The sequence below is a fragment of the Pinus tabuliformis genome, chromosome 6 (genome assembly GCF_031772625.1).
Source record: "Pinus tabuliformis cultivar Carrire ecotype Pingquan chromosome 6, CPIR1, whole genome shotgun sequence".
NCBI lineage: Eukaryota > Viridiplantae > Streptophyta > Pinopsida > Pinales > Pinaceae > Pinus > Pinus tabuliformis.
This window is the reverse complement of record NC_142292.1, coordinates 227,371,711-227,443,799: the sequence shown is the minus strand read 5'-3', so window position 1 is coordinate 227,443,799 and position 72,089 is coordinate 227,371,711.

Genomic DNA, 72,089 nt, shown 5'->3' with positions numbered 1-72,089 from the left:
CCTTGGGGATTGCTAAGTTTATCTGAAACTCAACAAGAACCCTCATTGCCCCCTCAAACCATCTTCTCATGCACTTTGGACACTTTCCAATGCATAGAACCCTTCATCCCCCCTAACTATTTCCCAAGTGCTTAAGGACTCATTCCTTTGCATAATTCCCCTTCACATGTTTAAAAATCACCCCTTTGACCTTGGTTTGCCTTTATAAGGCATGAAACCCTCTTTGGCCACTAAACCCCTCTCAAAACCACATCACTTTCCTCCTAAGTGCCTTTGGACTCCTTCCAAGGCATAAGAATATGCAAACCATGCAAAAACCATGAAAAACGTTCAAAAAATGATAAAATCCTCCCTTTTTTGGCCATCGGACCCCTTCCGATGCCTTAGAATCCAAGCAAAAGCATAAAGGTTACCCCCTCCGAATTCATGTTTCCTTTGCATTTTAATAAAATGCATGCCCTGATGAGAAAAGGATCTATTTGATCCCCCTCCGATGCGATATCGCTATCGGGAGGGGCAGTGGCATATATAAGCGAAATGGCTAAGTCTCAAGGCATGGGGCATAATGCCGATGGGCCGGACCCCAAAACATATAAAGTGGACTGGTAAAAGCATATCGGGTCCGCCACATTTCGGCGTTTTTATGTGACAGGCCCATGACCCCGCCGATAGCAAATTGCCGAATTAATCACAGCCATCCATTTTTGGGCCCCAAATCAACGGTAATCGGCGGTCACCCCATGTATATGGCTCCGACCAGCGGAGCCGAAATAAAATTAAGGCGCGGCATATAAAGGATTTCGGGTCCATAAGGGGGCGTTGCACAGCGAAAAGTGAAGGCTCCGACGGGGCGGAGCCGAAATATAATAAACTGCAGCATATATAAGAATTCGGGTCCGCTAACTCTTTTTTATTAAATTCGCTGATTGACATCGCCGATGGGCCAGACCTGATTCAAATAAAGAAAGGGCCTATAAGCATTTCGGGTCCGCGCATTTGGCGATTGTTTGTGTGCCGCCCCCCGGTCCCCTCTGATGTGATTTAGCGATAGCCGTTGTATCGGCCCACGCCGGATCCAACGGCCAGGATTTAAAGGCTGCTACAGTGCCCGCCAAAAGCCAATTTTTCATTAAAATTTCATGTTTTTGGTACATTTTCTGTGTTATTCGGAAATGGGCCGTTTTCAAAGGTTTTGTGTGCGGCGCCCGTGCCCACCCAGGTATAAAGAAAACATGGTTTTCTCAGGCCATTCTTGGATCGCTCCAGGCCCAAGTTGCCCCAAATAGCAGGTTTTCACCGCAGAAGGCACTCAATGACCCTTTACTCATCTAGTTCGTGATTTTAAGTGTTGCTAAAGCATATTGAGTCGGCCAAGGGCCAACAACCACCCAAAAGCGGCAGAAGGCCTCACAGCAGATTTTTGGGCCGATCAGCGGCCAGTAAGTGTTGATTTGACAGTTTAAGTGCATTTTTGAAGCCAAGATAGCCCAGGTGCGTGCCAAAGAATATCAGGGAAGCGGCGGAGTGTGTCAGTGAAGATCTTCCAAGGCAGATGAAGCAAAAGGGACCCCAGCAGATTCAGCAAGGCATCATTGAGTTGTAATGGCTCACCAACTCACAGATTTTGGCCATTTAAGGCAGCAAGACCACTTGAAGACACAGATAAAGGTTTTCAAAGCAGATATTGGCAAACACATGAACCCAATTATGTTTTTGGAGCAGCGCTGCTTCCTTAAAAGCACAGTTATCACACAGAGGACAGCGCGTGGCTCAAGGCACTCTTTCAGTCCATTTTTTGAAGCTGCAGGACCATGCGCAGCCCTAAAGAGCCATTTTGATGAGGTTGCTCCCTCATGAACACCTGTTTAAGATATTTTATTGCATTTATTTCCAGCACAACTTGGCATTAGAAGCAGTTATTGCATAGATCTCTTTTGAATATGTTTTGATAGATATTTTGAGATATTTTCTCCCTTGACACCTGTTCAAGGGATGTTTGTAAATATTTTCTATTTAAACCACCCTCTGCACTGTTTTAAGGGTTGGTTGGTCGATAACTTCCTCTCTAGACTTGCACTGTATTTTCTGAGAGTCTCTATAATCAAAGATCGCTGGAATGTTTGGGAGATGAACTGGTTGTTGTGTTTTAATGACTGAAGAGTGACTATGGAATCCTAACGCTTCTACATAGCCCAATAAGTGTTTCTTATCTCTGTTTACAGTTTATATGTTTTATGCCATCATTGTTTCACTATCTAAATAGCAGAAAGAAAGAATAGTTCAGAGCTCACTTAGTTGTATTCTGTTCTCAATTTCTGTGATTTATCTATGTTTTCCTCTGAATTAGTCCTAATTATGAATACTGATTGGCTCATATTTACACTAGTTCCTTCATATATGAAAGTTGTTTAGGAATCCTTGATTGCTCCTATATAAATGTTCATTCACCTTCCCTCTGTTAGCATAATGAGAGCTACTTAGTTGCCTTTCATTCACTGACCTTCATTCCATCCTTATTCCAGCTTGATATTGTTTTATGTGTAGCTATCCTGCTCTGTATTCCTCTTGTGACCAAGAAAATGCAACAGCAAGCCTAATCCATGACTCCATGCCCAATGGTTTGAACTTCTCACACTATGCATCCCAACTCTGTTTGAAAGAATCCCCCATCCCACCAAACATAAACAAAACCCCCTTGAACTCATTAGCTAGCCTAATATCATCTTCAACAAAGCTAAATTATAAAGAGAGAGCCCTCTCTGATTGCAGGTAGGCTAGGACCTGCAGTCCAAAGATTGGTTTGTGGTTACCTCGGCCATATCCTTTAAGGGGCTTTAAGGACAACCTGAGTGATAACATAATGGCGACTCCACTGGGGACCATCCTTAGTTAATTTCACAAATCAAGTTGGAAAGCTCCACTGGGAAGGAACCAGATCTTCAAAAGTTTCTTTCTAACCCTTATATTATTAGAAAAATCCCCAAAAAATAAGCTAAAAGCTGGCTCCCAAAAAGAATTCATGTTATACAAGGTCAAATCCAGACTCAAATCCCCTAGCAGGTTTTGAAAATCCCAATATAATCCCAAGGAACCTCAGGAAGCTAGAGCGAAGAGAGGATTTTGCTGATAATAATCTTGAAGTAGTTCACCCACGCTGTGGCCCAACCCCTGCCAAAGTTTTATTTCGTTCAACCCCTAGTTCCCCTTGTTCTTCATCCACCTCTCAAAGCACTCCTTCCACACCTCCATTCACTGCACATACTACCACTACTACTCCTATTATCCTAGTTGTTCCTATTTTCCCTCTTATCCTTGTGAATATGGCTAACAGATATGCACCTTTGCAATTACCTGCTAATCCTGGAGCTATGCCTCAGGATTACCAAACTAAAATCACATATTTTGATGGCACAAGTGCCTGCACAACTCTTCAGCATACAAAGAAAATGCAGGATTACTTTGAAAGCTATGAGATTGACGATGTTGGTGTGAGAATGAAGATTTTTGTCCAAAGCTTGTGAGGTGATGTCAGGACTTGGTTTAGAGCACTTCCAGCCAATTCCATAGCAGACCCAAAAGCCTTATACCAGTCATTTATCAACAGATGGGAGAAAAAGAAAGACCCTTTGCACATACTAGCTGAATATGATACAATCAAAAGAGGTCCACAAGAAACAGTCTTGGACTATTGTGCAAGGTTCAATAGCGTTTATAATGCTATCCCACAAAACTTAAGGCCCCCACCTGACCTTGCCTTATATAAATTCCCTGATGGATTCGACCCAGATATGGCCTACCAATTAAAAGAAAGAGCCCCTAACAGCCTTGCAGACATGCAAAATGTGGCTGTCACTGTGGAGGCAAATTTAATTGCCAAAAGGAACAGAGCTAGAACTGAGAGAAGAACCACCTTCAAGGAAGAGCCCTCAGCCTTAGATCAAAAGCTAGATGCTATTATCAATGGTATGCACAGGCTAGGAGACATAGTAGAGAGTGTTGAGAGGAAATCATAATGGGAAGGACAACAGCCCAATACCATAAGGAACCAAAATTTCAAGAACACTCAGAACTCAAACGCTAGTAGATCTAGCCCAGACCGTGATATAAGGCCTCCTTTCCAAGAAAATTATACAGAAGCATCCACATCTAGTGATGCCATAGAGGACACTCACATGAACTTGGTGGATTTGAAGGGTGAGCAACAAATTTTCCTAACTCAAGAAGACCAAGATGACCATGAGATAAGTCAATTTCAAACTAACTCTGGTGAGTCTTTTGACTTTAAACAAGGTTATGATTCAACTATTTATGAAGTCCACAAATAGTATAAGCTGAGGACAAGAACCATAGGTGTGCCCGAAAAAGTTAAACCAAAGGAGGGCAAACAGCCCAACCACATTAGAGGCAAGGCTATTATAAAAGAAATAGCTGATATAACTATCCCAAACCTGCACCAAGTGACTGTAGAGGACATAAGAGACATAGAGCCTTCTATTGATCAGCCTCTGCCACCTTCTCCCTCGAAAGAGAACTTGAACAGAACTCCTAAAAGCCTTCCCAAAACAGAAATACCGCAAGGTATCACTCACCATAACACTGATAATCAAGAGGAAAACGTAGAAAATACACTTGAAAAGGGGAAATCTGCTATTGCCAACACAAGGACTCCATTGGAGAAACCATTCAACTTAGAAGAAGAAATAAGCAAACTTAAGATTTCCATCCCCTTATCTGAACTTGCAAAGCATGATGTGTATAGGAAACAAATCCAAAGATCACTGCAAATGCCAGAGAATAGGGATGATGTGAATGTTTTAGATGATACACCTGAATTTCTTTTTGGTCTAGAAGTTGATGGCAAATCAGCACATGGAGCTATTCTACCCTTTTATGTCAGTCTGCACATACATGATAAAGTTTTACATAATGCAATGTTTGACTCAGGGGCCTCACACAACCTTATGCCCAAAGCTGTAATGGAAAAACTAAACCTTGATGTCACAAGACCCTACAAAGATATATTCTCCATTCACTCAAGTCAGGTCAAGTGTTTAGGCTTAATCAAAGACTTATGTGTCTCCTTAGTCCAATTTCCCAACAAGACAATCCTAATGGACGTGGTGGTTGCTGACATCCCACCAAAATATGGCATGCTCTTGTCAAGATCTTGGGGGGAAAAACTCCAAGGATCTCTCCAATTAGACCTCTCCTATGCCACTATTTCAGTCTTTGGGCAACCAAAGAGACTGTATAGAGAAACACTGATGAAGTATGTGGTAAGTAGTGAGGAAAAGCCCCATAATTTCCCTATCTATTCAATCCATTCTGATATGGATTATTTTATTTTGTTTAATGATGAAACAAGTCCTCCAACTAATGTGAGACCTTTGCCTTTAGGACAAGAAACATGCATCAATCAAGAATCGGTTGCTTATACCCAGGAAACTATCGAAACAATCAGCGCAACCAGCGTACAAGAAGAACCACATGAAGCACAAAACCTAGGTCTGCCCTATCCTAAAATGACTGAAACTCTTAATGTCAACCACAAGCAAGAAATCACATGGTATTTAGAGTTTGATGGTTCTATTAATAAGCTAGGAGCAGGGGCAGGAATATGGATTCACAATACACATAATAGCCATGCAGAGGGTCATGCTTATAGACTTAACTTCAGATGTACCAACAACATGGCAGAGTATGAGGCACTCCTCTTAGGCCTTAATCTGCTCAAAGCTTTAGGAGCTGCCAAAGTTTCCATTCTAGGTGACTCAGACCTAGTAATCCAACAAATTAAAGGCAACTTCGTTACCAATGCTAGAAGGCTAAGAGCTTATAGGATTGCTGCCACTGCAATACTTGATACATTCACTGAATCCAAACTTGCTAAGATTTCTAGAAACAATAACATGCATGCTCACAGCCTAGCTACTTTTGCTATCACCTGCAAGCTTCCTTTTGAGCCCAATCACCACTTTACTGCTGAGATAAAGCACAGGCCTGTTGTCCCTAAAAATGTTAAAGATTGGCAAGTGTTTGAGGATGATACTCAAATCAACAATTTTCTTACCTTACAGCATGAGTTTTCAGGCCTAAACATTGATATGGATGCTATGGATGATCCACTGCAAGCAATAAACCAAATCCAACAAACTGTAATAGCTGAAACAGCAAGAAAATTGCTACAGCCAACCATCTTTGATGAAGAAAACATAGAAGAGCTGAAACAGATGCATTTGGAGGAAATAGCCAAAACAGAGGCCGAAATCATTGATCTAAAGGACAATTTTCTCCCGGTTGGCCTCACTCCACTAGAAGACGTGTTTGATGCAAATGATGTGCCCAAAAAGCCAAAAATGTAGCATATAAACACTGCCATAGAAGAACACAACATTGGGACAGCAGAGAAGCCCAAAATGATCAAACTATATCAATCTTTGCCACTCGATCAAAAGCCCAAATATGTTGATTTGTTCAAAGAATTCCAAGATGTATTTGCTTGGAGTTATGAGAACTTGAAGTCCTATGACACCTCAATTATTCAACATACCATTCCCTTAAAGCCAAATCAAAAGCCCTTCAAACAGAAACTGAGGAGAATCAATCCTATGCTTCTCCCTTTAATTGAGAAAGAAGTGAAAAGAATGTTTGAAGCAGGTATCATAGCACCCATTAGATTTTCTGAATGGGTATCCAATCTTGTTCCCACAAGAAAGAAAACAGGTGAGATTAGGCTTTGTGTAGATTTGAGAAACCTAAACCAAGTCTCCCTTAAAGACCACTACTGATTGCCCAAAATGGACCACATCCTACAAAGAGTAGTGGGGTCATCTAGAATCTCTTTGCTACATGGCTTTTCAGGTTTTAATCAAATACTGGTTCACCCAGATGATCAAGACAAGATAGCCTTTACAACACCTTGGGGAACATTTAAATATGTGAAAATGCCTTTCGGCCTAAAGAACGCAGGTGCCACCTTTCAAAGGGCCATGGACATTGCATTTGCCAAGGAAATCCATGATTTCTTGGTTGTATATCTTGATGATCTTACCCCTTTCTCTAAATCTGATCAAGAGCACCTAAGACATTTAAGACAAGTGTTCCTAACATGTAGGAAATATGGCATTTCCTTGAACCCCAAGAAGTCTTTATTTGGCCTTGAAGAAGGCAAATTACTTGGACATATCATTTCAAAAGATGGGATTAGAATTGATCCGGAAAGGATCCAAGCCATTCTCCAAATCCCATATCCAAGAAACATAAAAGAGCTGCAAGCATTCCTAGGAAAGATCAATTTCCTAAGGAGATTTATCCCAAATCTAGCCGAGCTGATAAGACTGTTGAGTAACATGTTAAAGAAGGATGCCAAGGTAAAATGGTCTCTTGAAACCAAGCAAGCATTTGAGAGTATCAAAGTTGCCTTAACTCAAGCCCCAGTCCTCACAAGTCCTTAATTTGATAGGGACTTTATCATATTTTCATTTGCATCTGATAATACCATAGTTGTTGTCCTATTACAAAAGGATGACCAAGGAAATGAAAAGCCAATTGCTTTTTTCAGCCAAGCCTTAAGAGATGCACCCCTGAAGTACCAAATCATGGAGAAGCAGGCCTATGCCCTTGTTAAAGCAATCAAAGACTTCAGAATTTACATTTTATATTCACATGTGATTGATTATGTGCCAAATGCTATTGTAAAAGACATATTAACCCAAGAGGGGTTAGAAGGCAAAAGAGGCAAGTGGATTGCTAACATTCTTGAGTATGACATAGAAATAAAACCAACCAAGCTAATAAAGGGACAAGGTTTAGCCAAACTGATGTCCGAAACAAACTTTCAAGCCTTAGACATCAACCAATTGGATAATGAACAGGAGCTGGCGACTCCACAGATCAGTGACACCTTTCTGCAATCCCCATGGTATGCTGATATATGCTTTGTATTGTTAAACCTGTTTGCTCCCCCGGGATTGTCCAGGACCAAGAAGAGGATTTTAAGAATGAAGGCTTTGAAATTTTGTGTCTTAGATGGTGCTTTATTTTGGAAGAATCATGAAGGCATATTGCTTAATTGTTTGACCATGAATGAAACTAATAATGTCATGAAAGAATTCCATGTAGGGGACTGTGGAGGACATCTATATTGGAAGTCCACTACTGATAAAATTTTAAGGGCTGCTTTCTATTGGCCCTCTTTGTTTGCAGATGTAAAGAAGTTTGCCACGTCATGCCACAATTGCCAAATATTTGACGGAAAGAGAAAGCTGCTCCCTTTGCCTCTTAAACCCATCTCAACCGAGAAACCTTTTCAACAATGGGGTCTTGACTTCATTGGAGAAATCCAACCCTCCTCCTCAGGCTAGCATAAGTGGATCTTAACAGCCACTGACTATTTCACTAAATGGATTGAGGCCATTCCATGTAGGCAAGCCAATGACACCACCATTATCCAATTCCTTGAGTGCAATATCCTTTCTAGATTTGGCTGCCCTGAGAAGATCATCACTAACAATGCCACTGCTTTCAAATCCAAAAGGATGATCAATTTTTGCCATAAATTTCACATTACCTTAGGCCACTCTACAGCCTATTACCCTCAAGGTAATGGCTTAGCCGAGTCATCTAACAAGAGCCTGATCAGTATTATCAAGAAGATCTTAGAAGAAAACAAGAAGAACTGGCATAGAAAGCTCACAAATGCCCTATGGGCGGACAGATTATCAACCAAGAAATCCATTGGGATGAGCCCTTATGAGCTAGTATATGGCATGGAGGCCAGATTTCCTTCATCACTGGGCATTCCTATTATCAAGCTACTGCAAGAGATTCAAGCTGAGCCAAATGATATACAAAGGAGGATAAACCAAACAATTCATTTGCAGTAGACAAGAGAGCAAGTCTATGACAGAGCTCAAATTATGCAAGAAAAGCTCAAAAGGATGTTTGATAAGAGGACTAAGGTTGAGAGTTTCTGTGTTGGCAACAAAGTTCTAAGGTGGGACTCATGAAGAGAAGACAAGGGAAAACATGCAAAATTTGATTTCCTTTGGAGAGGGCCATTTGTTATTTCTGTTGTTCAGGGAAATAACACATATTTCCTCAAATTTGTAGAGGGCAACACTGCTGAAGAAGGCCCTGTAAATGGCCGTATGCTGAAGCATTATCATGATCCCTTTTGTTGAACACAACGCAGCTTTGTATATATCTCTTTGTACATTGATATTTATATATATCAGCACTTTTGTTTTTATTTTTGTAAACAGTCTGATTGTTAGAGGAGCAGCAACAAAGTTTGTGAACACACAGCCAATGCAAGTCCTCTATTTTTAAGCTCTGTCTCTGCAGTAATCTCAACAAAACAGCAAGAGCAACGCTGTCATATCACAGTGATTTATGTTAAAGAGAAGCTGTTTGCAGCTTGTAGTCTTCAAGTCAACAGTATCAAAAGGAAAGGAGGATTTTCAGTTTACTTCAGCACCCTTTCAAAGACAAGAAAAGAAGAGCTCCAGTTTTATTCCCTTTTTTATGTTTATTTCACAAGGCAGTGCTCAAGCAAAAGTGTATGCAATATCAAGCACGCAAAAGAAAGCAGGCAATGCTTTATTTTTCACAGTGTTTCAGTTAAGAAGGAGTGCTACATTCAGAAGTTAAAGTTCTAGTCATTCAGCAATTAGCACAGAAGAAATTTTCAATTAACAGCAACTACAGAGGATCAAGGCATTCTAACCTGTTGTTCTTGGCTTGTCACAAGGAAAAGCCATCCCCAAGTGGAGCCACTGTTAGCCTCCTACTGCAGCAGGTTAATCATCTTTCATGATCGACATTTTTACATGCCAAATATGTCATACTTTGCTTGCTGCAATGCTCCATATTTTCTACAGATGGCCAGAGAAGTATCCATGAGAGTGTGCTAGTCTAAATGCCACTGCTGTGTTCCATTTTTGATGAGTTTTCAGCTAAGGGAGGTCCAAAAAGCTTAATCTTCGCAGATTTGTAGTTAGGTAGAGAAACAAGGGTGCTCAACAGCTTAATCTGAGCCCCTGGCTGAAATAAGTGTAGAAGTAGATAGGAGCACAAGCAACAAGAAAGAATGAAAAGCTGGGTACGCTAGTTCAAGTGCACCCAAACCAAAAGAAGAGAAAATGCTAGGTGAGTAGGTCAGGTAGGTAGCTTTGTGGTTGCAGAATCATGGCTTGTGATCCATCTCATATTGTCAAGTGTTATATCTATCATATCACAAGTTGAAGGCAGTTGCTCAGTTGGAGGACTTCAAGCGAGGCATGTCTAACTCCCCTTCTTCCTCTTTCCCCAAATCACTCACTAACTTCCCCCAAAGAGGTCAAGATCTGCTTGATACCTCTTAGATTCATCATTCTCCATATCATTTGCCTTGGTGGAGATCTGCTTTACTCAAGGAATGCTTACACTTCTTCTATCAGTCATTTTCCCCCGTTGATAGCCTAAGACATCATACTTAGCACTTGTTCTCATCTTTGTCATGTTAACTACTAACTTTGTTATGTAGCTCCCTATCTATTTCCCTTTCCCCTACTAAAACCATGTATATAACTCCCCTATATACTTATCCCCCCCCCTGGTTGAAAAATAACCATATCCATCATTGGGGATTGCTAAGTTTATCTGAAACTCAACAAGAACCCTCATTTCCCCCTCAAACCATCTTCTCATGCACTTTGGACACTTTCCAATGCATAGAAACCTTCATCCCCCCTAACTATCTCCAAAGTGCATAAGGACTCATTCCTTTGCATAATTCCCCTTCACATGTTTAAAAATCACCCCTTTGACCTTGGTTTGCCTTTATAAGGTACGAAACCCTCTTTGGCCACTAAACCCCTCTCAAAACCACATCACTTTCCTCCTAAGTGCCTTTGGACTCCTTCCAAGGCATAAGAATATGCAAACCATGCAAAAACCATGAAAAACCTTCAAAAAATGATAAAATCCTCCCTTTTTTGGCCATCGGACCCCTTCTGATGCCTTAGAATCCAAGCAAAAGCATAAAGGTTACCCCCTCCGAATTCATGTTTCCTTTGCATTTTAATAAAATGTATGCCCTGATGAGAAAAGGATCTATTTGATCCCCCTCCGATGCGATATCGCTATCGGGAGGGGGCAGTGGCATATATAAGCGAAATGGCTAAGTCTCAAGGCATGGGGCATAATGCCAATGGGCCGGACCCGAAAACATATAAAGTGGACTGGTAAAAGCATATCGGGTCCGCCACATTTCAACATTTTTATGTGGCAGCCCCATGACCCCGTCGATAGCGAATTGCCGAATTAATCACAGCCATCCATTTTCGGGCCCCAAATCAACGGCCCATATGTAATCGGCGGTCACCCCATGTATATGGCTCTGACCAGCGGAGCCGAAATAAAATTAAGGCGCGGCGTATAAAGGATTTCGGGTCCGTAAGGGGGCGTTGCACAGCGAAAAGGGAAGGCTCCGATGGGGCGGAGCCGAAATATAATAAACTGCAGCATATATAAGATTCCAGGTCCGCTAACTCTTTTTTATTAAATCCGCCGATTGACATCGCCGATGGGCTAGACCCGATTCAAATAAAGAAAGGGCCTATAAGCATTTCAGGTCCGTGCTTTCAGCGATTGTTTGTGTGCCACCCCCCGGTCCCCTCAAATGCGATTTAGTGATAGCCGTTGGATCGGCCCGCGCCGGATCCAACGGCGAGGATTTAAAGGCTGCTACAGTGCCCACCAAAAGCCAATTTTTCATTAAAATTTCATGTTTTTGGCACATTTTCTGTGTTATTCGAAAATGGGCCATTTTCAAAGGTTTTGTGTGCGGCGCCCATGCCTGCCCAGGTATAAAGAAAACATGGTTTTCTCAGGCCATTCTTGGATCGCTCCACGCCCAAATTGCCCCAAATAGCAGGTTTTCACCGCAACAGGCCCTCAATGACCCTTTACTCATCCAGTTCATGATTTTAAGTGTTGCTAAAGCATATTGAGTCGGCCAAGGGCCGACAACCACCCAAAAGCGGCAGAAGGCCTCACAGCAGGTATTTGGGCCGATCAGCGGCCAGTAAGTATTGATTTGATAGTTTAAGTGCATTTTTGAAGCCAAGATAGCCCAGGTGCGTGCCAAAGAATATCGGGGAAGCGACAGAGTGTGTCAGTGAAGATCTTCCAAGGCAGATGAAGCAAAAGGGACCCCAGCAGATTCAGCAAGGCATCATTGAGCTGTAATGGCTCACCAACTCACAGATTTTGGCCATTTAAGGAAGCAAGACCACTTGAAGACATAGATAAAGGTTTTCAAAGTAGATATTGGCAAACACATGAACCCAGTTATGTTTTTGGAGCAGCGCTGCTTCCTTAAAAGCACAGTTATCACACAGAGGACAGCGCATTGCTCAAGGCACTCTTTTAGTCCATTTTTTGAAGCTGCAGGACCATGCGCAGCCCTAAAGAGCCATTTTGATGAGGTTGCTCCCTCATGAACACCTGTTTAGGATATTTTATTGCATTTATTTCCAGCACAACTTGGCATTAGAAGCAGTTATTGCACAGATCTCTTTTGAATCTGTTTTGATAAATATTTTGAGATATTTTCTCCCTTGACACCTGTTCAAGGGATGTTTGTAAATATTTTCTATTTAAACCACCCTTTGCACTGTTTTAAGGGTTGGTTGGTCGATAACTTCCTCTCTAGACTTGCACTGTATTTTCTGAGAAGTCTCTATAATCAAAGATCGCTGGAATGTTTGGGAGATGAACTGGTTGTTGTGTTTTAATGAATGAAGAGTGACTATGGAACCCTAACGCTTCTACATATCCCAATAAGTGTTTCTTATCTCTGTTTACAGTTTATATGTTTTATGCCATCATTGTTTCACTATCTAAATAGCAGAAAGAAATAATAGTTTAGAGCTCACTTAGTTGTATTCTGTTCTCAATTTTTGTGATTTATCTATGTTTTCCTCTGAATTAGTCCTAAATATGAATACTGATTGGCTCATATTTACACTAGTTCCTTCATATATGAATCCTTGATTGCTCCTATATAAATGTTCATTCACCTTCTGTTATAGACATTTTTGTGCCTTACAACATTAAGCATGAAATGTCCATAATCTAAGGGATCTAAAGTCCCTAAACATGTTGTTCCTACCCCTAGAGGAACAAGGCTAACAAACCACAGCAATTCACAGAAGTTCTCCACCAAAAACTGCTCAAAAACAAGTCAATTCAGGATCATTTCAGTGGCTCCACTAGCTATTTGCGCTGAATGTCAAAGCCAACACTGGCTACCTGCGCTGAATGTCAAAGGCAACACTGGCTACCTACGCTGAGCGAGAGTGGACATGTGGAAAGTTCATTTCTCAAGGTGTCAGAACCCAGGAAGCTTCAAAAATGACACTTGCCTCAGGGAATTCGACTGGTGATGAGTAAGAGGTTCCAAATCTCCAAGTGGAAGCAAGAACCTCCAAGTGGAATCAAGAACTGACAGAGGGAGAGGACACTAGTCATATCTCAAGCTGACTCATCCTCTCTCCAAACATCTATATATGGATCTCTCCTCCATGAGATCAAGAGGCTGGAATTTTGTTATTGCAAAGAATTGTTGTTGGTTTGAGATTGGGATCATTGGGTGCTTAATGCTTTGAAGGGGGTGAAGATAGGAATTCCATTTGCTGGGAAGGAGATGCTGGATTGGAGCCCTCTGGGTTGTATCTCTTCCTCAACCTTGTTATTCATCAATAAAGCTATCTTGGTTTCTCCTATATACTGATGTATTTTTGATGTATGATTGCATTAGTATGTTTAGTTTATTTCTAATCTTGAACTAGTTATGAATATGAATCCATGTCTTGTGTAGTGTTATCTTCTTGTGATCTTGTAGAAACCTCTTGAAGCTGGGCGAGCGAGAAGGCAAGTAGCTGGGAACTCTCCAAGAGAAGAGAAACCGGACCGAGGGACAAACGGAAGACACTGGTTAGTCCATCCATCTCTCTTCATTCTTAATTCATAAAGGAAGAATACTAGAATAGTTGTCTCTGTTTGTTGCTAAGGCACTGTCACACCTTAGGTGGATAGGATCGTCCTGCATAGGCATTTTTCCCCACAACAAATTGGCGACTCCGCTGGGGAGATCTGTTTAGTCATTTTATTTGTATTTCTATCATTGTTTGTTTCATAGACTTGACAGCAACAATCGAACTGCATCTGCTATCCCCAGATGCAAAGTAGACAGTTGCTGCTTTGATCCAATCACTGGACTTGTCTATGATCTGAACAATGGACTCGCAAATGATTTGATGATCCTTTGTGATAGATCTTAGTACTCCCTCAAAGCATCCCTTTGATTACACCTTGCTTGTTGCTTTTATTTGGCCTGAAACAGTGGATTAAATAGCAATCTGTGACCTAGAACCCAGTGAGAAACGAGAGTTTCTCCTTCAGCGCAGACCCTGTGAAGGGATTCTGCATTTCAACGCAGGTCCCGTGAAGGCTACCTACGCTGAATGTCAAAACCCCTGTGTTGAGGTTGCGCTGAACCAGTTTGGCCTTGTGCAGCTGGGGTTCTCTTCTCTGTTTTGCCTTGTTTGATCTCTGATTTTTGCAGCCTGTAACCAGCATAGGTATCAGTCTGATAACTCCTTTTCTCTGCTTGAATTCTGCCTCCTTTTGTACAAAAAAACTGTGAGTGTTTTTATGTGTTTGTGGCGTCATTTACAGTTTTCCTTTGCATGAGTGAAATAATCATCCTGTAGCCCTTGATTCAGATCTGTTCATTGTGATCTTAGGAGAGAGTTCATTGGCTGTTTACAGTTGATTATACATTTGCTTTTGCTTATTGGTTTGAGTTTGTCTCTTTTAAGTGTCGAAACAAGTATTCATTTTGAAAATCGTTAAGTGTTGTAATCTCTTCTACCCTTTCTGATTTCGAAAAAGTAAACTTGTTTGTATTTGTCATTTAAAAGCAAATTCAAAGTTGTGCAAAAAGCTTTCTTTGTAGGCATCAATACTAAGAAAGCGGAAAACAAACACCTACATTGTGCATTTGCATCTTGATAGTTTGCATGTTTGATTTAGGAAAAGTGCATTAGAGTGTGTTGATTTCTCTTTGAGAAAAGATGGTGTCTTTCTTTTCCCTTAGTAGCTAGGATTTTCAAGATTGAAAAGATAAAAAGCTTGCTTACCATCTTTAGACTGCATTTAGCAATTTGTATCATACATCTCGTGGTGAACCTCGAAAGGCAAACTTTAAAAAGATCAACCTAAAATAAATTGAATGAACTTAACAACGCTTTGCAACATAACGCACAACATAGAGGTCCAGGCTAGAGACGTGTTCCGGTGTCGTAAAGCCTGGTGACTGTCGATCTCGTTGATGGTGGGTGATTCCTCCTGAGGGACGATAGCACCAGTACGGATTGTGCTCCCACATACCATCGTGTATATATTGGGAGACCCCTATAGGCATAAAACCTTTATCCTTAGGAAGCCGTGTCGGCTGCCCTACTGATCGCAATGCACTGAACACAGCATTCAGGAAGATCGACCGCCCGTACCCTAAAAAGTATTCTGCGGTTTTGTGAAAAGTTTGGCACACCCTCTTCCTAGAACACCAGAGCAGTTCCTTTTGGCCTTTTTCAGACTCTATAACGGAAAAAGTCCATCCGAGCATTTGTCACTTTGGGCTCGTTAAAACATCGAAGGAGACTAGAGTCATCTTTAGCTTTTTCTCGACTCTTTAAAACTAAAAAAGCAAGTTGTGTCTAAGCGTCGTTAAAAATTTATTTTAAACGAAACATCACCCCTATTCCGCGTTGATCTTTAGGTTGAGAAAAATGGAGCACACCAACCAAGGAATTCCCCTTGGTGGAAATCCTAGTCCCTTCTCCTCTTGGGGAGATGTTGGTGCGCCCCATATGGCCACATTATCGCTTCCAGGACTGAAAATTGGCCTGCCGGTCTGGCTCTTTTCAACCAATGTCGTTCAGAACACCACTATTCCTGAACAGTCAAGTCAATAGTTAGATCAGACCAGAGTTGCCCACCAGCCTTCCACTTCATCTAATTCTTCCTCTCCTCCTACCTCTTCGCTTGACGGAACTGGTAAAACAAAAAACAAAGTTCCTAAGGAGAAGAAGGAAAAGAAGAAGAAAGAGAAGAAGAAGAAGGAGCCAAAAGCGACTGGGGGCAAACAAGTGTCGTCTGACAAAAATCCACACACAGCACTGACTAGGCCTAAATCGCCATGTGTCATATGCAAGGGATACCACTTCCACAGAGATTGTCCCTGCATCCCTCGGATACTAAGGGACTGGTCTCCTCGTTTGCACAATTCGGTAGCATCGACCTCTGATAGCCATGTTGACTGCTCACCGTCAACTAGTGAAAGTTAAGCCACAGGACAGAGAGGGAAAGCTAGATTTCCCTGCAAACTGTGTGAAGGCGACCATGCCATCCACCGTTGTCCCTTCTTAGATGAGGCTAAAAGAGTTTTGGAAGATCGCCCGGTTTTACCAGTGCAACTTCCTCCTGGATATCAAAAACTCCTGCCAAGTCCTTCACTAGCTGAGAACCCGGCTGGCCCGTCCAGGTGGTCAGCCGAAGCACCTATCATTGAAGATGAACCGTCTGAATCCAGACCTGACGAAAGTCAAAAGGTTGAGGTGGCAGTTGACCCGGTTTTGCCTTCCGAGGCTCTATCTTCGAATGATACCATCACAGAGGAGAATAAAGACGACACCGTCCAAATTCTCTTCATCAACACAGACTCCGACGAACAAGTGGGCAATTTTCCCATTCCTTTATCGCAGGAAGGAAGTTCGTCAGAGTCATACCCGGCCGTCTATTTGGTCCCACCACCAAGCAACCTAGTTGTCTCATTCGACTAGAACCAACTAGGCAGACCCCAGTTGCCAGCAAGCATACCATTCAGAATTATCGTTCAAATATACAGAATGGTAATGGCTGGCACTATCATTGATGAGGGGGCATCTATGAGTATCCTTTCCTCTATTGCTTGGAAAGCGCTTGGTTCGCCAGTGCTTTTGCCTGAAATGAGAAATCTATCAGGCTTTGATAAAGGAACCAGTCAACCTTTAGGGATCCTCCCCAATGTGCCCATTACATTGAAAGGGAAGACCGTTCAAATGAACGTGATGGTCGTTCAAGGACCCTTGGATTATAACCTACTCCTTGGACGAGACTATATATATTGCATGGGAGCCGTCGTCTCCTCACTCTTTAGAGTAATGTGTTTTCCGCATGAAGGAAGAGTGGTCAAGCTCGTGGACCAACTTTCATTTCCTGGATCACGCATCGCAAATAGTCATATACCATCCCTAAATGGTCTCTTCACGCAAGAAGTGTCTCAACCCATGGTCCGTCCTCCTGATGAGCGCGAGTAATCTGGGAGGATATGACTGGAACCCAGGGGGCATGCGTCCTGGTCTGCTTCGGCAGGAAAACTTTGGGTATAGGGTAGGTTTCCGCAGGAGAATATGACTAGTCTGTACCCTGTTCGTAGAGGAAGAGGGTTATTCTAGAATAAGATTCTTTTGTCAAAGTTATGTGAGTTGGCGGGCTTCGTCGCTCACCTTTGTCTACTTCGGTAGACATCACTGAGGAAGTGTTTTGTTTGAGCTATTAACGAGACAATCTTTGGGTAACCTGAAAGAGGTAAGCCTCTCTCGTTAAAACAAATGTTTTGACGAAAAATAAGTAGAGGTAACCTTGAAACTCTGTTTTATGCCTGGGGGTATGCAAAACCTTTTGGAGTGCAAGCAAAGAGCGGTTATTTATCTGTTTTTTGGTTAGCCGTTTCCTAACTTGCATAAAGAAAGGATGCGGGGCAAATCTTAGTGAGATGAAGCTCCATAAAAAATAGAATCTCAATGAGACAATCTTATCATATGACTGGGTAATTGAGCAGTTTTAGCACACAGTTTATGCTCGTTAAAAAATAAACGCAAGATCCGAGCAGTTTTAACGTGGACTTCATGCTCATTAAAAAATAAACATAAGCAATGAGCAAGTGTTTCCACCTGTGTTTAAGCTCATTTTAAAATAAAAAATGAACCTACCCGGTAAATAACCACTGTGAATGTAACCTTATCAGCCATTAAAGCCTTGGTCGTGTTTGCACTGTCACCTCCACTTTTCGTTTGGCCGATCGTTCACCTCCATATGATTGTTTACCCATTTTGAGGAACAGCTGCGAAGAGTGATTTCACCTAGCCATCCTTGTGACACTGCCGTGATTGGAAAATTCCAACCTGTACCTGGAATCAGCTGCTAACCCTGTTTATCACTCTTTCCTCAAAAGGCGAGTCTTCTTTAAGCTCTTTTCAACTGACTCGTAAAATATGAAAAGATTGCCGAGTCCTTGGCCTTCCAGCTCGTTAAAGGGACAGGAAGTGCTATCCCTCCTCTAGATTTTAATCTTTTTGGACCTGAGGGATTATTGCACAAAAAGATCGAGCGCTTGTTTTGTTCGGCTCGTTAAAACTATCGAAAACTCATCCCTTCTGTATTGTTTTATACTTTTTTGGACTTAAGGGATTAGATGACGAAAAAGGACTTTTGGAGTTAACTTTATGTACCTTTTCAGACTCTCTAAAAATGAAAAGGACCGAGTTATCCTTGTCGTTAGACTCGTTAAAATTATTAAATAGCAACAAACTTGTCTTTAGACGAGAACGAGTTTCACTATCGCTAGGCTCGTTGAAACACAGCGATGGGCTTGCCCAAAGGGCAGGTTATAGAACAAGCATATGTTATCCTCCTCAAGCTTGACAAAAATAAAGAGGTACTGGTCAGCAATGACTGGGGAAAAATTGGGAGAAACTCAAGAACACTTTGATGGTAGCAAGTCGCTCTTGAACATGACACTTTTCCTCCATACCACAATCGGGTTGGGTTGTTTCATTCATCGGTCACATCCATGGTCTCGCCATACCATCCATATTTGGGGTAATGCTACCACTCCATCACATCAGTGTCGCCACATGTTCAAGAGAAGTCGTTCAGAAAAGTCAACCGTGTCCCATCCACTGCCGTACATTATCCTTCATCCTTTCATGACCGCCACCCTGAATCATATGTCACAGATCGTTTTCACCTCCATCAAAATCATTAGCTCCGTTCCGTGTCATTGATGTGGGATTCATTAAGGCCCTCCTTTGATGGATCGCTTCTTGTCGACATCAGCTCATTATCCAAGAAGTTGATCTAGGAACAACCCCTTCAATACTTTGAAGCTTGCATGCCTCAATGGCAAGTTTCTCACTTCCGGCGACAGGTATACATCAATGACCTTCGACCGAAAGATTTTGCGTGGTGTTCGACGCCAAGTCCTTTATTCACACCACGTGAATTGTACTGCAGTACCTTGAGGGTCATTATCATTATCGGTGATTCCTCTCGCGCTTGTTAACGATTTACATCATTGATATGTAATCAAGCAATGTCTTTCCATGTTCGACTTCAGAACAATTCTCACATGGATCGACTTGTACTTAGAGTGAAGATCGAACGAGTTTGAAGACTCCGGATCTAGTTTCATCCATCCAGGCTGCGATATATATTCAGGAAAGATAAAGACATTGACATGTACATCATTGCAGCAGATAATCATCCTACTCAAAGGATGATAAGTCTACCATCAGATGATTGTCTGTTCTATGTACAGAAAAATGAATTTATAAAACTGAGCATGGGGATGCCCGCCTCAGCTAGATCATGAAAGCAGTATGAAAAATAATGTATTGTATTGTATCTTATCACAGGTCTCCTCCCAGCATTGGATGAACTTCGGATCCCCCTGATAAAGCATTTCACCCGATAAACAGCCTCATGCTTTAGGGGGCAACTGTTATAGACATTCTTGTGCCTTACAGCATTAAGCATGAAATGTCCATAATCTAAGGGATCCAAAGTCCCTAAACATGTTGTTCCTACCCCTAGAGGAACAAGGCTAACAAACCACAGCAATTCACAGAAGTTCTCCACCAAAAACTGCTCAAAAACAAGTCAATTCAGGATCATTTCAGTGGCTCCACTAGCTGTTTGCACTGAATGTCAAAGCCAACACTGGCTACCTGCGCTGAATGTCAAAGGCAACACTGGCTACCTGCGCTGAGCGAGAGTGGACATGTGGCAAGTTCATTTCTCAAGGTGTCAGAACCCAGGAAGCTTCCAAAATGACACTTGCCTCAGGGAATTCGACTGGTGATGAGTAAGAGGTTCCAAATCTCCAAGTGGAAGCAAGAACCTCCAAGTGGAATCAAGAACTGACAGAGGGAGAGGACACTAGTCAGATCTCAAGCTGACTCATCCTCTCTCCAAACATCTATATATGGATCTCTCCTCCATGAGATCAAGAGGCTGGAATTTTGTTATTGCAAAGAATTGCTGTTGGTTTGAGATTGGAATCATTGGGTGCTTAATGCTTTGAAGGGGGTGAAGATAGGAATTCCATTTGCTGGGAAGGAGATGCTGGATTGGAGCCCTCTGGGTTGTATCTCTTCCTCAACCTTGTTATTCATCAATAAAGCTATCTTGGTTTCTCCTATATACTGATGTATTTTTGATGTATGATTGCATTAGTATGTTTAGTATATTTCTAATCCTGAACTAGTTATGAATATGAATCCATGTCTTGTGTAGTGTTCTCTTCTTGTGATCTTGCAGAAACCTCTTGAAGCTGGGCGAGCGAGAAGGCAAGTAGCTGGGAACTCTCCAAGAGAAGAGAAACCGGATCGAGGGACAAACGGAAGACACCTGTTACTCCATCCATCTCTCTTCATTCTTAATTCATAAAGGAAGAATACTAGAATAGTTGTCTCTGTTTGTTGCTAAGGCACTGTCACACCTTAGGTGGATAGGATCGTCCTGCATAGGCATTTTTCCCCACAACACCTTCCCTCTGTTAGCATAATGAGAGCTACTTAGTTGCCTTTCATTCACTAACCTTCATTCCATCCTTATTCCAGCTTGATATTGTTTTATGTGTAGCTATCCTGCTCTGTATTCCTCTTGTGACCAAGAAAACGCAACAGCAAGCATAATCCACGACTCCATGCCCAATGGTTTGAACTTCTCACACTATGCATCCCAACTCTATTTGAAAGAATCCCCCATCCCACCAAACATAAACAAAACCCCCTTGAACTCATTAGCTAGCCTAATATCATCTTCAACAAAGCTAAATTATAAAGAGAGAGCCCTCTCTGATTGCAGGTAGGCTAGGACCTGCAGTCCAAAGATTGGTTTGTCGTTACCTCGGCCGTATCCTTTAAGGGGCTTTAAGGACAACCTGAGTGATAACAGGATCGATGCCCCCGATAGCTGACAACAAAGATTTCCGCTACGATGGGTAGCTTTGGAGTACCTCGAGAGCCGACATGGCTAATGGTGCCTGAGCTAGATCCTCAACAATATTGTAGTGTTGAGCAGCTCGGTCATTGGGATTATACAAGGATTTCCGCAACACACCTCAAGAGGGTGGCCGCATAGCGGAATCAAGGTTAGGGCGCTCGATTTGCAGAGGGCCAAAACTCATGGTAGAAGAAGAAGGTACAACTTATTTTTCTTTCCCATCTGTCAGAGCTAGAGTTTGATAACCTTTCGATCGGGTAGCAACATTAATGGGCATGCTCATCATGAAAACTTGAGATCGAGAGGAAGTGGATCAGGGTTGGTCTACCATTTGGGTATATTGAGACGAAAATGACTCTTCAAGGATGGCAAGGGTCCCTTTGAGCAGGTGACTAACATCGGATTGTCGAGGAAAATCCTTAGTGTGGTGATCCTCCTCGCAAATGAGGCAGGAATACTTTGGTTTCCGTTGTGAATATTTGCCAGCAGATGATTTGGGACGACCGTGTTTCGAGGCATCAGCTTTAGCTTTGCCTTTGCCTTTCTACTTTCCTTTCGAGGGTTTGTCTGCTGCAGTAGACTAGACAACGTGGACCTTTGAGGTTTTAGCAGGGCAAGGCGGATTTTGAGATGAACTATTAGGAGCAACATTCGATACTGACTTCTGTTTGGAAGAAGTTTTAGCAGGGGTCTAGGATACTGAACCAATAACTCCACCGACGGGAGGAACAACTGGTGACTTTGATGTTGCGGGATCAGATGATGGCTGCAGAGCATTGGGTAATAACTCATATAAAGTTCCAGATTGAGAGTAAACCAGATCCAAGTACTAGGCACGATCAATGGCTTTCTCTTCAGTGACACATCCACCCATAGCTATATCGCAAGTAATCAGGGCTACGAATGATTTTGTAAACCATTCAGTAAGCAGCTGATCAGCTATCTCAAATTTGATCAGGTGACATCTACGTCTCCACTCATGGATATGATTAGAGATGTGCATCGCAGTGTATTTCTTAAGAGAAGTGAGAAAATAGGCGACAGTTTCATAGCGAACCAGCAACTGAAAATGCATGAGGAAAGCCATGGCTAACGAATTAAAGTCATGGAAAGTACTTTGAGGTAGCTTGATGTACCATTTCGCTGCGGAACCTGTGAGGGTTTGTTGGAAAAGATGAAGACGAATGAAATCATCCACATACGAGTTCAACAAGCACCAGAGGTGATATGTTATCACATGGGCCTAAGGATCTTCTTTAGTTTTTCCATTGAACTTTGGGCAATCACTTGGTATCTTGAACAGCACCGGAGGCTAGTACAGTGAATGAATGATCGGATCGTTCGTAAGGCGTGATACATCTGGCAACTCGAGTGTAGCCAAGAAAGGTAATTGAGTGTTAAAAGGCATGGGAGGTCAATAAGCAGGCCCATAAGTGGGAGCCCATCCTTGCTGGTAAGGATTTTGGACCCACAGTGGGGGATTTTGGCCATATGGCATCTGAGGCTACCCCCATTGCAGATTACCTTAACGATAAGGAGGATTCTGATCCTGAATATCTTGAAACTATCCAAGCATGGGTTGCTAATAGGCAACGTATGGGTTAAAAGGTTGTGGACCTTGTTGACCTTCGACATATGGATACTGTTGTCCTAGAATATAGGGTTGATGAACCTGTTGTCCCTAAACAAGAGGGTTCTGGACCTGTAGTCCTTGGGCATAAGGTTTATTTGCTTGTTGCCCTTGGATGTAGGGGTTTTGTACTTGGTGCCCTTAGCCGGCAGGATTCTAAACCTGTTGACCTAGGATAAGAGGATTCTGGGCATACTACTACAGGACATGACCTTGACCCTGCCCTTGCAAGGGTTGACTTTGTTGGTATGTATACAAGGGTTGCTGCTGCCTTGGTTGGTTTTTCTATTGCGAGGGATGACCTTACGGTTGAAAAATTTCTCCCTGGGTTTGCATAGGTTGGCTTTGCAAGGGTATGGGTTGAGAGGTATGCAGAGCATACTGCATTTGTTGTTGTGTGGCTTGCTGCAATTGTTGTAAGGATTGGCCTTGCAATTGTTGTAGGAGACCTTGTTGTGGGATAATTTTACCTTGGTGTTGCATGGAGAGCCCTTATTGCAACAAAGGTTTCCTTTGTGGTAACAAAGGCTGCTGTTATGAAACCAGCCCAAGAAAAGATAGAAATGATAGATCAACGCCTTAGAATTCAGCCTCTTCGAGGGGGCAACCTCCTTTACATTACATAAATGAACAATTCTTGGATGATACAAATGAAAAGACCTCCTTTCTATATATAGGAGTCTAAGGGGTCATAACATAATCAGAGCCAACATAACAATAATAATGTAAGGGCACAATAATAACAATAGTGGGCTTCTATGTGGCACAATAGTAACAATATGGGCACTACATGGGTACATCAATATAATAAGTGGGTTGTACTAATAACAATAAGGGGTTACACTAGTAGTATAGGGGCCTTACATGCCCCTCTCCTTCAAAAAGCGTTGTCCTCAACGCTTGAGTAGTTCTTGATGCTTCTGTATAAAATTCTTGTCCTTCGATGCAGAATCTTCAGCATGTAAGTTGTTCGACTTGATAAGATACTGTAAAATTGATCGATTTCATAGCTGTCGGGTTCTTGTTTCTGTCACTGTTCCAGGTTCCAATATGATTTTTCCTTCCTCTTCAATTTCTGGCAATATTGTTTGAATTGGGAGCTTTTGCAACTTTTGAATAAGTGGCCATACTTCTTCGTCCTTCTCCCATTCATCCCTTGCTTCGTTTATCCAATCTAGTTCGATAATAGAAATAGCACAAAACAATGCTTCCACATCCTCATCCTTGAAGAGTCTTCCCATTCGGTAAGGTCGTTGTTTTTTAAGTGCATGTAGTATTGCCAACATTTCCTTCTCATAAATAGCTTGCTTGAGATGTAGGAGTAAAAATACCCAATCACCTACATCAAAACATTTTTCACTACGATGTTGATCTACCTGTTGTTTCATTGATTTTGCATCGAAGTGGTGTTATCCTTTAAAAGTTGGAGAACTTGTTGTTGATGCTCGATGTGATCTTTCATTGCTTGAACCTTTTTCTTCTTGATATGTCCTTCTATCTCTAGAGTTTGAGGAGTGGTAATTTCTTCCAATCCTTTACAAGATATGGTCGGATTCATTTCTTGAAGCTCGATGTGATCTTTCACTTCTTGAACATTTTTCTTCTTGATATGTCCTTCTATCTTGATAGTTTGAGGAGTGGTAATTCCGGCCAATGCATTACAAGATATGGTTGGATTCATTTCTTCTTTCTCGATGTGATCTTTCACTTCTTGAACCTTTTTCTTCTTGATATGTCCTTCTATCTTAAGAGTTTGAGGAGTGGTAATTCTTGCCAATGCTTTACAAGATATGGTCGGATTCATTTCTTCTTTCTCTCGGGTTGGTTCTTGGTGTATATGCACTTCTTTTGATGTTTCTTGATCCTTTTCTTCCTCCTCTTCATAATCTATGTAAAATAATTTCTTCTCAGCACACTTATGACCTTTACTGCATTTGCTATCACAATTGTAACAAAGCCCTTTTTCTCTTTTTTCTTCCAATTGTTGTGGTGTCACCCTTGTAGGTTGTGGAAGGCTAGGAGAAGGAAAACTTACATAATTATAGTCATGAGTAGTTGGATTCCTTGTTTCCATAATTTCGCTTTCAATTTTTCTTTCCCACTTGAATGCCTTCTCCAATGAATCAGGTTCCCAAAGACGAAGCTCATGTTGAATGTTATCCTTTAAAGTACCTATGAAGACATCAATCCTTTGCTTCTTTGGAATATCATTTACCCTTATATTCAATTTTTGAAAGTCCTCAATGTGTTCTTCCATTGAACACTTTTGTTTGAGATTTATCAATTGGCTAAACAAGGTGTTTCTCTTTGTATCCTCATAATGTGCTATCATTTCCTCCGTGAAAATTGACCACGTAACAAGTGGTTTACGAGAAAAAAGCCCTTTATACCATAAAAATTGATCTGGTTCTAAATATAAAGATGCAATACATACCTTTTTTAATAGTGGTACACCATGTAGATCAAAATATTTCTCCATCTGTAGTATCCAATTTACCGGATCCTTGCCATCAAACTTTCTCATCTCGCTTTTTCTTGATTTTAGGAGCTCGACCTTGAAACGACTGTAACTATGTAATTTCAGACCTTCCAGTTCTAAAATTGTGACCTGAAGTAGCCCTTCGTGTCCTCTTTCCAATGCCACAAGTCTGACCCAAATTGGATTCTCCAAGGAAGAGTTATGCGAAATCTCCCACAGTGACTTGATTATAGACAGTTCAGTAGAGCGAACTTGTACGATGTGCCACGAGTCACTGTTTCGACCTTTGGCTCTGAAAAATGCACACAAGAAGCTACAGTCTGTCCTCTTTCTGTACCTTCTTACGAAATTTCAATCTGATCCCCAGAGAGAAAGTTATGACGAGTTTCCCCAGGTCACCTGTTTTGAATGTAATTCAGGAGTCTACAAAAAGACCAACTTCCTCAGATCATATCGCTGTAAATATCATGCGAAATGCTCTAAAATTTGGACCCAAGGTTCAGCGTGATTTCTTCTCAAACGGGTTTTTTTTTCGACTTTTGAAACATCACAGAAAAAAGTTATAGCGAAAATGCCACGATGACCTGTTTGGAGCAGCGAAACCCTAGAATCCAAAGCTCTGATACCAAATGTTATGAAACCAACTCAAGAAAAGATAGAAATGATAGATCAACGCCTTAGAATTCAGCCTCTTCGAGGGGAAAACCTCTTTTACATTGCATAAATGAACAATTCTTGGATGATTCAAATGAAAAGACCTCCTTTCTATATATAGGAGTCTAAGGGGTCATAACATAGTTAGAGCCGACATAACAATAATAATGTAAGGGCACAATAATAACAATAGTGGGCTTCTATGTGGCACAATAGTAACAATATGGGCAGTACATGGGTACATCAATATAATAAGTGGGTTGTACTAATAGCAATAAGGGGTTACACTAGTATTATAGGGGCCTAACAGCTGCCCTGATTGTCGTAAAGGTTGTCCTTGCAGCTGCAAGGGTACTTGAACAGTGCCCGGGAAATTACCGAACTGAATCTGGCCATAGCCAGGCTAGATGTACTCCCCATATTAGAGGGTGTAAGGTTGATTAACCAATCCTTGAGAACCATATGGAATCTAAGGATTTTGGTGTTGGACATGAGCCCCATAGGACTACTGATACTAAACATTGCTCGATCCAGATGGACCAATGGAATTTTGAACCTGTTGGAACTGGACATTGCTTGTTCAAGTAGGGTCAGCAGGGTTATAAATAATACCAGAAGGGGGTTGGTTTTAACAAGCATGTGAGCTTGTGAGCTGCTCACATTAGTGGCACCTGGCACCATAGAGACATCCAGGTTCTGCCCCCCAGGTAGTGGCACAATCTGGCCACTGACTGATGGGACAGAAGAACTAACAGAGACAATCTTTGAATTGTCGGTTGTGAGTGACGTGTAACTGGGATCGATGATACAAGGGTACTCGAAATGGTGGGCTGCACCAGGACTAAAGTAAAAACCTATTGGGATGTCGTGTTAATGATGAATAGACCTGACGTAGGCCTGATTCCTGATGCCCATACAGGATTATAGTAGAGTGATGAGGCACTAGGTGTGCCTGAAACTAGGTGCCCCAAAGGCACATAGTTGGGTGGAAAACTGGTGGGAATACCTTCCGAATAAGGAAAACCCTTAGGAGGGAAATGCAATTGCAATTCTTCCCCCTCAATAGTGTGGATTAGAACTTCAGAATCATCTGGAGATGTGACTGGAGCATCACCTTCGGTTTCCATGTTTGAAAACAAACGACGACGAATGGTTGAATGTATACTGGGGGATAGTTCCAAAGGAACACCGACTGGTCATACAAGCGGTAAGGACACTGCATTGATATCTCAACAATGTCAAATAGAGGGTTCGAAGGATAGAGAACTAGTCCAAGCTAAATGTTAGTGGTCCGCAAGTTCTCTAGAGTTTGAACGGGATTTTCCGGAGATTCCGGGCGAAGATCAACAGATGACCCAAAATCGAAAGTAGGCAGAGGATGAGATGACAATGGTTGAACACTCAAAACAATTGTGAGTTCAACATGTTGGTCCTCAAGTGACCCTGATAACTCAGTAAATGGCTCCTCAGACAATCTTTCAGATGGAGGAGAGGAAGAGGAATTGGGTGAACCAGATGGTTCAACCATGATGACCTTGTCTTAGTCAATAGAACAAATAAATTCAAGGCTTTAAACTGTCCTATTAAGGGAAGTCACAATTTGGTCAAAAGACTAACAGGATGTTTTGGATCATGGGCAATCAATTATTAAGACATATAAAATATTGATGTTCTTTCATTTTTTAAGAGTTGAGAAAGAAACAAAGATGACTCTATCACTTTCGATTGGAAATGAGCTCAAAAGGACAAGTGCTCATATGATATTTTAAATTTAATGAGTCAAAAAGATCAAATGACTGCTCTAGATGATCTAGCTAAACATGATTACCAGGCAACCGTGAACTACAGAATACCTCTCGGCAAACCAATAAGTACGAGCATGCAATCTCCTCGAATGATGTGTTTGGTGTATCACGTTCACAAGGTGGCCAACTCGGCATCCTAAGGATAAAAGGATTGCAGCCTAGTGGGGTCTCCCACTATATACTTAATAGTATGAGGAGAAAAAAACAATGCTAGCACTGTCTAATGATGAAGCTAATGACAGCTGCTAGGTTTAATGACCTCGGAACATGTCTCTAGCCTAGACCTTCTAGATATGATCGTTAATGTCAAATGTACCGTAGGTTAATTGAATTCATTTTAGAGTTGATCTTGAGTTAATTTTTAGTTTTTAGGTCTTATCGATGCCACTTGAAAAACCTAAAATGCAACTAGATGAGACAAGACCCTTTCAAATTGATGAAATGCCTACACTAGAGAGGGTCAAAACTAGTCAATCATATGCAAACAATCAAGCAACTGAAAATGAAATGATCTTTCACTACCTTACTTTTACAAAAAATAAAATAATGAAAAATGCATTCGAATTCCTAATTTCCTGACAAGCACTTATCCATTAGTCCTTTGAAAATGAAAAATATATCTTCCTTTTTCAAATGCTGATGCAATTCTAGTCTTTAAAAAGATGCAAATTTTATGACACAATGATGCAACAGGCTAGAATTTCATACTTTATCATGAAACAATGAAACAAACTTTTCGCATACAAACTTTCAATGATTTTTTTTTTCAAAACAATGGGCTTTTCAAGAAAATGAAAACATGAAAAGAGAAGTTCATTCAAATCAATGAAACACCGAATTTACCAAACACAAGGCCAATAATGTAATCTATGCCAGAAAGAGACGTTCAAGCTAGTAAACGAAACTTTTTCAAACTTGTGCGAAAAGAGGTCAAAGTCGTAAAAGGACCAAAAAACAAATGCAAGGAGTAAACACACCCACAACTGGACTTAGTGAGTCCACAAGCTGCTGAATGGGTGACCAACTAGATGCCCTAGTGTCGCGGGCCACTCAATGACTCAATCAATCAAATAGCAAGATGACAAGCCAACAAGCAAGCAAAACCAAATGAAAAGTAGCTTTCTAATCAGGGAGAAAACAATCAAAAAGGCTTATGGGGTCAAAAACACAAGAGCAAAACACACTGGCCAAGATTGGGGTCAAGCCCTAATCTTCACTTACAAGCATCGGTGTGTTTGCCTAGTTGACAACAATTTCCAGAGGGTCGTCGGCGCGATTTTTCCTCAGCAATTCACACTAGTTAGTGCAACTGTCAACAGATTAAGCACGTTGGCCGAGGTAACTAAGGAAAAAAAAAAAATCAAAACAGGGACCAGATTTGCTACTATGAATTTTAGACTCATACCAGTAAGCAGGAGAAAAGAAATAGAACCAAAGGGAAAATGTGAAACTAGAAAATTTCTCATGAAATAATGAAATCCAAAATAAAGAAAAAGATGGGATCTCCCTACTGGAGTCACCAATTTGTGGTGAAGTAAAATTATAATTGCGGACAAGAACGAATTCCTCTAGCCTGATAATGTGTCTAGCCATAACAGATACATTCTATGGAGTATTTCCTTAGGTCAGAACCAATCAAGAGGGCCTACCTCTTAGTCGCTTATCATATTTGATGAAGTCCTCACTTGCTTGCTCTAGCAATCTCTTGCTTCCTTCTTCAAGTTCCTGAAACAAGTGAACAACAACAACACACAAACATAATAATAGATAAATTACAATTCAACCTACTTAACGAGTCAAGAAGCATTAAGACATGGATATGTAATATTACAAAACATGTAGCAACTCAATCGATAGTTGCATATATTAATATCAAAGAGAGATTACAACCATTCATCTTGACACTGCGGTCTTCCTTTGAAAAGACCAGGTTCCCATACACTTCTGCTAGCATTCCATGATGGCTTCAAACAACAATAGTTTAAAGACTCTTCCCTTTAGGCTTCACTCCAAACCAAAACACACTTCTCCCTCAACACAACTATATAGCTACAACTAGTAATAGCTTCCTTGTCTACTCCAAAATAGCATCAACACTCAAAACAATAACTCTGCCAAAACTATCAACTCTGACTATAACATTCACACTAGTTTGTGCTTGGGAAGAAGGGAGGTTTATATAGGAAATATGGATGGGAGATGGATCCTATTCTTATGGGAGAAGGAATTATCCTTTGAGGTAGTTCCATCATTATAGGGGAAAGGAGCCCAAATTGTCATCCTCGACCCCATCCGACAAAACCATTTAACAGACTTTTGTTACAGAGCTTCTAGAGTTGGAAGCTTCGACTTCTAATTTAGAAAACTTTCAATAATAGGATCGGCGTGACTGAAACATAGCTTAGTCGCTCTGGTCAGTGTTAGGAGTAGTGCTAATCTCTGCACATCGGCATGGGGGAGACAAAGGCCATTAGCGCCGGTCTTGCAAACTGGGCAAAACAGAAATTTCAGGGAAATGGTGCAAAAGAGAAATGATCTGCTCACGAAGAGGGACATAATGGGAGTTTCTTCATGAAGGAAAAGCATGTAGGGTTCATTGTAGACGTCCTCCCGGATCAAAGAATGGGGAGTACAGGGATAGTGACAAAATGTTGTGTAGCAGTTAGCCATCAAACTTGTGATTTCAATAAATTCCTGTTGTATTTTAGGGAAATTAGACTGGAAAAAACCCATCGGAAAAGGTTCCAAAAATTTGTACTAAAGACAACTCGAAATAAATATACATAATAGAGGAATATATGTTTTTCTTATGAGTATTATGTATTTTGAGTATTGATTGGTCTATATTGGTCAATTTTAATGGACTACTCTTCCTAGAACTCACCATATACAAAATTCTCACAGTTAACTCATGGGATATAGATGCAAGTGTCCAATCTATGTATAAAGCATCATTTATAAAATTGTGATGCAATTTTAAATGTGGAAATACAACCATCATATTTTTCATGAATTTTTTATTTTATTTACCTCATCCATTATAATCTACTACTTGTAATTTCTTATTGAAACTTAAAAAACATCTTGGAAGATCAAGACCCAACTGATGGGATATAGACACAAGTGTCCAATCTATGTATAAAGCATCATTTATAAAATTGTGATGCAATTTTAAATGTTGAAATATGTATAAGGCATCATTTATAAAGTTGTGATGTAATTTTAAATATGGAAATACAACCATCATATTTTTCATGATGTTATTTTTTTTTATTTACCTCATCCATTATAATCTACTATTTGTAATTTTTTATTGAAACTTAAAAAACATCTTAGAAGATCAAGATCCAATCTTTGTTACAAGCATTATACTATCTATAAATTTCAGATAATGTAAATCATTTAGCTTTATATTCAACCTTTGCATGCAATTTTATTTATTAATTTTTATTTTCAGTGACCATTTACATCCATTATGATCTATTATTTGTAATTTTTTATTGAAACTTAACAAACATCTTAGAAGATCAAGAGCCAATCTTTGTTACAAGCATTATACTATCAATTAGTTTCAGATAATGTAAATCATTTAGCTTTATCTTCTAGCTTTGCATGCAACTTTCTTTATTAATTATTATTTTCAATGGCCATTTATTTTATGCCTTACGACATTTCCTTTGCAACATATGGTGCAAATTCTAGTTAAGTTAACTCGTAAAATAAGTACAGATACTATACACGCTACAGTATAAGAGAAAATTTCTAAATCATATACAGTAACCCTTTCACAAAGACATACATTCAGGTTGGAACAAGAGATGCATTAAAATATTTATATAAATTCATTGTGTCATCATATTATGATCAATTAAAAAAAAAACATTATTGAAGTACAAAATTGGTTAGAGATGACCATGATAAATGTAAACAACAAAAATTTACAAATGTTTTAGAGTTTTGACATAATATTTCCCATTATTCAAGTACATGATCGAATTTAAGTCTTTTCATTTGTATCATCCAAGAATTGTTCATTTATGTAATGTAAAGGAGGTTGTGCCCTCGAAGAGGCTGAATTCTAAGGCATTGATCTCTCTTTTCTATCTTTTCTTGAGTTGGTTTCATAACATTTGGTATCAGAGCTTTGGATTCTAGGGTTTCGTTTCTCCAAACAGGTCATCGTGGCATTTTCACTATAACTTTTTTTCTGCGATGTTTCAAAAGTTTCAAAAAAAACCTATTTGAGAAGAAATCACGTTGAACCTCGGGTCCGAATTTCAGAGCTTTTCGCACTATATTTGCGGAGATATGATCTGAGGCAGTTGGTCTTTTTGCAGACTCTTGAATTACATTCCAAACAGGTGACCTGGGGAAAATGGTCATAACTTTCTCTCTGTGGATCGGATTGAAATTTCATAAGAAGGTACAGAAAGAGGACGGGCTATAGTTTCTTGTATGCATTTTTCATATCCAAAGGTTGAAACAGTGACTCGTGGCACGTCGTACAAGTTCGCTCTACTGAACTAGTCTATAATCAGGTCATCTTGGGAGATTGTGCATAACTCTTTCTTGGAGAATCCAATTTCGATCAGACTGGTGGAATTGGAAGGAGGATGCAGAGGGCTACTACAAGTCACAATTTCAGAAATTAAAGATCTGAAAGTACAAAGTTACTGCCATTTCAAGATCGAGCTCCTAAAATCAAGAAAAAACAAGATGAGGAAGTTTGATGGCAAGGATCTGGTAAATTGGATACTTCAGATGGAGCAATATTTTGATCTACATGGTGTACCACTGTTACAAAAGGTATGTATTGCATCTTCATATTTAGAACCGGATCAATTTTCATGGTATGAAGGGCTTTGTTCTCGTAAAAAACTTGTTACATGGTAAATTTTCACGAAGGAAATGATAGGACATTATGAGGATACAAAGAGAAACACCTTCTTTAGAGTAACACCACAAAAATGGGAAAGAGTAAAAGGGCTTTGTGACATACTGGAAAGAAAAATTATGGAAACCAAGAAGCATACCCCTCACAACTATAAAGATGGAAGTGTTGTTTCTCCCAACCTTCCACAACCTACAAGGGTTACACCATAACAATTGGAAGAAAAAAGAGAAAAAGGGCTTTGTTACAATTGTGATAGCAAATGCACTAAAGATCATAAGTGTGCTGAGAAGAAATTATTTTACATAGAATATGAAGAGGAGGAAGAAAAGGATCAAGAAACATCAAAATAAGATGATATACGTGAGGACCCCACCCCAGAGAAAGAAGAAATGAATCAGACCATATCTTGTAAAGCATTGGCAAGAATTACCACTCCTCAAACTCTCAAGATAGAAGGACATATCAAGAAGAAAAAGGTGCAAGAAGTGAAATATCACATCGAGAAAGAAGAAATGAATCCAACCATATCTTGTAATTCATTGGTCGAAATTACCACTCCTCAAACTATCAAGATAGAAGGACATATCAAGAACAAAAATGTTCAAGAAGTGAAAGATCACATCGAGCATCAAGAAATGAATCCGACCATATCTTGTAAAGGATTGGAAGAAATTACCACTCCTCAAACTCTAGAGATAGAAGGATATATCAAGAAGAAAAAGGTTCAAGCAGAGAAATATCACATCGAGCATCAACAACAAGTTCTCCAACTTTTAAAGGATAATGCCACTTCAGTGCAAAATCAAATGAAACAACAGGTAGATCAACATCATAGTGAAAAATGTTTTGATGTAGGTTATTGGGTATTTTTACTGATAAATCTCAAGCAAGCTAATTATGAGAAGGAAATGTTGAAAATACTACATGAACTTAAAAAATGGTGACCTTATCGAATGGGAAGACTCTTCAAGGATGAGGCTGTGGAAGCATTGTTTTGTGCTATTTCTATTATCCAACCAGATTGGATAAACGAAGCAAGGGATGAATGGAAGAAGGACGAAGAAGTGTGGCAAAATATCCCAATTCAAACAATATTGCCATAAATTGAAGAGGAAGGAAAAATCATATTGGAACTTGAAGAAGTCACGGAAACAAGAACCCGACAACTACGAAATCGATCAATTTCAGAGTATCTCATCAAGTGGAAGAACTTACCCGCTGAAGATTCCACATGGGAGGACAAGAATTTTATACAGAAGCATCAAGAACTACTCAAGCGTTGAGGACAACACTTTTTGAAGGAGAGGGGCATGTTAGGCCCCTATACTACTAGTGGAACCCCTTATTTTTATTAGTACAACCCACTTATTATATTGATGTACCCATGTAGTGCCCATATTGTTGTTATTGTGCCACATAGAAGCCCCCTATTGTTATTATTGTGCCTTTACATTATTATTGTTATGTCGGCTCTGATTATGTTATGACCCCTTAGGCACCTATCTATAGAAAGGAGGTCTTTTCATTTGTATCATCCAAGAATTGTTCATTTATGTAATGTAAAGGAGGTTGCCCCCTCGAAGAGGCTGAATTCTAAGGCGTTGATCTCTCTTTTCTATCTTTTCTTGAGTTGGTTTCATAACAAATTGACACTACCAGATGCACTAGGAGGGTTGGGGATAATTTCTTCTCCTAGACTCTCAAAGATGGATGCCCACTTACCAAAACATTAGGTTTCAATGTAATGGCAACAAGGTGTATGTGGCTTGAATTCATTATTTCAAAGTAAGGGGTTATTGAGCAAATTGACCTAACCATGGATGAAGTATTTGGACTCCACAGCATATTGGCCATGGTTTGTTTCAGAAGGAAGTGCACACGATGGTGCATGTCATCCCAAGAGTAATCAGGGGTGGTCATAGCTTCCATGATGTCTTCATCATAATGGAAGATGAGTAGTATGGATGAAAAAAATCCACATGATGATGAAGAGCTACCTCAAGCATCTTCATGAGAGACAAGGTTCACATATGTATCATCAAGTTTGGGACACATCTGACTAGTAGATGGAATATCTACCAATGTTGAGACAAGTGTGTTCATTGAAGAAGGTTCAAAAAAATCACAATAGGAGATATCATGGGAGTTCCAATGCATCAATCTTATGGATGATGATAGGTAGAAAATAGAAGCATACTATCTATCATCTTCACATAAAGGGGAGGGATCATAATGGGTGTTTGAGAGACATCCTTCTCCAATATAGGAGTGGGACCAGAATCCATAGGTAAAGGAGAGGTGGACTCATTATGAGAAACCTCTAATTCGCAGAGCACTTGAAGTGTGTCATGAAAATCTTCGAGATGGGGACAGTGATGGGCATAGTGGCCATATTTATCACACAAAGAGTAAGGGTGGTTTGTGCGTAACAATAAGATCTTCTTTGCTGACTCAGGTAAGGTGACATGGACCTCAAGTATGTTAGAATCAACTAGGGTATCAATGACCACATTCTTAACAGGAGAAATTTCAGGATAGTTATTGGTTTCATGACTAACAAGATCACACAAAGCATAAGGAGGAAGAGGCTTTGGAGGCTTAGGAGGAGCTGGAGTTGCTGGGGGAGCCTTGTCTTGGCTTCCTGTCTTTCGCGATTTTACCGCTTCACCATATGATTTCAAAATGGGAGTACGATTTTGTTGAGGTTGCTATGGAACTGAAGTAAAGGCAAGGGTAGAAACAACTGGTTATACCGGGGTCAAAGTAGTGTAAAATTTCAATTGATTAAGTGGAGTGTTTGCAGTGGGATCGATGTAGCAGACTAGGATCCCTAAGGTAATATTGGGTAAACTCAATGTAGACATGACAGGTGTAGAATAAACTCCAAGAGGTGGGAATAAGAATGATATCTGACTAAAAGGATAATTTCCTAGAGGAACTACTCCATAATGGTTAAGGCATAGGGGAACAGTTTCGACCAGAAATGGATTAGGAGAGACACCCATAGAGAGAAATGATCCTTGAGGAGTTGTACTGGAAGGCGAGGTTGAGCCAGGCACAAGAGGTTGTGGAGGTGTGGTTTGTTGTGAGGGCATACCGAACCATTTTTCGGTGGCCTTCCATGCATGGAGCATGTAGACACTCGATGAGATAGGCTCAGAAGGAGTAGGAAATGGGCCATAGTAAGCACCAAGAAAAGAGGAATCTTTATAGACTCCTTGAGAGATAGATAAGACAGTCTTATTGTCAACCATAGAAGAAATGTTGGACTAAGGTGAAGTCTGGGCTTTTGGATCATAGTACATCAACTAATCAATTGTGATGATCTTTCCTTATGGGGAAAGCACATCATATGGTGAATGAAAGATGTGGAAGCTGACATCGCATAAGTATAACTATAACCCAAATCGATGTTATAGTCTAAGGGAGAATCAATGACTTCAATGCCAATATAGACGTCTTTCCAGCAACTGTGATTGGCCAGTTGCGGTATAAGCCAAGGGGCTATGAAGGATGACCATCCCATGCACATAGAGCGATCGTGGAGAGGGATAGGTTAGGGAAACCAAGTTTCTTCCAAACAGTGGAAACCATCACACAAGTGGATGTTCCTTTTGTTAGCACCTAAATGTGCCTTAGGTTGAAGGAAGGTAAAACTCAGGGTAACCACAAACCACACTCAGTCTGGTAGCTAGCCCTACCAAAACAGGAGAGGGCTCTCTCCGAGTCATGCTTAGCGAATAAGTAAATGGAATGGTCTGAGATGACTAACAGTGAAATGTTGATCTTAGGCTAGTAAGTAAATATGGATACAAGAAGCAATTTTTATGAATGACTGAGTTTCTGGGATGGTATGGGACCAATGGACAACAATGAGAAGAGAATTTAATACAAAGGCACAGATTACTTCGTGAGGCAGGACAAGTGGAAAGTCTAGCAATTTAGTTTGAAATAACGTGGAATGGAGGAATTGCTTAGGAGGGTGAAGAGGGCATAAGTACATGAATCCTTTTCAACAGAAGAAGAACACTGAACATGAAATTTTCCCACAGGCAGAGCAATAAAAAGAAATTTTACCTTATCTAACCTAGAAAATTTCACTGGAAATGAATATGAAATGAACTGTGAAACATTACGAATGCATATGAAACATAAGAGACACATTTTCGACACTCACAACCACATGAATCTCATGAAACAGAGCTGCTGCCTTTCATTAATCCTCTATCAAAATATACAATGAAGAACTGAGTTTCTCTCCCACAGTCTCCCAGAAATTACAAGCCAACCTTTTGCAAATGGTTTGCATACAATAAATAGACTATGCCATGAGGAAATAGAACGACCAAGAGTTGGGGAGTTTTTCGAATCATTACAAATTGGAAGTGGAAAGCCAACCATTAGTGACATGTACAGCATTACAAAAATGACAAATGGCTTGGGTGACTGCTCGCCTTCCTTTTCCACTTGGATAGAAGCCCACCTTTCGTGAAAATGATTTTTAAACATTGCCTTAGTTTCCGAGAAAAATATATTGTAAATGAGCGGGCCCACTTGGAGAAAGTCGCAAATCGAAATTTCGCGAAGCGGGCGCGATTTTGGCATTTTTCTCTATATGCGCCGTGCCACTTTGGAGGCTATTTTGAGGCACCTGCAGGAGTCCAAAATGTACCCAAGTGTGCTTATTGGAAAGCCTAGGCTATCTACTTTCCAACCCAAGTGGAATTTCTGAATTTTGTGCTCATTTTCCCCTCCAAATATTCATTCTCCCAAGACTTCTTCCTGTGTGTCAAAATAGGGGTAGAGAGGTCATTTTTTGAGTGTTTTTGACCTCCTGGAGACTCAAATCATGCCCAAATTTCTTGTCCAAGCACCAGTAGTCGTGATTTTTCATGCTGAATCCAAAAATGCAAACCATTTGTGATTTGGAGCTCCCAATCCTAAGCGCCGCGCTAGTGGCGTGACACATAGGGAGAAAAACCCTGTTTTGTGCCCAAAATTTTGTCATGTGACCAAAATTGCCCCAAATTTTTTGAAATTTGGGCTAGAGGTTCTCTATGAAGTACTATGCTAGGCCACAAAGGCTTCAGCCAATATTTGAAGTTGATCAAGCTCCCTTTGCCTCTTTTGCTTCTTGATTGCCTTCCTCAATTTCGCCTTCAAATTCCTTATTCGAGCCTTGCATACTTTGTTTCGCGCCATGTAGTGGAAAGCCATGTGTCTTAGCAATGCATGGTCCTTGTCGGCCTTGTCCAGAAGCCTCTCAAAGTGCATGTTAACTCTCTCGAGGTTGGCCTCCCAATCCTCATTAATCTCTTGCTCCAATGATGTGAGCTCAACTCTTCTCCTTTGTGCAGCTTGGCGATGCTCACGAATGTTTTGTAGCTCCATAATTGCTTGCTGATCCTCCAGCTATTTTTTCCTCTACTCCAGATATTTCATGTTTGACTTAGCCCTCTCCAAGTCAAGGGATAAGGCTTCGATCTCTGATTGTTGCTCCTGGATGATCTCTTTAAGCTGTGCACTTGTCGGTTCTATATCTGTATCATCATGAAGGAGAACGAATTCAGTCTCTCATTCACCTGATGGCTCACCTGAAGGCCCCTCATCATGCATTGGCTCCTTACCTCTGTCCTATACCTGTAGTGCTGATGTCGAAAGTGAGGCCCCTTCCACCCCGGGTGGAGATAACACTCGCTTTGCTGCTACAAACAAATGTCTAGCACCCCTCTGATATGTGATGAAAACCAGCACACTAGCAGTCTCATGGCGCTCATACCGATGAGAAGGTTCACCCTCTTTCTTAACCTCTGATAATACCTGTGAAGTGCTGAAGAAGTCACGGGATATGAAATCATCCCAAGTAATGCCTTACAATCCCAGCTGATGAACCACCAAAATCTTAATAAGAGCAAAGTGATAAACACTGTTAAGTTGCTGCTGAGGGGTCTTGTGCTGCATGAAGGTGTTCATCCTATCTATGTTCCTACAAATGAAAAATGGGATGTTCATCATCCGTACCCTGGTAAAGTGCATGAGCAACCTGATGTGATAGGCATATAGACAAGAGAACCTCCCCTTACAGCTGAAGTACTTCATGATCAACTTCATGAGTGGAGCATATTCATCTTTCAAATATCTGAATGGAAAGACTCTTGTGAGCTGCCTCAAGCAATTGGCCTTAATCTAAGGCTCATAATGCTGCCGATCAACTTTTTGTTTCTTGTGCCATGGTTCTCCAACATTCGATATACCGGTTGCTAATGAGACAGTTTCAGGTGTCAGTGTGAAGGTGACCCTGGCAAAGATAGAGTGATCTCCATGTAGGTGAAGCATAAAAAGATGGGCCAACTCATGATGAACTCGAACATTAGCCACTCTTTGACAAACTTCAAAACATGATAGATGCTGGAAGCATGACATGGCAAGAGGGCAAGCCTGCAATTTAGTGAGGGTGGTTGGCTCATCCCTAACATGTTTTCCACTCTTGTGATGTCTCCTGGGAGCCTGTTCTTCTGAGGATGAATCACTTTGTGTCTCCATCTCATACTCTGATGAATGCTCATATGCCATGACTATTGTGTGTATTGTACTTGGGCTGCCCTTTGATGATGGTGTGAAACTAGGTGTTGTTGTGATATCTGCCACCAAGGGGAACAATGAAAAAAAGGGAGTATTAGGAGGGGAATAATATGATGGGAATAGGGTTTATGGGGAGAGGTTTTATTTAGGGATATATAGGAGGGTTTGAGGATTTGATAGGGTAGGGTTTTGGGGTTTTGACAAGGTAGGGTTTTAGGGTTTATATTAACCAAAGAGTGGAGGGATAAGGAATAGGGGTTTGGTAATATTTTAGGGTAGGGAGAATAGGAAAAAATGGGATAGGGGGGATAGGGAAAAATGGTAAGAAAGGGAAAAGGAGGGGTGATAACAGAACCTTGGCATCAACACCATAATTATGCAACCCTAGCAACAATGGCTTTTGGAGTTTTCTTGTGGTTGGTTTTATGAGTTTTGTTGCAATTAAACATAGCCATGAACCACCATTGCATTCACAAAATTTGATGAGCAAGCCATGATATAGAGCCTACCTGTTGATTTGAGGGGTTTCACAGGCAACTTGAGGCAATTTGGCACAGTTTCGGGCCTTTGTGGGTGTGCACCGCACGCCAAACCCAGTGCGCCCCGCCCATTGTGTGTGCTGCGCCCGTAGAAATTTTGCACTGTTGGGTGGCTCTATGTGCACCTGTGTGTGCGCTGCGCACCTCTGTGTTTGCACCGCGCCCTCTGTGTGTGCACCGCGCTCTGGAAAACGACTCCCACTCACTCTTAAACACGCACTTTGCTCTCCTAATCACTTTGCAACGTTTCTCTATGACCTTGATTTGTACAATGGCCTTTTTTGCTTGTGGAAACCTCTATTTAGAGGGCTTTGAAGTCATGGGTTTATTTTTTTCTTCTCCAAAAACCCACTTTTCTAATGTTTCATTTTGGCGTTTTTCACTGACTTAAAGCAACACTTGAATTTCTCTTTTCCCTTTGGAATTTTAGGTCAAATGATGAAGTTTTCGGCACTCTTTGTAGGGATTGCATGACATGGCATTTGACCACGGAAACCATGACTACACCTAAAGAAATCAACTGACGACTTTTTTGAAAATTTATCACAAATGACACTGTTTGACTTTTCTTCAAAACAGAGTTTTGAAGAATAGTCAAAATTTGTCCACATGACGATGAAACTCTCTGAATCATAACTTTGTAAGGGCCTCACTCTGGCCTGTGGCTTTATTGGACATGGTTGAAGACTAAATTGATTAATCCCTAGACCTAATTATCGAAAATAACTTTTGTCCATTAAAGGACTAGACCTTGACTGTCATGGACTTTAGTGATCATTGACAAAAGACCTAAGCCAGCAGGAGCCAAACATGAGGGGCAATGACTAGCATGACCTTTTTCGTCAGATTATGGCATACTCCTAGTGAAATGCAGCTGGGTGAATGGAGCGGGACTCCTAAAAATGAAATGCATAAAGAGTTTTGATCTCTGACGGAGGACTGACCAGACCGACTCTAACACCTTCATCAATGATACATCCCTGAATACTGGTGTTTATAATGGAGATTAGAATTTGAAATGAAATAGATGAAGTTAGGGAGGATTTTATGACTTATCAAGATGAAATATAATCATTTGATCATATTGAGGATCCATGAAATCTAGAGTAGATGGTAGAGCTTTTAATTCTAATGGGCACAGTTGGACGACTTCCAACATTGACATGGCAGCAACAGATTGCGCAAAATCATCTACTATGGTATATGTATGGGCAGTTTTGGTATAATCAGTATTTCAATGTAATGATACTTAGGGGATCTTGGGAATAACCTCAACCTTAAGCAGAGGGATCTGTAAGGTAATGTTGGGTCACAATAGAGGCTCGATGGACACTTTGGTTTGGGACTCAGTCACAGACTTAGTAGATGCCTTGTCATACTTGCACGATCGAGTCAGAAGGTTGACTTGCTCAGTATTTACCTCATCATAGTTCATCACAATAATCTGATAATCATGGTGACCATATGGTGGAGTTGGTTGAGCTAGATGACCTCATGTAGGTTAGGCATCTATGTATCCTTGGTGAGGAAAAGGATTGGTAAGCACGTCCGATTGAGATGAAGCAAGAGGAGGAGGAGGAGGAGGAGTAGTGGGATGAGATTCTCAAGAAGCTTCTTAAGCTTCCCATACTTGCCTCATCTGTGCTAAAATAGGACAGTCATGGGTATAATGACTGTATACTACAATAAGCACAAGGTTTGTTCGTATCAAGACCCTTGTTCTTCTTGGGCTGACTGCCCTGTTGGTGGGTTGCAGAATTAGGTTGAGGACCCTAAGGGGCATTGGGTAGAGGACCTTGGTTACCTTTATTACCTTAAGACTATTAGTTCCTACTAACCTTCCCAATTTTCATTTTCTTGGGGTTAGGGGGATTGGTTCCACTCAGCTGAGCATACACTTGTCCTTGTGGAGGAGGTGGTTGCCGCAGCAAAGGGGGAGTAGGCATGGGGGGTTGGGGTGCTAGTGCCGAAGGAGATGGAGCATTAGGTTGTGCATACTCATAATAAGAAGGGGATATAATAGATGGACCTAGAATCTATTGATGTGGATGGGGATATTCATATGGTGTGTTGGGACTTTAATAAGGATTGCCCTGAGGAGGATTGGGGGAGGGATAACTATAATTGCAACTGGTCACTCCCTAAGGCTGGCCATAACTCATCTGAGGTCGAGCATATGGTTGAGGGTGTGAAAGGGTTCCAACTATGTGATTCGTGTCATGAGATACCCTCGGTGCATTAGCAGCACTAGGTCAAGGTAGATCGGGGATGACACTGTAAACATAACCTCACTGGGCATAAATCAGATAAAAGTTTAGAGCTATTTGGAGTGCCTCTTCCTCAGACTAAGGAAAGTGTGATGGAACATCTTTTGCAATAGGGGCCAACAAAAATCTAAGAAACCAATACATATAGAATCGGTCTTCAAAGTCAGGAATTCTATAGATGCTCCTCCTTTTGTGCCATTCCTAAACATGGTCGGAAAGGCGAGTGGCAGAAGTTTGACAGAAAGAATTCAAGGGTTAGGTAACTATATCATAATGGAAAGGTAACTAGAAATATAAAATAAAGGCCATGGAAAGAGTCACTAAAGTGGAATGGGTTTCTCTGCATTGGTCGACATACCACTTAGCAGTAGCTCTAGTGAGAATGCATTCAAAAAAGCTGATATAGATGGATTCTTCAATAATGGAATTGGATGAACACCACATCTAGAAGGAGTGAAGATAATTAGTTGGATATTCTCTAAGATTACCTTCAAACTTGGGGATGTATAAAAGGAGTTTAGCAGGCATTGCTAGTCATGTGGGATCATGGCGAAGGGGATCATTGATAAGTTGGCTAAAATATTGGAGACTTAAACCAACCATTAAAGGAAGTAAGGGAGTAAGAGTCACCACACTGGTGGGGGTACTCTGGTTAGCACCTAGGTTACCACCCTGGTTCCCACACCCACATTGGGGCCTGACATGGTGGAAATATGGGGTTGAGAAGACGTAGAATCAGAGGATGAACTAGATAAATCAGTAGAATTAGAATCAGAATCAAAATTAGAATGATGACTCTATGGAGGACAGGTAGGATGAACTCTAACTCGATGGGGAGGAGTAATATGTCCAAGTGGGAACTATGGGTGAAGACCTTGAATTTCAAATGACAAATTCCTTGTAGGTGCAATGGTGTCTAAACTAAAGGATGGTGATAGGAAGAAAAGAGAAACAAACAACAAGAAAACACCTAGTGTAGTGGTGCCAAGTGTAAATGAATTATTTTAATGATGTTACTCTAATACAAGAAAGCACGTCCTATCAAATAAAAATACCTTTAGTGTATAGGTGATCTAAATCCGCAAACAATCCTAGATCTAATCTTTAATATGGCCTTCCAAATAAGTTCTTACTTGAAATCTTATCCCCACAAGCAAAGTTATCTAGATAAAGGTGGGGTAGAGGACCAATTGCTTCCCACAGCAAGTCCTATAACGTTTTTTCTAAGATTGGTCATTAAATTTTCCTTCATCCCACGAGGGTGGTCGATTCTTGAGCTTCTTGGTAGTCAGTCACCGCGTTGAATTCCGTTCCACTGGTTGGGTAGCCTCGAGGTGAACTGCTCGCATGATGACCTAGCTTAACCCCCTCTAAATCGGGTTTCTGATGCACTTTGGCTTTGACCATTGGATGGTGAAGGATTTTAAGCTCCCTAATATGTCAACCTCTATGTCTTAATGAAAGTGACTGATGGGTGTTATTAGAATCTTATCCCACCAACCCTACACCTACACTACAAATATTGTTTGGCCTTGATGCCCAAGTGGGATTATTCTATGTGTGTTGATTTATTAAGTTGTAGCATTTCAAGTCTTGGCTTGACGGTGTTAACCAATCTCACGTTCACTTAAGGCGTGAGTGTGCAAAAATGATGTGTCAAGTGGATGACTTAATTAAGAATGTTTCATGATGCCATAAGCTGTTGAAAGTAAACTGTTAAAATACTATAAATAAATCTGAAAATGACAGAAAAATAAAAAACCAATCAAGCACACAAAACCCCACCCACAATGGCTACTAAGCATCTAATAAAGAGAGGGAAAACAGGCAACTCAAAGAGACAAAAAGAGACCAAAAAGATCTAATGTGAAGGGGCTAGCATCTAAAGGCTCTAAACTACTATAAATTATGCATAAAAACATCAAAAATCTAAGGCAACAAATGTTGCAAAGGATAGGTGTGTAGCTCTAAGACCTACGATGGTCAATGGGATCCTAAGGGGGAAAAGAAAAATCCAAATGCTAAAGGGAGAAAAGGTGAAATAAACCTATCCAAGAGATCTGAAAATTAATGGATCAGATTTGAAAATAGAGGCCGAAAATGTTAAAAACCCTAGACTCCTCACTCAGCAAATCTCTTCCTAACAATGTGGAGGTGTACTCTAAACCCTAGGGGGAATTTTCCTTCCTCAAAGAGATAGATCAAGTGGATCCAGACCTAAGGGAGACTGAAAAAAGAGATGATGTACCCAAAAAATTGAAAAATTTTCAGAAAAGGTACAAAATGCATGTACTGACTTGTTTCTGGGGAAAACACAATTTTATGGCCAAAAAGTGTTCTCTACAACTCACTTATGGGGCTGAAAAGTGCACTTTGATCGCGAGAGTCTCAGTCAGTATATCTCACACAGATTTTTTTGTCTCCTACTCAGATGGTACCTGTGACTTGTGGAAAAGACCAGAAATCCACCAGAATCTGAAATTTTGACAAAATAGTGTTTAATACTATAAATATAAATTGAGATGCTAAAACTAACTAAAGAAAACCATAGAATTTTCTAAAACTTCATTTACCCAAGAACATTATTATTACACCATTGGAGTCACCATTCGTTGGACAACAAATGTGTAACTAAAGACCTAATGGAGTTGCTATTTGTTAGTGTGAAAATTATTGGAAGGTGTACCAAAAATACTTCACTCAAGTCAGTAGGTGACAACTGACCCTAATAACAAGTTGATGGCTATTTTCATTTTAGATCTGAAACACAAACACAAAACTTGTAGTAAATCAAGATAAAATCCAAAACAAAAAGCAACAATATAAAGTATCCAATATAATAATGAAATTGTAAAGACTATTTTAAATGAATAAATCTTTTATTGATAACACCTCATGAAGGATATCTATAGATTGGTCTGTAAGTCCCCCTCCGTGGGATGGGTCCTTTGGTATCCTTGATGCTTCAGAAACTGATTCTCTCTCTCAATATGTGAAAAACCCAAACAAAAGTGGAGAACTCGAAATGTGAGCTCAAAAAATGATGATAATGTTGATGATGATTATGACCATGATGAAGAATGAATGAAAAACCCTACTTTTTATAGAAAATTCTGGAGTTAATCTCGAAATTGGAGAATAATAAAATATTACTATCCAAATTCAGATCTAACTACTTGGAATAATTTATTATTGTTATTGGAGAGGGAAAAGGTATTTAAAATGGTTAGATACCTTTTTTTAGAAATAAATAACAAATAAAATGATTTATTAATTATTTCGTGAGAAATAAGAAAGGTGTGAAATCAAAATAATTCTTAAATAGTGATTTAATAATTATTCTAATAACATAAATAAGGAAATTTAAATAAATAGTGATTTATTTAAATATTCCTAAAGGATTTAGTCAAATGTGACAAGGAATAATTATTTTAATAATTATTTCTAGAGAAAATTAAATAAGTAATGATTTATCTAATTATTCTCATGGGTTTTTTTATTTAAATTAGAAAATAATTTAATAAAAGTTGTTTACTAAATTATTTTCCCTAGTAAAAGTGTTTTTACTATGGTAAATTTAAATCTCCATGGTGTATTTCGATCCACCCAGTTAGAAATGACTAGAGGCTGATTTTTTGGTGATAACAGATTGCCCCCACATGTATGAGTGTTAGGAGCAAATCATATGACCGAAATACGTTGTAGATTACACTTCCATGAGACACCAAAAGGGAAGTCAAAGAGAGAAAGAGAGAACTTCAGAACGTCAAGGATGAACAAATAATGGAGGGGGCGAGACCTACTAAGCTGATAGAAGTCTCTGTTTATGTCGGAGTACATGATCTCAAATGAGGCAGGGGATGCATACACATACCCACCGAGATAAATGCATACAAAGAATAATGGTGAGCCCAACAATGTGGGACTGAGCTACAAAGTACATGATACATGATACAATGGCATGAATGGGCTTGAAACTAATACAATGGATCCCATATACATAATGTGCCTTGAAAAACATAGGTGATGATTGAATAGAATAACATATAAGTACATGAGATATAATGCCTCTCAATTTGACTTGGGGAGGGGGGATCACAACCAAAGAAGCCCTGTTGAACAAGAAAAGGCTCTGAAGATTTGAATGGATCATCTGAAGGAGACATGCATGTTTTGGAAGCTACAGGTGGAGGAAACTGAACCCATAAAATCTGTGAAACTACATCAGAGGCTAGATCAACATCTGTGGTGATCTGAGCATGTTGGGGGTCACCTAAAGGGACACCCCCTCATGAGGTATGAAAGGTCTCACACATACCCTAGAATCGCTAGGACAATCATCTGGATCAGCGAACCATCAAGTGTATGAATCTCAAGCATGCGATACGGAGCTCATGTGAAGTACGTGAGATGAAACCATGTCAAAGGGAAATAATGAGTCCCTTTTCTTAACCTGAGGCACCGAACAAAGATGGAAGATGGGAAGGGAACAAGGTACACCACCCTCTAGAATACTCTTCTGGAATAAATGTACTGAGGTCGATAGAAGAGAGCTCTCTATAGTTAAGGAAATGAGATCCTCAACACGAAAACAAATGAAATATTATAATAGGACTCAATGGGGGCTCAGAACAAACTCCAGAGGTAGAAGGGTGACACATCTCAGATGTTATGAACAAATGTGACTCGATTATGATGCCACATGGGGGAGGATTGGTGGGGAACATGAAAGCATGATTAAATGATGATTACTCATGTTGTAAATCAACACGTGAGTCAACCAGTGCAAAGGTAAAGTGGTACTTGATTATGGATGTCTTAAATGAAGAGATTCAATTTTAAGAGGTGGCAAAGTGAGACCTCATGATAAAAATGGCTTCCGGGTGAAGTTTCAAATTACCAAAAATAAAGAGAGTCCCATTATAGAACTCTGTTAGAGATTTTTAATGGTGCCAACGGTTCGTCAAATGAAGCTACAGTTTGGTCACAATGGGCGACCAAAAAACTAGGGTCTTTCCTATAAAAGGGATTTTTGCCTCCAAATCCAATTCATTTGCATAGTGAGATGTAGAGAATTTGGACAGGAGGAGAAGAACCTAAATCTTGTGGAGATGGTAGTGGAAAAACCAATCATTAGAATCGAGTTCTGTGACTTTCAGGTAGATGACCTTACTTGTCTAAAGAGAAACCAAGGGTTGCATAGGTGATCAAGAAAACAACACTCTCACTCCTCTATGAGTGCATGAAAAAATGAAGCATCAATAACTCACTATCTCCTGAAGCAACAACAACAATCTCAAACCTCATCTGAATTAGTAGCAACAAAATGGATGTATACTAGTGACAACTCAAGCAATAGCTCCATCTCTATGAACAACATTGTCAAACTAGCTAGAAAAAAAGGAAACAATCCATAAGTAGTAGCAGAAAAAATAACCATTGACTCCACCAACATCAACGCCACTCTCAACCAAGACAATAATAACATACATATAACCATTAGCAATAGTAATCTCTAATCAACAACAAATCATATGCATCAGTAGCATAGCCTGGGTATCAAGAATCTCCCTCTATGTCTTTCATAAGTGAACAATTATACCATCAACATGTCTATTCTCACTGAATATACTCCTCTTGAACATGTATAAGAGGATACAAATGTTTCACCAAGCAGTTCAAAATAATATTTCTACAGCAATCACTTCCTTCATGCAACAACTAAGTGGCTACTCCATGTGAACCAAGGACTATGACCCAAAAATATTTTCAATGGAAATACAATGCTTCATAGGCCTATTACATGGCTACAAGAGTGATAGAATGTGATTGAACAATGCTTCCTCAATGTTGAAATATGACTCCACCAATGAATAAAAAGTGATACATGACATTACATGTCTACATAATGAATTTTAAAGCCCACACATGGCTACAAGACATAACATATACCAACTAAAACAAGGCTGAAGTGACTCTTAATTCTCTCTCTCTCTCAATACAATCTTAACTCATGACCACACATGGAATATGACCCATGGATCACAATATGATATTACATAGCTATAACTCAGAACTGTAATGTTGTGACAATGTAAACAACATCCCATGATAAGGATTTAGTAATGAATAGCTTCATGCCAAAATGATTGTACACAATTCTTTCCAAAAAAATTCAAGTACATGTCCTAAACTAGCAATCTGCAACATCAATCGTTAGAAGTACCAAAATCACAAGCCTCAAAGATTCAAATATAACAGCAATTATCGATCATCGTGTAGCAATAAGTAGAAAAATACTAACATCCAACGACACGGATCAATCAACACTATGACCTCCAGCTAAAGAGAAAACAACAAAAATCCTCTAAACATTAGGAAACATGAAACTATCATATGACAAAACATATATATATAAATATATATATATATATATATATATATATATATATATATATATATATATATATATATATATATATATACACACACACACACACACACACACACACACATATATATATATATATATCTATATATATATTCCATCAACACAACATTTCTTTATCCAGCACGAACAACACACATACATCACAAGTAGTAATATCACCAATGGCTCAACTTCAATAATTTTATTTGAAAACAATAATGCAGCAAAAACAAATGCATGTAATCCTCAAATAAAATAAGTAGTAGTAACCATGCAACCATATTTTTGTAGCTAAATATCTAAGCATAAGATGACCATAAACAAGGTAAAGAATTTGCAATGCAAACTTCATTTGTGCTCTCTTGGTATCATATGTGCACCAACAAGCACAATCATCCTCATCCTCAATAAATACATGTGGTAGTCTTAAAGGTAAGATCCTTATGAGCAAGATTCAACACTAGACAATTGAGTTCTTGGATCTCGACTAAAATTTGCATGACATGGAAGTAAAATATCTCGACCTCATGGCAATATGATATGTAAATAGGATACATGGCTTCATGATAATACAATGTGAGATGTAATGGACTCTTAGCGACACTACAACAAAAAAATAAGGACTTAGTAATGTACTAAGTGATGTAGCAATTTTCTTCAAGAAACTCACAAAATTTAGCAACTACTCTCTAAGACACATGCATGCAACAATTACCCTTCCTCATTTGAAATAAGACTACATAAATAAGTACAATCAATAAAGGTTTCAAAGTGAGTAACATCACTCTCTCTAACCATCACCAAGCTTCCCATGGAATACATAGTATCATGTATGATATAAGTGTTATACATGTAAATCATAAAATCATATCAAACTCCACTTAAGAATATGCCATTTCCCCATCAACAATTGTTTCTTGTTGCATAAACTTTTGTTACTATGCAAATATAGAAAAATGATCTTCTCCCAACATGGTGACAACCATCAAGAATCATGAGACAAAAAGATAAAATGACACATAATGCATCAAACCTTGTAGAACTCCCACTAGACTCATGCGCTTTTCTTCTATGCCTCATACTGATCTTGTGGACTTGAAATTAATAGATGAATGAAGATGAAATTTCCTCCTTTTAATCACATGCACCTATCAAGTTTGGCTTCTCTTTGAATTCATCTCCTATTGGGCACAAGACAAAGAGCTACTCCCCCTAAGTAGATTATCATTTAAAAAAAAAAACATTCTTCCTTGAAGTCATTTGAAGAGATAGTCCTTTGCATCTCATCATTTTCTCTCCATACCTTCTTTGTCCTTAGTGGTGGGCTTTCTCTTTTTGTTGGCTTGATCCTGACACATATATAAGCTTGGGATTATGGCCATATTTTCCACACTTAAAACAACGGTTATCCAACAATATTTTTTTCTTGCAAAATATTTGCGTTCTCTATCATGATGACCATAATTATTTCAAGAAAAACGATACCCATAAAATAAAATTGGATACCCTAATTTTTTATTTGCTGGAGCATGAATACTTGATTTACTCCTTACTTTCCTAAACTGTTGCATGTTGTGATTGTGATATTCTTTATTGCTTCTATTGATAAAATCTTTGCTTCTTTGGCTTCTTTTGATGATGTTGCTTCGTAGGTCCTTGATTGACTTCAATGGTGGTGGATTTGTGATTATTTACTATATCATTGTCCTCCACTTTATCCTTTTCCTTCAAAAGGCATGATTCTCCTTCAAAACCAAATCTGTTTTTGATAAGCAGAGATCTTTGACTGTTGAGGATTTCATCCAAAATTTTGGTGCTTTTCTCCAAATTTTGATACTGAGATAGTTGATTTTTCCCTTTTCAATCTCACATATGAAATAGGCTAATTCCTCTTCTAGTGTTTCACCATAGGCTTCTCGGTCTTGCAACTTATTTGATGAATTCTCACCTACCTTGATGAATTCCTCATGTTGTATCTTTAGATACATGATTTGCATGTCATTACTCTCATAGTTTCTCTAACTATATCCATGAGAGGAAACATTATCTGATAATGCCAATAATGAGGAGTCTTCCATAACATCCTTCTTCTCTTCAAAAATACAATGAGGTTCTTTAACAATTTCTGAATCTTGAAAATCTTTGCTTCCATACAAACTATGTAGCTCATCGATGATTTGTTTTGTAGTCTTGAAATGTCTCACTTTAGCTACATCATGATTGGTAAATCCCATCAAAGTGGTATTTTTTACTTCCTCATTAAATTCATCATGTGTACCATATTCAATTGAGAGTGAGATATTCACATCAAGAGTTAAAATGTATGCCTCAAATCTCACCTTCCAAACCACATAATCTAGTCTATGTAGAAGAAGAGTTCCATCTACTGCAAATCTTCCCTAGTTACCCATGATCAAGCTTTTAGTGGTGAAGCTGCACTAGAAGGAATTGGGCTCTAATACAATTTTTCGAACTAGGGTAACTACTGGGGGGGGAGTGTGTGAATCAATAGTAATAACATTTATATGACTTTAAAATTTCTTTCTCCAATATATTAATCAATTCATAAATTGACAAAAAAAATAGATTTGAACATGCAACTTCAATAAGAATCAACACATGCGAGCCATAACATATAAAGTGAACATGCACAATGAGACACAAGTCATCACATCGTATATGAACACATGAGATTTGTTAGAAAACCCCATCTGGGTCAGAAATGACACTTGTTGTTGTTTCACTGCTCAATATATTTTATTATATGTCAAGAAAATAATTACATAGAGAATACAAATGGAAAATATCTGAAGGGAACTATGATCTCCATATAATGACTCTATGGACCACCATCTTCTGGAAGCCTCCACAAACAATGAGCCTTACCCAACTCCTATTGGACTTATGAATATATTTGTTCTCAATTCTTGTTATTCGAGAGCCCCCACTCCACTCCTCTATGTGGTTCACCTTTCATGCATTTTTAAAATGGAATCCCGGAGCTTCTCAACATGAACATCACAACAATAATATCTTCATAGAACATTATCAACACTCTCAATACAAAAAATCAATCATTGAATCAAACACAACTCATATCTCTGTCTCACATCGACACACCATCCTCAAATCACATAGCCTCAATACATTAGTTGCATATAATCTAGATGAAAAAACTCAAGGAAGCGATATAAAATTTCCATATAAAAATATGAGATGTTGCTTCAGCCAATCTATCATAATCATATCAACATCGTATATAAACTCAAATAAAATTTTGTCCCTAAAATCACAAACACATTAGTAAACTCGTTAGTAACCTTGGCACTTTTGTTTTTCATGCAAATAATCTTGAGCCATGATTCCTTCTATCTCTACCACTGTTACAAATCCATGCACACTCTGCTACAAAAAATTCACTCTCCTCATGACTGGCTCTCCAAAAACACTATGACAACTTCCTTACTCAAGAGAACCAACCAAATGAGCAACCTTTCTTCTCATATTTGTAATTTCTAGAAATGACTAGATCAATAAATTCTTCAGATGATGGAGCTCACCCAAATCATTTTTACATGCTTTATATTTGATTGAGATAGGCTTCCCGACCAAATAAAGCCACTTGCTCCACTATCCTTTTGATATTTTCAAATTTGATCAACTTCTATAGTCCCCACAACTTATCTCAACCTTTTTATGGAAACTCCTGATCATTAGCTTCACCAAATACAAAATAATTTCAATTGTGCACGCAAAATTCAAAGTAAATTTTGTGTTTCCTTCTAGTTGCACTGATAGAAATTTATAATTTCAACTACAGTCACATGCATAAGCTTGTCTTCCAACAACTTGGGCCTTTCAGTTTCATGCATAAGCCATCATCCATGTGAATGGGGCAGAGGATGGACAAAATCAAATTTACTCAGCTTGGAATCTACCCAATCTTGATGCACTACTTAAAAACCTTCTGTAAAACCTCAGGGACCCATTGTAGCCATTGCAATGCTACAAAAAATCATTGTCATAACTCCATCATCATCATACGTCAATCTAGGTTAAGTTGAATGCCATCCATCAACTACACTAACATTTAAGCCATCAAAATTCTCCACAACTACTCCAACATTTGCATGACCTAAAAATCATCAATGATAGGCCCTACAATGGATCATACAGGCTAAGAACCATCGGCACACACACCTACTACCATAAACATAACTTGACAGTATGCATCTATGTCAACTAGGTGTAGCATCTCCACATTTTTCAAAGGCAACAATATACAGGCTAAATACCTGCACCAACATCTCCAACAATTGAACCAAGGTCTATAACCAATGCACAAATCAAGTACCTTTGCATCACATGGTACCAACAACTCATGATATTAGGTTGAGATCAATTCCAACCATCATCACTGCATCACAACATCAATGCCAACATGAAAATCGTTTTCTGATCTCTTTCCATATTTGTGGGTTCCATGTACTTCTGAGATAATATGCTAATCCAAAACTGGCTCCAAAGTCTCTGCTCCATTCTCATCGATGATGATATTCTTATGACTGATCCATTCCATGCTTTTCCTTTTCCTTTTCCAATAATGAGAACACCATTTATAGCTATTTTCAATTACCATGATTTCCTTTGCCACCTTTGTTACTTTTTCCTTTTCCACGAATGATTACCATTGTTATAACCCTATTTTCAACTCCATTATAGTGAGAGAAACCCAATATCAAGTTACCTCAATTGTTTGGATAAAACACATCACTTTTCACCTTTTCTTTTACTTATGTGAGATTTATCCCATGATAAAAGGGTGAAATTACATGAATGAACAATTTCTCATCATTATTTTGCTGAAATATTGTAATTATAAGATAACATTTTTTTCATAATTGCGATAACTGAGAAAAAACTGATAATTTTGAAAACGGTTTTATTGACAGTGTTGGACCCACCAACATGTTAGGGGATATCCCCGGTAAGAAGTCCTAACTAGACCTCAAACCTTTTGGAGTAGGAGTCCCAGTAGTGTGTAGTAAAGTAGTGCCTTGACCATGGTAGCGCGTAGAGGTAAGTATGATAACTTTTTTGAAAGTAAGTGTGCAACATTGCAGTGATTCAAGTGAGATGCATGGGGGTTCTAACATATGGAGTGGAAAAGGAAGTGTGTCCCTTATAATCTTGTAATAGTACGCATCCTAAAAGGGACACACGAGTGGAATGACATCATAAGATGGAAAGCGAAATAGTACACAAACCAAAGTGACGGGTTAAACCGACAACACATCTACAACAAGGTCCATATGGTTTCATAAAAAATAGTTCATACACAAATGCGTAAGTTAAATAACATACATTGCTAAAGAAACTAGAATAGTCCAACTACAATAACAACATATGCATGAAAATGTGTTGGCTCTGTTATATATTATTAAGTGAAAGTTCAATCCAGACATAGACCATTAACAACCACTAGCCCCAATAATGGAACATTACAGTCAACACCACCTAATCCTCAAAATAGACGTACTTTCTCTATATTGTGGAGAACCCAAGGCTTGTCACAATACTCTCCAAGCATTCTCTAAGCAATGCCTAGCTAAAAGTTTGGCTCCCAAAATCATCCTCTATGAGTTATGAGGTTCTATTTAAAACAAAGGGTGGGGTGAACCTTGAAATTCCCCTTTGTGACTCTTCGCATACCCTCATGACTCATCAACTTATTTACAAAGCTCATTACCTTACATAGTGACTATTCACATTCCACTAGTGACACTTGGAATTTCACTTACAACATGTTTACATATAATATAAATTTGGAATATGTACCAATGTGAGAAAAAATAGGCTAGAGGAAACCTAACAAGATAAAACACTATGACTCTGAGTTTTGGGGAAAGACCAGCGCGGCAACATCCACTTGATGCTATTCCGTTATGTACTGATGCCAAGCTTGGCAATGTGAAATGATGTTCGCAAGCTACTTGGTGGTGTCTTCCTGGTAGCATACTCTTACCTCTATAACATCCAGGTATATGTTCTTGTAACCTATGTCAAACTCATCTTGAAGCATGCATAACATTGTCTTGAGTGTGGCTGGACCACAATGTACTTTTGCATGTGTTATAGACATTTTTGTGCCTAACATCACTGAGCATGAAATGTCAGTAATCAAGGGATCCAAAGTCCCTAAACATGTTGTTCCTACCCCTAGAGGAACAAGGCCAAGCAACCACAGCAATTCACAAAAGTTCTCCACCTGAAAACACTCAAAAACAAGACAATTCTGGATCATGTCAACTGCTCCACTGAGCATCTGTGCTGAATGTCAACTACTCCACTGTCTACCTGCATTGAATGTCAACTGCAAAGAAGGCTACCTGTGCTGAGCGAGTTTGGACAAGTGGCAGAGTCATTCCTCAAGGTGTCAATGCCCAGGAAGCTTCCAAAATGACACTTGGATCAAGGAATTCGACTGGTGATGAGTAAGAGGTTCCAAATCTCCAAGTGGAAGCAAGAACCTCCAAGTGGACTCAAGAACTGAAGTGAGAGAGGACACTAGTCAGTCTCAGACTAGTCTCAAGCTGACTCATCCTCTCTCCAATATCCCTATATATAGATCTCTCTCCATGAGGTCAGGAGAGGCTGGAATTTGGTATTTGCAAAGAATTGCTGTTGGTTTGTGGCTAGAAACATTGGGTGTGTTATGCTTTGAAAGGAGCTGAAGAAGGAATTCCATTCTGCTGGGAAGGAGATGCTAGGTTGGAGCCCTATGGGTTGTATCTCTTCCTGAATCCTGTTACTTTCAATAAAGCTATCTTGATTCTTTCCTATATGCTGGTGTATTTTGTATAATTGCATTAGTATATTTGATTTACTTCTAATCCTGAATCATTTATGAATATGTATATTTGCCTTTGTATTGTGTTCTTCTCTTGTCGCAAGTAGCTGTTCTCTTGTGATCTCGTGGGATTCAAGTAGTTGTTCTCTTGATCAAGCGAGGAGGCAAGTAGCTGTGGACACATAAAGAGAAGAGGATCTAGATCGAGGGACAACCGGAAGACAACGGTAAGTCTACCAATCTCCCCTCTTTCATATTTCATAAAGGAAGAAATCATAATAGCTGTATTCGTTTGTTGCTAAGGCGTTGTCACACCTTAGGTGGATAGGATCGTCCTGCATAGGCATTTTTCCCCACAACAAATTGGCGACTCCGCTGGGGAAGAACTTGTTTATTCATTTCATTTGTGTTTCCGTCATTTGTTTACTTCATAGACTTGACAGCAATTCTTGAACTGCATCTTTTCCGGATGCAAAGTAAAAGTTGCTGCTTTGATCCAGTATGTTGGACTTGTCTATGATCTAAACTAGATCCACAAATGATTTGATTGATCCTTGTGATAGTCTTTAGTACCCTATCAAAGCATCCCTCTGTTTATACCTGGCTTGTGTTTCTGATTTGGCCTGAAACAGTTGATTTTTGAGCATTTTGTGACCCAGAAACCAAGAGAAACGAGAGTTTCTCTCTTCAGCGCAGGCACTGTGAAGGCAGTCTGCATTTCAACGCAGGTCCCGAAGGGGCTACCTACGCTGAATGTCAAACTAACAGTGTTGGACCTGCGCTGAACCAGTGTGGCCTTGAGTAGCTGGGGTTCTTTGTCCTTTGTTGCCCTGTTTTGATCTCTGTTTTTTGCAGCCTTTAACCAGCATAGGTACTAGCCTGATAACCCTTTTCTTTGCCTGAATTCCGCCCCATTTTTGTACAAAAAGATTGTGAATGTTTTTATGTGTTTGTGACGTCATTTACAGTCTTCCTTTGCATAAGTAAAGTAGTCTTTCTGTAGCCTTTAATTCGGATCTGATTGAGAGTGATCTTAGAAGAGAGTTCATTGGTTGTTTGTTCAGATTGATTATAGTTTTACTTTTGCTTATTGGTTTGAATTTGTCTCTTTCAAAGTATCAAAACAAGTCTTTATTTCGAAAATCTCAAAGTGATTGTAATCTCTTCTACCCTTGTTGATTTCAAAGAAAGTGAACTTGTTTATTTTGATCATTGTAAAAGCAAATTCAAAGTTGTGCAAAAAGCTTTCTTTGTAGGCATTTATACTAAGAAAGTGAAAACAAACACCTGCATTATGCATTTTGCATTTGATAGTTTGCATGTTGGATTTAGGGAAAGTGCATTAGAGTATGCTGATTGCTCTTTGAGAAAATATAGTTGCTCTCTTTTCCCTTAGTAGCTAGGATTTTCAAAGTTGAAATATTGTAAAGCTTGCTTATCATCTTAGACTGCATTTAGGAATTTGTATCATACATCTCGTGGTGAACCTTGAAAGGAAAACTTTAAAAAGATCAACCTAAAATAAACTGAATGAACCTAACAACGCTTTGTAACATAACGCACAACATAGAGGTCTAGGCTAGAGACGTGTTCCGGCGTCGTTAAGCCTAGTGACTGTCGATCTCTAAGAAGGTGGGTGATTCCTCCTGAGAGACGGTAGCGCTAGTACGGATTTGTGCTCCCACGTACCGTCGCGTATATATTGGGAGACCCCTATAGGCATATATCTTTTATCCTTAGGAAACCGTGTCGGCCGCCCTACTGATCGCAATGCAGTGAACATAGCATTCACGAAGATCGACCACCCGTACTGTAAAACGTATTCTTTGGTTTTGCGAAAAGTTTGGCACACCCTCTGCCTAGATCTCCAGAGCAGTTTCTTTTGGCCTTTTTCAGACTCTATAATAGAAAAAGTCCATCCGAGCATTTGTCACTTTGGGCTCGTTAAAACATCGAAGGAGACTAGAGTCATCTTTAGCTTTTTCTCGACTCTTTAAAAGTGAAAAAGCAGGTTGTGTCTAAAGCGTCTAATAAAATTCATTCAGTTCGGAAACACAAATTTCCCCTTTTAATATTTTGGTTGATCGAGTAATCCGCAATCATGGAAGAAAGTTAATTGAAACCCCGTCGTTCGCGGAGACTTACGAGTCAACCGTCTTTGTCTCCGGAATCGAAAACAGTACGGACAAAGCGAACTCGTTTAACCAGTTCAAAATCTCCTATCAAAGTTAGCACAAGTGTTCCAACTACATCTGAGATTCTAGTTACTCCAAACATTTCTGGAAACCCTGCCTCTATAGAAGAAGTTCAACAGCCACAGAGGGACAGTAATACTGACCCTATTCTGGGGGCAAGTACTTGTGTAACTGAACCAGTTCCATCTTTAACCGGTCCAGAAAGTTTTGTTCCTCAAACAACTGTCGCTGTCGAAACAACCCCTTCTTCGGCACCAGAAATATTTTACGGACCTGACGGTCTTCCTCTTCCACCTGGTTTGATTGCGATAGAGGAAATTGCAGAGGATCCGCAAGCAAGTACTCCAACCCATTTTGGAGTCGGGGTCACTCTATTTCCTTCATCAGAAGTAAATCCACCACAAGTGGAGGTTCCTGTAGAATCGCTAGGAAATCTATTGGATAGACTTAAAATGTCTGAACAATCGTCATCATCTAGGATTGTGTCAAACGACACAGCGACAGCAGAAGCCCCTGCCATCTCTCCAACAATGTTTGCCGGCATACCATCTGTCCCAACTAGCTCGCAACCGCTAGAAGGAGTCCACCAAGGGACTATTTCGACAGTGTGGTCTGTTCCAGTTTGTTCATCCGGAGTAATATCCGGCAACTCTTATGTTGAGACTCGCCAAATTGATCCATTTGGAGGTCAATTTGGGCAATCTAGTCCCCAAGGACAATCAATCCCCTTGAGTTCCAGATTGCTACCGTATGGGGGGAAATATGCCCTTTCATTACCCCCTCCGGGAGGGTACCCATACGGAAGTTCACAACAGTATTCAGGTTATACTGGAATTACATCAGGTAGTTGGGTACCGATGCTACCTCAACAACCAAGGGTTGTATATTCTATGCAACAGTGTGTACCTATGACAAACATCCCAACCACACCGGTGATTGTAACAGTGTCACAAGTTCAAGCGATGCCTGTTGCATGTCAACCTCAGATTTCTCAGGTCGTAATGCAACAGCCTCTTGACCATGGGTCACAACCACAATCGCCAACTGGTGGGGCGACACAGGTCCAAACGGGTACAATTACCCCACACCTTGGTCCAATGGTTAGCATAGCACAACAGAACATGGCTTCACAACCATGGCTAGTGCAATACCAACAACCACAATTCCAGCAAGTGTACCAAGGTTCCGAGCAGCAGATCTTTGCGAACAGTGGACAACCGTATATCCAAAACGGTCAAAACCAACCACTGTACAGTGGTCAAGTCCACCAACCGTATCAGTCATACCAACATCAATTACATTATGCTGGTATGCAAAGGCCCACTGCTCAAGCAATTCCATCGTACCCTGGTTATGCTTCACCTAACCTGAATCAACAGTTACCATTCGTGGCAACTTTAGAGTTACCCGATTTACACCGGTTAACCAACGATCCGATTGCTTATGCCCCTTGGTGGCCAGCGATTCCTCACAAACTTCCATCTGACATTCCTAAATTCAATGGAAATCCAGGTGAAGACCCATCGAATCATGTGATGACTTTTCATCTATGGTGTTCATCGAACACCCTGAACGATGATTCAATAAGGCTTCGCCTTTTTTAGAGGACATTGACAGGTCCAGCGGCTAAATGGTATATTGAATTACCTAGGGCCTCTTTCGACAATTTTAGCTCCCTAGCCACGACTTTCTTAACCCATTTTCAATTACCGATAAGGTATGAAACGGGAACAGAAATATTAACCAACTTCAAGTAGACAACTGCCACCCATATATCTGATCATATACATGAATGGCGTCGTTGTCGTAGGATGGTGAAAACATACGTTCTCAATCAGCTGTTAGCTGAATGGTTTATAAAGTCGTTACTTCCTGCTATAACGGAAGATGTGGTGAAAGGAGGAGTCGTAACAAAGGAGCAAGTTATTGCTCGTGCGTAGTATCTAGACTTAGTTTACACTCAGTCTGGCACGCTCTACGACAAAATACCTGATGCCCCTAGACCGGAATTTTCAATTCCTCCTCCTCCAAAATCCAATAGTGACTCTCATGCCGGTGATGGCGTGATTGGCACGGCAAACGCGAAATCGATAAAGGCTTCGTCTAAGAAAGCCCGTAAGAATTCGGATCAAAATGCAAAAGAAGAAATCCTTGCTTCGGAAGTAAATGTCGTATCAGCAGATAAAGGCAAAGAAACCAATCAACCAGGAAGCAAGAAGAAGCAAAACAAAGGGAAGAAGAAGAAACAAGGTGAGTCATCTCCTAGAAAAAATTCTTCAAACCCTCCTGGGAAAGGGAAACCAAATTATCCATGTCAAATATGTGATGAAGAGGATCATTACACGAAGAATTGCCCATTCAAAGCTGAATTAAAGAGGTTCTTTAAAAACTCCCAAACCTCAGCTGTGTTAACTGATCCATTTCCCAACCTGTCAGGCGGAAAGAGTTGATAGTGCGGACACAACCAACCTCCCTAGGAGCCTAAGACTCTCTAGTGACAAACAAGACAAACAAGAGAAATCCTTCTCTAAACATGCATTTACTATATAAGAAATCAAGTGTTTAGATCCTACCTGTAATCCAACGCTGTTGTAGCAGTCCAGCCTCACTGATCCGGATGAGCTCCTCCTTCACTTTGAAATCTGAGCCTTGGTGTTGTGCAAGTCCCTGCCAGGGTCCATCAAGAGTTCTCCTTTACTTTGACAAAGCTCACCCACTTCCAAATAGAACAAGCAAAGATGGTAATCTCTCCTCACAAGCTTCTAAATGGGAGTCCTAATTCCAGCAGCATCTACCCTTAGAAATGTTTAGCTTCCAACCTCCCCTCCTTCTGGCCCAATGCCTGTATTTATAGTGCTCTAGAGGAAGTTATTCAGGTCCACCATTAATGGGATAATCCCCTCTTTGGATGGGATAGCTCCCTCATTGATGGGATAAGTTCCTCTTTGGTAGGGGTACATGAACCATCTGGAGGCGCTCAATACACGTCGAACAACCTTCTAGAATGCTCTAGAAATGACTACAAGTAACTTTTTAAAGATGAAACTTGCACATTTTGACCTTTACAGGGGGACGCACCTGCCCCTTTACATACAGAGTGTACAAGTACGCAGCTTTTGTGAACATTGGATGCGTACCCATAGGTAAGGTTGAGAGAACCTGCGTACCCAGAGATAAATACATTTATAAAGAATTTCTCTCTTTTTGGAGTTTGACATGGAGAGCAGAGGCATAAGACTTGCCTAAGAGGATAGCATGACTGTTGATAGAGCCATACCAACTGTATATAGCCATGGTGACATTTTTTAGTGTAACAGATTGCCCCCTAAAGTGCGAAGCCTGTAATAGATTAGGGTTTTGTATTATCTAGGAAGGGTGAAGCGCTTTATCATTTCAAGGATTATCTCGTGGAGAGCCTGGTCAGAACCTGCAATTTTCAACACAAAATACATGTATAAGATTATATCATCACTGAGGTAGGCATTCCCATACTTAGATCAAAACTTTAACTAACAGACTAACTACTCTGATACAGGAATGATCTTGCAGTACATCATAATCATAGACTTTTGTAGACACAGTATGGGCGCAGCCATCTGTTTATGATTAGTCTACTATATAATGAATACAAAACTCCTCGCAGCCTGGATGGTGGAAACTAGATCCAGGGTCTTCATTTCTACTTCCCGAATTGGTACGATTCTAGCCATGCGAATAAATGAGTTGATGTCGAACATGGTAGAAACCACTTGATTACCAGTCGATGATGTAAACTGTTAACAAGTGTGAGAGAGACCACCAGTAATGTCAATGGTTCTCAAAGTACCCAGTACAATCCATGAGATGTGAATGAATGAGCTGATGTCGAACATTTCACGGAATCCTTTGATCGAAAGTCAATGATGTAAACTGACGTCAAAGGCGAGAAACCTGCCATTGATGCATGCAGACTTCAAGGTACCGATGATTTCTAAGTCATCTCTCTAGATAATGTGCTAATGTCGATAGAAAGCGACCCGTTGCAGGCAAGCCCACAACACGAAATCATTTGTTCAAGTTGAAGAAATGTTGCTGTAAGGACTGACTCAGGGATGGTCCAATTGATGACAAGTATTTTGCAGATGAAAGTTTTGCTTGCAGACCTCTTGAACACATAACGACACAACAGATGGCTTGGTGATAAACGACTCAAAGTTAATCCCCGGAACCCGGCTGAAGACTTTCAAAGTGGTTTGATCAACTGTGAGGTAAAGGATTTCCCAACCCAGGTGAATGAAAAGTGTCGTGTCCAAGAGTGGTAATAAAGTTTCTTCTGAGACAAAAGATAACAAATAGGCTCATTCTTCTCTCTTTTCCCCCACCATTTCTGGCAAGTACCTCTTTATTTTTAACAAGCTTGAGGAGGATAACATATGCTTGATTATAAGCTCATCCTTCGGATGAGTCCAACCTAGTTTTGATTCGAACCCTAGGAAGGAGTGGTTCGTTCCTGTTTGTAATTGAATAGGTCCTTTACTGTGAAATGTTAACGAGTCCAGTATAGGAGAAACTCGGTGTTTTTCAATTTTAGAGAGTCTGAAAAACTTAAGAAGACTCCAAGTTGAACTTTTTCGTAAATTTGTGTCCCCCAAGCCCGAAAAAGTATAAAATAATACTCGAGAGAACCGCTTGATCTTGCGACCAAGGAGTACTTTCATGATTAATGCCTTTGACCTGAAAAGCAAAAAGCGATCAGAGGCATGTCGTTTTATTTCCAGTATCGAATTTGAAACGACAAAAACCCGGCAATCTTTTCCTATTTTTATGGTCAGAAAAGAGCTATAAGGGGACCGTCTTTTAATTCCATTTTAACGAGTGTAAAAGAAACGCTCGGCAATCTTTTCATGTTTTAGGAGTCAGAAAAGGGCTTAAAAGATGACTCTAATGTTTCACTTTTTCATAAGTTTTAACGAGTTCAAAAAAGGGATAGAAATGTACTCATGGTTTTCACTTTTTCGTAAATTTTAATGAGTTCGAGAAAGGGATAAAAATGTACTCATATGGCCGACTTTCAATTTAATTTACGAGCAGGAAAAGACGAAAAGAACTCGGCATTTTCATTTGTTTTACGAGAATGAAAGATAGCAAAATAATCTCGGTATTTTCATGAGTTTAACGAGTCTTGAAAATAACTGAAATTGACTCGAGATAGGTTTCATTTTTACAAAAGCTTGAAACAGATAAAAACTATGCTTCAAAGTAGTTTCATTTTTTTAAAAGCTTGAAACAGGGAGAAAACTGTGCTTTATGCCCCCTAAGCATAACTACTAGAGCGCATACCCCCCAGCTTCATTTCATTCAATCGGTTGGATGAAATGAAGGTTCAGTTACGAGATCATTTGAAAGACTCGACCTAAAACTGCAAAAAACTGAAAAAACTAACCTAAATATACAACTTAACATTTATGAGATCTAGTCAAACTCTCGACTCAAGTAGAGGAGGATTTGTTTCATTTTTTAACGAGCTTGACACAGGAAAAGAACTATGCTCGGATTCGGTTTCATGTTTATGCAAGCTTGAAACGAAAAACTATGCTTGTTATAAGTTCACATGCCCCCAGCATAATGACGCAAAACGAGGTACATGCCCCCCAAGCTTCATTGCATTCAATGAGGTGGATGGAATGAAGCTTTACTTTCAAGATCTTGGAAAGACTTGTGGGAGTTGTTTCATTTTTTAGTGAGGTTGACACAGGAAAAGAACTATCCTCAAAACCCTTGTTTCATTTTTTAAACGAGCTTGACACAAGATAAGGAACTATGCTCATAACTACTCTCTACAATCTACCTAACAAAAACTTTACTCTAAAAACCTTGATTCATTTTTTAACGAGCTTGACACAAGACAAGGAACTATGCTCATGACTACTCTCTACAATCTACCTACTTAACCTACCCTTGTTTCATTTTTTAACGAGCTTGACACAAGACAAGGAACTATGCTCAAAAAGTTCGCATGCCCCCAGTATAATGATGCAAAGCGAGGTACATGCCCCCCAGGCTTCATTGCATTCAACCAGATGGATGGAATGAAGGTTTACTTTCAATATTTAACTTGAAAAGGGAGTTGTTTCATTTTTAAAGAGGTTGACACAAGAAAAGAACTATCCTCATACCTGATTCATTTTTTAGCGAGGTTGACTCAGTAAAAGGAACTTTCCTCGTACCTGATTCATTTTTTAACGAGGTTGACTCAGTAACAGGAACTGTCCTCAAAACCCTACTTTCTACAATCTACCTACATATCCTAAAATCTACCTGATTCATTTTTTAATGAGGTTGACTCAATAAAAGAACTATCCTCATATCTGATTCATTTTTTAACGAGGTTGACTCAGTAACAGGAACTATCCTCATGCTAGCCTATTTCATTTTTTAACGAGGTTGATACAGGAAAAAACTATCCTCACACACACTGATTCATTTTTTAACGAGGTTGACACAGTAAAAGGAACTTTCCTCGAACACACTGATTCATTTTTTAACGAGGTTGACACAGTAAAAGGAACTTTCCTCACACACACTGATTCATTTTTTTAACGAGGTTGACACAGTAAAAGGAACTTTCCTCACCATCCAATTTCATTTTTTAACGAGGTTGAGAGAGGAACAAACTATCCTCGTACACTGATCATGGCTTCCAACTGGAAGAAAGACATGTCAATGGACATACCTTGATCATGGCTTCCAAGAGGTCTTCATCAGAAGGAAGAATAGTTCTCTGGAAGGAATACATGTCAAGGGACTCAAAAGGGATAAGAACATCGTGTTCCAGTAATCCCATAGAGTTTTCCATGTCAATTACCGGATCTAAATCAACAGTGAGAGGCTCACTTACATCGGTAACTGAAAACATGGGACTGGTTGCCACATAATTAACCCGTGGCAGGGTAGATACCACTTTAGAATCAGGAACATTTAGAGATGTCATATTATTGGTAGTTGAGACAGGACTAGGGAATGAAAGCTGGTCCACAGTCACAATACTGCCATTGTGAGGGAAAGACATCACGCGAAAGAGTGTCGATATGACAGCTTTCATTGCATAAACATAGTCTCGCCCAAGGAGTAAATTGAAATCCAAGGGACCTCGAACTACCATAAGATCAATACAGACAGTTTTACCTTCCAAGGTAATAGAAAACTTTGGAAGGATCCCTAAAGGTTCACTAATGGTTCTGTTAAAAGCTTTCAGATTCTGCGTAATAGGCGCAAGCTGAGGGGAACCCAAAGCTTTCCAAACAGTTGAGGATAAAATACTAACAGAAGCACCTTCATCTACCTGAGTACGATGTATGTCCCTACCACCAGCCTTGACAATGATTTGGAAAGGGATGGAGGAAGGAAGACGAGGTTCTGTCAGTCTATTCCAATCAAAAGAAAAGAGCTCAGTGCTTGGAGGGGGTTCTGTAGAAACAGGTGAAATGCCCCCCGGCATAGAAGAATCTGATGTAACAAGAAGAACCTGAGCGGTATGAAGTTCACTCTCTAAAGGGAAAGTGGGATTGACCGAATGTGAAATTGAATCGACCACTTGATCAACTAATGGATCATCAACCTGAGTGACATGAGTTTCACTCTCTAATGGAAGAGTGTGATCGACTGTACTTGAAATTGGATCAATCACTCTGTTAGTTGACGGTAGGTTGGGAGAAAGCTTATGGTAACCAGTTGGAAATTCTTGCTGTGGAACAGTAAGTTTTTCCAACAATGTTGAGGTTTCATCCATGTGAGGGCAAATGTGAGTTTGATGACTCCCTTTGCATAACTTACAAGGAAACCTAACTTTACCCTTTTTCCCAGGAACCTGACTATCACTGGTTGATGGATCAATAGAAAGTTGATGAGATTTTTCTGACCATACTTCCAAGACCTTTGGAATACTAGGACAATTGAAAAGGAAGTGGTCACCCTTACAAAGCCTGCAAGGGTATTTGGGTTTACGATGCATGTCGGAGTTTTCCTCAACACAACTAACACTTACAGTCGTGGTTGGTTGGTTGACTTCTTTCTTATCTTGCTTCTTCTTCTTCTTCTTCTTCTTCCCTTTCTTCTTCTTCTTAGCCTCCTGGTTACTAGCATCAAGGCTTTTACCAGGCGAAGAGGAAGAAATGGAGGAAGAAAAATTAGGCGAAGAAGGTAAAGGGTCAACAGAAGGTTGGTGATGTTGAGATGGTGAACTTTGTTGAGGTGAAGCATTCGGTTGAGGTGTAACAATTGGAGTATTTTGGGCCAACAAAGTTGAAAATAACCATATTGGTAAACCTATTGTAAATCCAGGTAATGACAAAGTAGCCATGTAAGGAGGACCAACATTTCCAAAGTAAGGAAAAGTACTAGGATTCTCATTAGGAGGGGTTCCTAGGTTGATAAATTCCGGAACATTTGCCATTATATTCAACTTCAGTGAATTTTATTAACAATTTTTAAAACTAAAATTAACAATTCACAATTCACACCTAACAATTAAAATTCACAATTCACACCTATGGTCTCTAAAAGTAAAAACAAACAAATTAACACGCGCTATCAAATCTAGGAGTCAAATCACACACAAACAGTAGCCTTCCGGACTGAAAACACTAGTTGGTGATGAAGCCCAACATCATAGAATTCAGTACAGAAGTGGCAGGTGGAACAGTTACCCCGGAAACCTGCTTAATGAATAGACTGGACCAAGTTCCTCCACTTTATCCGTCTCGAGTGAAGTGAACCCCCCAGAAAATCCAAGTGAGTCTAGTCGACGTCTGCTCCAGGTACAGTGGGATCTTCCCTCCACCATCACCTAGGGTAGAACCCTAAAGATAATGGTCACTAAGGTCACCAACAGCAACAAATACACCTGGGGGAACAGTCTACGACCCGATAGCACGCAAGGGTAGAGTAACAAGCTCAATCCCCTTGCCGGCTCCTTGACAATAATCCAAGGTTTACCGACAAGTGACCCCAGGCTCCTCGACAATAATCCGAGGTTTACCGTTTTTAGTACGTGCGTATCTGGCGTCTTTCCCAATGAAGGAGGATTGATCCCCTCACTGGTTTGGACACGGTCTCGTGCTTCTCCTTTAAGAGGAGCTTTCCCAGAGCATAAATGTAACTATTGGATTTATCCTACCACAAGATGAGCTACTTGTTTGGTTTCACTGTCTTGGAGAGTTAATTACTCTCCTACTCCAAGACACTAGCCTGATCTATATTGGTGTTTCAGAGCCCTAGAAATGTAAAAATTACTAGATGAATTTTAATTAAGCGATGTGTTATTAAGGCTGTTATTACTCAAATGGGTAAATGGATATGAAACCAATGGTGTTATGACCCGACTCAACTGAATGCAATCGAATATGATAATGTAATCTTTTCAATTCGATGAATCCTAACTAAAGTAAGGAAAGAGTTTCCATTCACTTCCAACAATGCAAAAAAAATTGATCACTAAGAGAAAATATAACAAATTCTCTAATGCACTAATTTTATCAAGAAAAACTAATGCAAATCAATTCCAAACCATTTTTTATTTTTATTTTTTTTGTAAATTCAAATCAAAGAAAGCTGATCTAAATCTACGATTGATTTTTCAGAATGTAAACTATGCAATTGTAATCTATGCACAATTCACTTGAAAAGTATGCAAATGTAATCTATGCACATTTTTCATTCATATTCCGAAAAGGAGAATTCTAATTATGCAAATGTGATCTATGCAAGAGAATTCTCAAACACAAGACGATTCTAATGTGATCTAAGAACCAATCAAGTGCGAGTCGAGAAAATTGGGTGAGAGTTCCAAAGATCAAAAAATAAAAACACTCAAAGGCGATTAATACTCATACACAATTTAGCCCCCCCTGACGAATGAGGGGGAAATTTTTTTGCAAAAACAAAAGCAAAAAGATGCAAAATTGTGAAAGGACTGAGAGAAACCTCCAAGTAATGACCAAAGGAAAACAAATCAAGAATTTCTCAAAAAGAGACTCAAGGCACCCAATTGATGAAAGCTTAGAGCAGGAATGCCAATGGAACAAGCTTAGGTGAAGATTAATGGCAGATAACCAGTGGATCTGGGCAGAAAAAACAAAGTAAAAGCAAAATCTAAAAGAGCAAAAAGCAAAAATTAAAATTTTCTCAAAATTGACAGGGGTACGCAGATCATCTGTTCACACAGGCACGGGTACGCACTGTGCGCAAAGACGCAGTGCATACAAGTACGCACTGTGTTAAACCAAGAGACTGCGTACTGCTGGCAAAGCTAAGAAAAATAAAAAACTAAATTGACTCTAAGCTAACCCACCCAAATACACAGCTAGACAACCAAAAATCAGAAAACAAGCAATTTTTCTCAGATCAAAATATCAAATCAAAAAGAACTCAAACACATTAATGGAGTCCCCAGTGGAGTCGCCAATTTGTCAGGCGGAAAGAGTCGATAGTGCGGACGCAACCAACCTCCCTAGGAGCCTAAGACTCTCTAGTGACAAATAAGACAAATAAGAGCAATCCTTCTCTAAACATGCATTTACTATTTAAGAAATCAAGTGTTTAGATCCTACCTGTAATCCAACGCTGTTGTAGCAGTCCAGCCTCACTGATCCGGATGAGCTCCTCCTTCACTTTGAAATATGAGCCTTGGTGTTGTGCAAGTCCCTGCTAGGGTCCATCAAGAGTTCTCCTTTACTTTGACAAAGCTCACCCACTTCCAAATAGAACAAGCAAAGATGGTAATCTCTCCTCACAAGCTTCTAAATGGGAGTCCTAATTCCAGCAGCATCTACCCTTAGAAATGTTTAGCTTCCAACCTCCCCTCCTTCTGGCCCAATGCCTGTATTTATAGTGCTCTAGAGGAAGTTATTCAGGTCCACCATTAATGGGATAATCCCCTCTTTGGATGGGATAGCTCCCTCATTGATGGGATAAGTTCCTCTTTGGTAGGGGTACATGAACCATCTGGAGGCGCTCAATACACGTCGAACAACCTTCTAGAATGCTCTAGAAATGACTACAAGTAACTTTTTAAAGATGAAACTTGCGCATTTTGACCTTTACAGGGGGACGCACCTGCCCCTTTACATACAGAGCGTATAAGTACGTAGCTTTTGTGAACATTGGATGCGTACCCGTAGGTAAGGTTGAGAGAACCTGCGTACCCAAAGATAAATACATTTATAAAGACTTTCTCTCTTTTTGGAGTTTGACATGGAGAGCAGAGGCATAAGACTTGCCTAAGAGGATAGCATGACTGTTGATATAGCCATACTAACTGTATATAGCCATGGTGACATTTTTTAGTGTAACACAACCCAGGTCAAAATCTGGTTGATAGTGGAAATGCTTCCCCATCGCAAGTGCTTATGTTGTCGGTTTCAAAGCAGCAGAATGATGCTTTGATTTCGACAAGGAACAAAGATTACGGGAATCCTCAACTGTCGAACGACAAAGGTAAAGATGAACCAAGTAGTTCGACAGAAGTTGTACCGCCCATAATTCCTGAATTAACAATAAAACCGCCAAAGGGAGTAGTACACAAGTCGACGTTTAATCTTCGCGCCAGGGCGGCGCAGCATTATAACATAGTAGAAGATTTGGCCCAATCGCCATCCGCTATGTCGACTCTTGAAGTATTACAAAATTGCCCATCCCAAAGGCAGGCTTTGTTATCGGCTATTGGTGGGGTTGATCCTAAGGATTCCAATCTTGTATCCTTTGATCACAAAGGATATGATCCTCAGTTACCAGCCCAACTAGCTTTCCTTATTCAAGTGAAAGCCCTCAACAAAACTGTTCACAGAACAATTATTGATGAAGGAGCATCTACATGTATTATGTCGATGAGTTGCTGGAAAACATTAGGATCTCCAACCTTGTCGCGATCTTCGACGACATTAAAAGCCTTCGACAGAAGGACGTACACCCCGTACGACATCCTAAATAACTTGAAGGTTGAACTAGGAGGAAAAACAGTAGAAATAGATGTTGAAGTCATCGATGGGAATCTTGACTATAACATCCTACTGGGAAGACCATGGATATATGCCATGGCAGCTGTTGTGTCGACTTATTTTAGGAAGATCGCATTCCCGTTTGAAGGAGGGATTATGGTCGTCGACCAACAGAACTTCCTCCCTAACGGTTCACGAGTTACAGGAAGCATTCCCATGATCCATGGGAGCGACCATTCAATTCAATATATCGGAGTAGGCCTATTGAAAGACCCCACAATGATGGGAACTTTCGCACTACCACCTCCTATCTACATAGGAAATATACCGTTCGTAGCAACCTGCAACATGATATCTTCCACGAAGGTCGCGGAAGACAAAGTCGACATGGATCATGCAATGGTTTTGCCCCCAAGCCCTATAGAAATATTGTAGCAATCAATGTTTCGGGCATGGGAGGCGAACCCAAATCAATGCTCGTCAAGCGTTTGGGTAGATAGGTCTAGAGAATATGGTACCCCATTAGATCCTTGGTCGAAAGTACATGGGACTGACGAAGGAATCTTACAATCAATGTTGATTGAAGGGACACCATGGAATGACCACCACCATCATTCCCTTCTTCCAGAATATGAAGAAGATACTCAACAAGATCTTTATCACCCTTCAGTTTTTGAATTCCTATCAAATACTGTAAATACTGTGGATTCCGAGCGAAACTTATCCAATATTGAAGAGACTATAGCCATAAATATCTCGACTAAAACAAATGTTGTAGAGAATATTTATGTCGGCAAAGGTTGTTCCCCTTCAGAACTGGAAATATATAACGCTCTTTTTCGCGAATTCAAAGATGTCTTTGCTTGGTCATATGATGAAATGCCAGGCATTGACTCGAGTATCGTTGAACATGAAATTAAAATGTATCCTGATGTCAAACCAGTTAGACAACGGCTGCGGCAGGTTCACCCCAAGAAAGCCGCTGCCATTAAGGCGGAAGTTGAAAAACTTCTCCATGATGGATTCATCTACCCAGTTCCTCTAACCGATTGGGTATCGAATATTGTCCCTGTTATGAAAAAACAAGGGACGATTAGAGTGTGTGTCGATTATAGGGATGTAAACCAAGCTTGTCCAAAGGACAACTACCCTACACCCTTCATCAACCAGATAATTGATGAATGCGCCGGATGCAAAATCTTTTCATTTATGGATGGATTTTCCGGGTATAATCAAATAAATATCCGCCCACAGGACCAGTCAAAGACTGCATTTATTTGTCCGTGGGGCACATTTGCTTATCGAAAATTACCCTTTGGTTTGAAGAACGCAGGGGCGACGTTTCAGAGGGCAATGAATTATGCCTTCCATGACATCAAGAACATCGTTCAACCTTATCTCGATGACCTTCCAGCTCATTCTCGAAAGCGGACTGATCATCCGCAACATTTAAGAGCGATATTTCTACGTTGCCGACACTACAAGATAAGACTCAATCCGCACAAATGTGTGTTTTGCATCGGTTTTGGTCGTTTACTTGGCTTTGTAGTCTCTAAGGATGGGATTCGTCTCGACCCTTGCAAGGTTCAGGCAATCATTAATTTGCCTCCACCTTCAAATTTGCTTCAGATTCAGAAACTCCAAGGGAAAGCAAACTTTCTGAGGAGGTTCATTCCAAATTACGCAGAACTTGCTAAAGGTTATACTCGTCTTTTGAAAAAGGATGTACCTTTCGTCTGGGACCAGGTGGCGCAAGCTTTCTTTGATGCTCTGAAAGATTGTCTAGTAAAAGCATCATTAATGTACGCCCCGAACTATCAAAGAGATTTTAACCTGTATCTGGCTGCAACGGATACGACCATTGCGATGGTTTTAGTTCAAGAAGTCGATGGAATTGAACATCCTATATATTATTTAAGTAAAAACTTAAATGATACAGAAAGCAAATATTCTTATGTTGAAAAACTAGCGCTTGCAGCTGTTCAAGCGATTCAAAGGTTTCGACATTATGTCCTCTTTCGGAAAACTACCATTTTATCAGATTGCAACCCCATGACTTATATACTGTCGCGACAGTTGCTGGGGGGCAAATATTCAAAATCGATAGCGATCCTTCAAGAGTTTGATCTGGAATTTGTAAAATCCAAATCAAAGAAAGCTCTAGTTTTCGCAGAATTATTGTGCGATCTCCCATCGTCGTCCAACGATGAAACATCAGAAGAGTCAATCGTGGACGAAAGTTTGTTTCTGATATCTACAAGCAATGAGTGGTATGGAGATATCATAATTTATCTCCAAACCCAAAAATTCAGGCCTAACACCTCTCACTCAGAACAGAAACGTATACGATACCAAGCTAAAGACTACATGATCGTCGGTGATACGCTTTACCGTCGTGGTATCGATACAGTCCT